Consider the following 70,872-nt stretch of genomic DNA (forward strand, 5'->3'; position numbering starts at 1 on the left):
GAAAGAATAGACAAGTGCTGTAACAATAAAAGCACAGGCCGCTCAACTGAGTTCACTCTTGCAGGAAGCCATCTATTATTCTATTTATCTCACTAACAAATCCAGATTAAATTTAGGTAGAATAATATGGTATAAAATGTACAGGTGCATAAGCGGCAACATCACGTGCAATAAAGATATAGGTACTAAAACAGGTAATAAGGTCAGAACGCTGGAAACCAAACCTGCAAATGGCTGGCAACATTTTCCCTGGTTAAGCCTGGGACATTCATCAATTCCAAAATTTTCTTTGGGACAGCTTCTGCAGAAAATAAAAACAAATAAGCATGATGGAGAAGAGTTGACTTCGTTTAAGGTTCAGGTTTTTTTACAGTAATCAACAATACTCAAATTCAATCAAGAAGGCACATAACTGGCAATATGAATTTACAGCAAATTCTTGTCAATAAAAGTAAGAACTACAAATACAAGTAGCAAAATCTTACTGTCTATCCCGAGGTGATTGACTGCATTCACAAATTGTTGATGAAGCTCAACTGACCAAACAACTCTTGGTTTCTTTGATGTAGAAGAAGGATCACCATTTTCGAGGTCAGTTTCATCATCTTCTTTCTCTCTTTTCTTTCTCTGAGATTTCCAGCTGCCATCACCTCCATCATTCGCGGAGGAAGCGTATTCATTATCATTATTGGTTGGTCTGTTACGATCGGTGTCATCTAGGCTACCAGAATGCTCATGGTCCTTGTTTTCATTAAATTTTTTCCTAATAACATGTTGCCAGATGTTTTTCAGCTCCTCCATTCTGACAGGTTTTATTAAATAGTCACATGCTCCATGCTTAATTCCGTTCATTACAATATCCGTTCTTGAATCAGCAGACATCACTGCAAGTTTCATCAACAATTATTAGTGGTGTTTCGACGCCAGATGTTAACATAATGAATAGAAAAACAGGAACAAATATATACTCACTGATAACTGGAAGGTCCATCTCAAGGCCTACAAGTTCAAGTAGCCTGAATCCGTCCATATCCGGCATGTGGACATCACTTATTATAACATCAAAACCACGCCTATTCTCTCGCAACATAGTTAGTGCTCTTGTAGCCTGAGGACATGTTGTCACTGTAAAACAAAACAAGAAAAGCCAACAAGGTTTAAACTTAAAAAAACATACATAAGGAAAATTCAACAACACAAATCAACCAAAAATTGAGACTGGCACATCCGTTTATTCAAGAACAGGCTAATCTAGCTAGATTCTGTCCCTGTGAAATAGGGAAAGGTTCTTGAAAATGTGGGGGGAAGGCAAACCGAGTGCCGAAGACTCCCACATAAGGCTTTGTTTGGGTACTCTAGTATTCACCCAAATCCACATGTATTAAAGTGGATTGGGGTGAAAATTAGTTTAATTTACACCCCAATCCACCTCAATATATGTGGATTGGGGTGAATACTAGAATTTTCAAATCAAGACCTAAGTGGGATTTGGAAAAGGGATAAACCGAATCAAGCCTCACCCCACAAATGCGGAGAGGCTTCTTCAAACCTGCGACCTAACCACAACATCAGGTCTACCATTCGTTCCTGAAAATATGGATCTAAGAGAAAACAAACAAAACCCATAGCATGCGATATTGTATTATGCCGCAACAAGAATAAAAGAATACAAATTCAAGACAACAATAGCAACAAGTATTGGATTATATATTTAAATTGCAACTTAACGGGAAAAAACATATCAAATACCGATGCTTGTCGTGGCTAAGAAAAGCATGCTCAGTAATTTCTCAGGATTTGCATTCGGTTAACATTTAGGGACCCATCCTATGTCTAGCAAAGGGAAACTAACTTGTACTTTTCACCTCTTTAGATCTTGTACCGAATTAGAAGTAGCATTCAAATCATGCATTCTAAGGCAAGCTGTGCCAGGATATGTCTAGAATATGACAAATACATCAGGAAATGGACATAAAAAGGTACTATGTAACCGATGCCCTGCAAAAACAAATTTAATCCTGGTTCTCCCCCACTCATTTTCCCTGTACACACATGTGGTGCTAGCACCCACCACAACAGAATCACAAGAAACAAACATTTCAAGGAATTATTGGTTTCATATATGGATATTCCCATACTAAATGTAACTTGGAATGATGCATCCAGAGAGTATTCTCATTTAAACATAACCCTAATATATGATTATCAAGAAACAGGTGCATCACCGATCCACCACATATACACTAGTGGTGGAATCCGGATTTAGCTGCGTCAAATCCTCGAATTCTAATCTTGATACTTCGATAAATGCATAATCACTCCGAGGAGCAAGCAGCACCACTAGCTAGGCACGTACACAGATTTCCCACATACTGTATAACGCATCCACTCAGATCTCCCTATGCAAATATATACCATCAATCAAACTATGCCCAAATAAAGACACGTTAAAATTTACTTAAAACACCCATTATAGAATTCTGAAGGTTTCTTAAATTGATAGCGGGACATCTCAGAATTCCCCAGAATTTACGGTAGGAGCGTGTGAATCGCATAAAAGCACGCGCCTTCCCGGACTACAAACAGATAAAACCGTAGCAGGCATGAAACAGAAACAACCATATTAAGGGTTCTTAACCGATAGGAACAGGGAAGCAATCAATCGCCTCGCGCCCAGTAAACGCCGAGGCACGACAAAGCAACCGAACGAGGGTAGGAGAGGAGCGGGGCAGTTGCTCACCGTCATATCGGCACTCAAGGAGCATCCTCTTGAGCACAACGAGGCACGTCGGGTCGTCGTCCACAACCAGCACCTTCATGCCCACGGGGAACTCCCCTCCCCGCGCCTTTGCCGCCGCCATCTCCTATATCGAGAAAACCGAGACCTCACCACCACGCTCTCTCCCGTCCAAATCACACCTCCATCGTCGCCGTAGACCGGCGCCTAGCCGCTCGCCAGGCGGCGCCTCGGGAGCCGCCGCGATTCAGAGGCAGATGCCCCAGGTAGGGGCGGGGAAAGGGAACAGCGAAGCAGGGAGGGAGAAGAGGTGGGATGAAGAGGAGACTAGATCGCTAAGCGTGATTAGTAAAGCAAATCACGCGATTGGCCATGGGTCAGGCAGCGATTACGAGTCACTGACACCGCTGGCAGGGCTCTGCCGCGTCCTGCGGCTGCGGCTCCCTGTCTCAGCTTGCTTTCCACTTGCGGCGGGGCGGGCCGGTCCGCGGCGCCCTTTTCTCTCCTTCGAGATGGCTGCGTGCGCGCTTAGCTGGCCGCTACCGGGTGGCGGGTGCTTCCTTTAAGAAAAACGGCACGAATTGATTTTGTTTTGATTTCCTTCCATTTTTTTTTTTGGAGCCCCCATATGGTCTTGAGCTTTCCATCTTTTGCGACTTTCTACCGATCAGGACTCTTGCTGGATTGCCTCAGATGAAGTTGATGAGGAATGTAGTATCGCTTTGGTTGGGACCGTCGGGCCCATTGCTTATGCTTGCGGATTCTTACTTCTTAGAATGTTGATTTTTGAAGGTGGCGTTTCAAATTTGAATTTTTTTAATCTAAGAGCACAAATTGTATAAAGTGCGAAAAACTTTACTATGCATGTGAGAATGCTACTCAAATTAGGAAGGGAACGGGATGGAACGTTCATCAATGTTACCGTGGACCGAAGTGATAGATAAAATGACAACGATTCTAGAATTTAAGGTTTATTGGTGGGGATGCTTCATTGCCGATTAGACTCAAGGGAGGGGTTTAGTGGTGGCGGTCAGCCTTGCACGGCTGTGGTGACGAGTTGAAGTAAAGTGTATAACGCTTCATCTAAAAATGGCAATTGGTATCCGCTACCTAAAATTCGGTGAGTTTTTGCTTTATTCGGGTATATATTTGAACTATTTTTTATCCATGAGTTTGTTAATGGGTTTAAAAAAATCTAGTGGGTACATGGACATGACTTTGTTCTTGCACTGCCTATACCTGAAAATCCATGGGGTTTTAAAACTCGCCTTAAAACCAACATAACTTGCAAACATGTCTTATGATATTATTGATTAAATATATTCTAGTTGAAACGGAATACTTGTGGTGAAAATTTAGGCTAAATTGATTTTTGTTGTTGTTTCTCTTATCATTGCTTAATAATATATTGGTTTACGCGATAAAGTATTTTTCATGTTAATGTTAGTGGGTACTCATGGCATGAGTTTGGGAAAAAATCCATAATAGTCATATATGTGTTTTTAGAGGTCATGTTTTTTTCTTCCTGCGCATGGGTTTGGGCAAAAGATACCTAGCGGGTTTCTACCCGCTGTCATCTCTAATCCCATCCTGTTAATAGACTATATTAGTTGTGAAGTTGACCCATTTAGCCTATGTGACACATGTTTGATTGTGGTTGGCGGGTGTAGTACCACCATGGAAAGGTTAGGAGTGTGAGGGTCAGGTTACAATTTTTGTTGTTCTAAACATAGCATCTATGGGTTAACTCTTTTATGTGAAGCAAGGACAAAAGTGTAAGAGAGGTGCTACACGTATGTAGGCCTATTACACATATGAAGTCGGGCTATATAAGCGGATTTTGGACGCAGTGTGTTACATATGGTACCAAAGCATCAATTGTTGTTGCATGTGTCTACGTAGGGGTGTACCAAGAGGGGCATCTGGTGAGCTATTGAGGGCATCAGCCTTGAAGGGGTGAACATAACATCTATCCTGTTAGTAACATGTAGAAGTTGTGGAGTCCATGAAGCGGGAACTAAAGTGTAAGAGAGGTACTACGCGTATGTAGACTCATTTTTCACATAAGGAGGTAGGTCATATAAGCATATTTTAGATATTGAGGGATGTACCAAGAGGGCATCTAGTAGCTATCGAGGGCATCATTCTTGAAGGGGTGAATATAACACCCTATCCCGTTAGTATAATCTGTAAAAGTCCATGGAGCGAGAATGAAAGTGTAAGAGAGGTACTATACCTATGTAAACTCGTTTCACATATGGAGCCAGGCCATATAAGCATATTTTAGATCTGGTGTGTTACAAAGGGAACAAGGCAATGGGGCTTGGGTGTAAAACTGCAAGTGGTGTAGGATAAGTTGATTGGACGAAGCCAGCGATGAGGACAAGGAGCCATCAAAGATAGAGCCATATAGTCGATTGAGACTAGGGAATGACAAGAAAGGAATGGTGGTGATAGACAACAGGCAAGGGTGTAGTTGAGGAAAAATAGATGAGAAGAAATAAATTATGTGTTGATACCTATATTAACGTGCTTGTGTTAGACATGAGCTTCCTACAAAGTGAGTATCCTAGGCAGTAGGCACAACAACTTGTTACTCAAAACTACAATGTTAAATTTGCTTGAATAAGTACTAGTTTTACAAATGAGTACTAAGGTTTTATCGAATTGTAATGTAAATCATTTCACGTCTGTAAATATGGATGATTTATTAAAATTTTGCAAAGTCCATTATCAAATCAAATAGGTGCATATAGCAACACTTGGTCGCAATGAGCCTTTGGGCTGTGTCCATCGATCCTATGTTTTTATTTTTATCTATTTCCTGCCTAGAGACATCAACTTTAGTCCAAATTTGAGTGACCACATTTATTCCATATTTTAAGATCATCATGTCTTATTGTTGCAATGAAAGCAACTTAATTATCTCTAGCTATTCCAAAAGTCAAGTTTTAGAGCAATTATTATATTTAACAATGCAACCAACCCAAGTGGCCAAACTTATTTATATTGATTAATAATATCCATTAACATCAGTTACGAAACATAAAAGAATATGTAACCTGGAATGACCCATTTGCCCTAATCATATATAATATATAGAAAATGAAAATTATTAACATTATAATACTACACTGTTGGTTGCAACTAGTATCCACTTGTTACGTCTACTAGTAGCTTATAACCATGTGGATGATACTCTCGTTTTGTAACCATGTCAATATTTTTTATTAGCTAAATAAAGCTAAACACTTTAACTAATAGCTAAAAATAAATTATTTAGCTAATAAAAAAATATTGACTGACACTATTGAGCTAAGTACTTCTACTAACTATTAGCCGGACGATCCAAACAAAGCTCAACTAATATATCAGTTAACAGCCTGTTAGTAAAAAAAAAACTATTGGCTGGTTTCCTATAACTAGTAGTAGCCAACCAACAATTAGCTATCTGGGTCTAAACAGATCCTTGCTACAGGCAGAAAATTTAAAGAACTTCCCAAGTGGAAAAAAAACTTGTTTGATCTTGAAAATATATGCTTCATGACTACACTACAACTGGTATTTTCTTGTAGCTGGCAAAATGAACTTCCATCACGGATACAAGAATTAGTATCCCCTACAACTCTGAACTTGTTGCTGTCAGAAGCTCTCTCAACTCTTCGTCCAGGTTATAGCATTATTATTATAAGATGAAAGCACGCACGAACGCGCCAGCCAATGCGCTACTGCATGCAATGGAAAATCAGTTTGCGTGCGTAGAAAACGATGGGGATTATGGTCTGAACCTCGCAGATTATCAAAGCTGATTACGAGATTTATCACTGCTGAAGCGTCGTGCGCCGAACAAACGTGGCCGTCGTCGCCTTCAAAGGAAAATAGAAAATAACACCTGGGTGCTGAGGGCAAGGCCCGGCCACAAGGTGGGTCACACGACGCCCACCAGGCCACCAGGGAGAGGAGGCGCAGATCATCGCTCAATGACTGCGCTTCTATAAAATACGTCCATGATTGGTCAAGGTTTTAACTTGCGGTTGGGGATCCGGATCCTTTGAGATGATGGCGTGCGTGACAACTGAGCGAGCGCCGCATGTGATGGCCTGATGGGACTGAAGTGAACTGCCCAGCCAGAGGCAGAGGGTACGGCATGATGGGACAATCATGTGAGTTCTCCTGGCACTTGGCGGCGGCCTACTTGGCTGTCTGGTTGTTAAGAGGGCCAATTCCCTGTATGCCACTGTAAAATATACTCATTCCTTGTATGCCACTGGCCCCACATGTCATAGACACCAAAAAAATATACCTATATGCCACTCAGTGGCACACAAGGGATGAGTATAAAATCTGATGGCATACCAGGAATTTTCTCTTGTTAAGAATAATGTGCAATATATTTGTATGAAACAAATGTTGTCATTTAAATAATATAATATCATCTTGGTGTAGGGTTCATACATTCATACGTACGGGGCGAAGCCACCTGCTAGGGGGCGGATGGACCGACCGCCCCAGCGGCGGTGTTGCTCCAGAGCCCGAGTCCCAGACCCCCACATGATGGCGAGAAGCAGCGAGCCGGTGCCTGAGCTAGGCCCAGGCAGCAACGACCCATTGAAGGCCCAACGCCCTAAACTAACCCACGTAACGATTCCCCGATCCACATCGGCATTCGTCTCTTCGTTACGAACCGGAGCCAGGAGCGCTGCTTGCTTGTGTTCTTTGCAAGCGTACATTATGCTCGTCGTTTGCAAGCGTTTGCTTCTGTTGATGCGATACTCCTGCTTCGCGACGGCGTGCAGCGCCGTTCTGTGTACGGCACGGTCCCGGTCCCGGTCCCGCTAGACGCGGCTTAGAAAGTGATCAAGCCAGCCGACACGTGTGCCGAGTGGCGAGCGTGTGCTTGGTCGTCGCAGAAGAACCCAGCTGGTTTCTGTCGCTGTCGCTGTCGCGTGGGATGAAACTCTGCTGTGTGATCGTAATAACCGTCAGCTCGAGCCAGCAAGGAGTCCCGGCAGATGGAGATGGTTGTCAGCTCAGGTTAAGTTCAGGTGCCACAATAGAGCTCTATGGCTAGCATAAACAAGAGAACAAATAAAGCATAAAGAGAAACGAGGAAATCAATCCGTTTCTCTTAGATAGAGAATCTTTTTGCACAAAAAATGTACGCGTAGAATATGCTTATGGCCCCAGCAGAACCACATGTTGCTTGAAACCATGAGCTTGTGATGTGCCAACAAAACAAAACAAAAGGCAGGTGGTCTGTAGTATAAGGACACATCAGAATAATGAGTGTCAATGACTACACACTTAGCTTCACACCTGCAATAACGGGTACTTTGTTATTTGTGTACCATATTTGAATAACTATTCAAACACTGGCCGGATTTTTATGTCTGTCAGCACCAAGGCCAAGGCACAAGATGAACAGACGCTGACACAAGAGAATGCTTCGGGCGAAGGGCGCCAACAGGAAGATGAAGGAAGGCACGTGAGAATCAAACGTCACAACATTCGTTTGAGCGGGCCGAAGTGGGTCGTGTAATTGTTATGGGCCAGGCTGCGTCCGCCCAGTAGTTCGGTAGCCTTTTATATACTTGTAGCGTGAACTGGAGAGGTATCACCTAATAGAACTGATAAACAACATCCCTACCGTATCTTCTTCTCCAATCTTCCTCTACCTCTTCTCCACGCCAAATCGTGGTCGCGTTAGTCATCTCGTCGGCGAGGTCGCCAACACCTGGTATCAGAATCGGCATCCTAGATCCGCTCAGAGCTATTCCCCGTCGACCCCGATCCACTGCCATGGGAACACCTACGCTGCCACACGCAAGGTGCTCGAAGAAATACAGCTCATGGAAGCTCGCCTCACGGAGAGGGTTGCGGGCTGTTGCCACGATATTCAACAACGGGTGGAGCAACGGTGCGATGAAATTCACCAACATTTCACACATCGTTGCGACACCAGCCATCAACAGGTCGACCTCGCCGCGCTGCGCGGTGAGGAACGACTTCTGTCACTGGAACTGATTAAGACTGACATCAACATCTTGAAGCCAGAGGTCATGAAGAAGGTGGAGGACTTATCGCTGGAGATGGCAAGGGTTGGCAAGTTCCTGGAACGGGAATTTCGACCTCTCGTCTTCAACCAGTCGGGCATCTTTGGTCCATACCCGTCGGCGTCCGCGCGTCCGCCTGCCTGATTCCACCATGCTGACGGACCGTTTGGACGTCGCCCTGAACTGCATCATCGGGATCGTGAGTCCAGGTCGCAAGGAGCCCTGACTCATATCCCGGTCAAGGGTACGTTCTCCACGCACCCTTCTCGTCTCTCAGGGTTTATGGCTGAGCAATGTTATCCACGTGAGTCACCTAGAGAGTTGCTACGACCATCTATGGGTAGATTACCTAAGCTCAACTTCCCACAATTTGACCGATCTCACCCTAAGCTATGAAAGTTCAAATGTGAAAAATACTTTGAGATGTATGAGAGCGAGTACTTTATGTGGGTGAAAGTTGCCACAATGCACTTTGAGGGTCATGTGGCACGTTGGTTACAAGTTGTCGAACACACTTTAGGCCTAGTGTCCTTGGAGGATTTTGTAGCCCGGTTCATGAGCACTTCGGTCACGAGCAACACGAGTCCCTAATCCATCAGATGTTTCACATTAGGTAGTCGGGGTCAGTTTCTGATTATGTGGAGCAATTTGTGTTTCTAGTTGATGAGTTAGCTGCCTATGAGTCTCGTACTGATCCTATCTATTATACAATATGGTTTGTTGACGAGCTTAAACATGAGATTAAATTTGTCGTTATGGTACAATGTCCTCCAAACCTCGATGCTGCTTCCGCTCTCGCCCTTGTGCAGGAGGAGGCATTTAACCTGACACATCATCGCGCATGGTGAGCCTATTTCCACCTGAACGGCTTGGCCACATTCTACTCCAGCAACAGACGCCAGTCCTGCTGACAAAGGCGCCGGTCCACCTGAACCACTTCACCTAGATACTCATAGTGTTGGTTCTTCATCTGACCAGGTGGCTTCTCTGAAGAGCTATAGGCATGCGAGGGGCCTATGCGATCGTTGTGCCGAGAAGTGGTTCCCAGGCCACAAATGCCCAAGTACAATGGAGTTACAAGTAATTGAAGGTTTGGGATATGTTAGAGGAAGAGCAGGTGGCTGAACCAGCAGTGGAATCATGAGAGCAGACATTGATGGCTTTGTCAATTGCAGCTTGGATAAGGTCAGATACAACCACTACATTCAGAGTTTCAGATGCTGTTCAAAATCATTAGCTGGTCATCTTCATTAACTCAAGCTCATCTCATACATTTATCAGTGAGAAATGGCGACCAATGTTGTTGGGCGTTCAATAGTTATCATGGAGGCTAGCAGTCAAAGTGGCAAATGATCAAATGTTACATTGTGTCCATCAATTGACCAAGGCTAAATGGTATATGTCTGACTACAAATTTAGATTGGATCTCATCTTTTTGCCGCTGCTATCAGTTGATCTCGTGGTGGGCATGGACTGATTGCAAGCTTATAGTCCAATGAAGGTTGATTGGTATAACAAATGGATGGCCATCCATACCAAGGTCACACTGTATATGTTTACAAGGCGTCCAGTCGTCCTTACCTACAAGACCTATGTTTGAGCTACGTTTGTCAATGGGTAATTCTAGGACTGGACAAAATTAGGTCAGTAAGGAGGAAACAATCGACCCACGCATTCAGCCACATTCGTTTGAGCGGGCCGAAGTGGGTCGTGTAATTGTTATGGGCCAGGCTGCGTCCGCCCAGTAGTTCGGTAGCATTTTATATACTTATAGCGTGAACTGGAGAGGTATCGCATAATAGAACTGATAAACAACATCCCTACCGTATCTTCTTCTCCAATCTTCCTCTACCCCTTCTCCACGCCAAATCGTGGTCGCGTTCGTCATCTCGTCGGCGAGGTCGCTAACACCTGGTATCAGAATCGACATCCTAGATCCGCTCAGCGCTATTCCCCGTCGACCCCGATCCACTGCCATGGGAACGCCGACGCTACCAACGTTAGATGCTCCTTCTCCTTCATCCTCGACAATCATGTTGTGAATAACCACATAAGCAGTCATCTTCTCAGCAAGGTTGTCGTAATCCCAACCATAAGCTGGCCCACAAAGTACACCCCATCGGGACTGCTAAACACCAAATGCTCTCTCGATATCCTTACGACAACTCTCTTGCATCGTGGTGAAGTGAATCTTTTTTCCTCAAAAGGATGATGAATTGCTTTCTTAAACATGGACCAATTAGGGTATATCCCGTCAACTAAGTAGTACCCAAAATTGTATGTGGTACCATTCACACTGACGTTGAGGTCATTGTTCGTGCCTGACATACCAAATAAGGCATGCCAAATCCAGATGTCGTACGAAAGTGATCACATCTAAAATCATCGTTGGTCAAGAGTTGCGTCCACAGAGTTGCCCACTCCATGCAGTAGGATAATTGTGCCATTCCCAATGCATATAGCCAATGGATCCTACATTCCCGGAAACCCCTGTCAGCGTTGACACTCAGTAAACTAGCCATGTCAGTTTGGTTAGGAATGCGGGGGTAGCGTTCGCTGAAGCAAGAGATGATTGCACGACAAAACCGGATAAGACAATCACTAGTCGTAGTCTGCCCAATTTGAATGTACCCATCCACCATATCGGTTGGCAAACCGTAAGCAAGGACACAGAGCAGCACTTACTTTTTGCAATGGGCCTAGTCCAGCTAAACCAGTAGCATCGCACCGAACAGTAAAAAAACTCGTCTTCGTGCTAAACTCGTCGAAGGATACAAAGGAACAAATAACGAAGCATCCTAAACCTAAAAGAAATTGGAAATAATTCAGATACAAAGTGTACTAAAAACAAAATGAACATAAGTAGTTACGAAAAGTACCTACGACAAAAAACATGCGCGGGATACATTGGATTTGGGTCGAAGTAGTGGTGCTTGATGAGATTTTCTCCAGCAGCGTGGTCCCTATGGATAACTGGACGAGACATTGAAGAACGCCGATGCAGCCGGCTCGAATCGCCAATGTCAAACTGTTGAAGACCTTACAAAAGCAATAGGGTATGGATCTCTTCGTCGGAGTCGTCGAAGGACGAAGTGTTCACCAACTCTCTGAAAGACGCCATGAAGGGGGGCAAGCTCTTGTGGTATGAGAGTGGATGTGAGAGAGGCAAGGGGTTAGGCTTGTATTTATAGAAGGTGTATCGTGTTGAGAAAATCAGGAGCAAGTGTCTGTGGCTTCCACGGGAAGTCTAGGAATTTACGAATCCATAAAAGTCGTGTTTTGCAAGAGAAGTCTGCAGATTTAAATTACCGTTAAAAATAAGTTAGAACACATGTAATGATAATACGAGGGAGGGGTAATAACTTGGATCTCGAACTTTTATTACTTTCGCATAATTATTTTATATACGCTCAACTAAAGTTGTTTGTATAGGACTAGGTAATTGATGTTCGGGGCCTTGAAATGTACAAATTTCGATTATTAAAAATACTTAACACAAAACAATAATTACACATATTATTAAATATTGTGATTACTGTTTGATAAATATTTGAAGAACAAGGACAATTAACGACTTAAGTTTGGCACCGACATATTGTATTTTCACTAATTATTACACTTCGCATTAAACAAAATTTTTACTTATCACATTTACAAAATAAATTGAAAAAAAGAAAACCAAAAATTAAAAAGATTTACATGTACAATAAGTAAACACTATAAACGTAATTAAAAAAATGCACGGATCATCATTTCTCCCTTTTTTTGGCTGTCGACCTGTTCATCAGGGAAATAAAAAAGTCAAAAGAAAATAAATGGTAGTTGAGTTAGTTGAGGAGAAATGTATATAATAATAATGTAGTGAGATATATATGTTTGATTTAGAGTGAACCGTTGTAGATGATAGAGATATATAGGAACAGAGAACACTGATGTGGCATATAAGTGGTATATACAAGGTAAAATTTAGAGTAAACAGTTAAACATAGTATAATGACGTGTTTGGTTTCTAGGGACTAATTTTTAGTTTCTCTATTTTATTATACTTTAGTCTTTAAATTACTAAATACAGAATCTATCTCCGTTTTTAGCAACTTATGACATAAAATAGTATAAATTAAAGAGACTAAAAATTAGTCTCTATAAACCAAACACTCCATAAACAATGCACAGCAGCAGAGCAGAGGTAAGGGATCGCGTGTCCACAAGCTTCAGGCGGGCACGTCGCGAATTGCCTGTTCCCTCTCTTCTCTCTTTCCTGATCTTCTCTTATATCGGATTTCGCCAGCTCCAGTCCCATCATTATACCTACTCTAAGTAACAAAATCATTAACAGCGCGAAGTTTTGAAAGGAAGGAATAAGGAAAAGCGGCATTCCCAATGGCCCTTGTGGTTGGACTACGTGGCACACTGCACCCCACTGGGTGGACAACTACTAGTTGGTTTGACGTGAATGACTTTATAAAAATTAGCGATTACATATTCATATTAAACTAGTCAAGGCAAAAGATGGCATTCACCGCGTAGTAGTTGTCACTGGAAGTGCAGATCAAAAGCTCCTACTAAATAAACTTTATTCAAAGTTCAGAGTACCTGCTTATATTAGATTATTAATTATTCAATACAAATTATAAATACTGATTGTACTCCTATCAATTTTGTAAATTCTCTAATAATAAATTTCATCTAGGTTGTTGGTCACGACTCATGAAGCCATTTTTAACATAAGATTTTTAATAAAACGGTATCTAGGCACTCGATCGACCGAAGGGCATACCGATCCGTGTTCGGGTTCTGACTTCTGACCCATGGTAATCTCCCCGCTTCATCCTAGGAGAATCAACAAAGGACAACGGGATAGTCGCTACGAAGACAAGATGGCACGGGGAACCGTGACGTCACTACAATATCAAAATGGAAGGAGAAGTCATCCGCATGAGTCCTTCGGTCAGCAAGAATCCTAAAGTACAAGAGACTACATGACATGATCTGGCCCCGATCTCATACATACGTGTCGAGACCTTCCCTCTCCTTAGTCTATAGGTTATTCACTTCGGATTAAGGCCAGTTGTTTGGACGGCTGCAACTATAATTCACGAGACAAATATTGTATAAACAGTAAAAGTCGGTATAGATTAAAGTTAAGCGAACAGGTTGTTAACAGGAATAGAAGGTTCACCAATTTAGTTCCCCGATCACGTGTCCAATACCGGTAAGCTCGGAGAGTTGATTCTTATAGTAGTATTCGAGATGGTATGCTCAGGGTTGGCCCGGAGGGTATGCGACCGTTCAGAGCCCCCAAGGTCTGTAGCCCCCGTTTGTCCAGCTTATATCCAAATACATATACGATATAGATAAATCTCTATTTTCGTTCCATTGTTGTGTCTCTCTGATTTTCTAGCAATCATCTCTTCGAGATCGTGCAACAGTCTGCTTGATGATGAATACTAAATAGTGATTGACGCGGGAAGGACGGAAGGTGTTGTACACCTATACTTGTCGCGTTGCTTAATTTCTAGCCTACCGGAGGGCTGACCTTGATAACCTACGTTGCTTAATCCTAGTTTAGTTTGCTGAACTTTGTTTTTCAAAAAAATTGCTCTAATGTATTTAGATTTGATATACTGTGCGTTTTAAGGTTTAGGCTAGTTTGACAAATTTAAAGTAAAATACTCGCTCTCAAAACAAATACATAGTTATATTATATAATTTGTATAATTTTACGACTCGTAAAATATTGTAACAGTGCCTCCAGTCATATCATTTTGAATAAAATTGTGTAAATCATTAACCTTTTTATTCTTTAGATATCATTTAAAAGTTAAAAAATAGCAGACTTAAATCTCCGTATAGTGCCTCCATATAGATTTTTGCTTAGACCCCCAAATATCATGACGGACCCTGTGTATGCTCGGGGCGATGATTCTTATACTAGCAGTTGAATAAAACCTTAGGAAATGCTTGTCGGACAACTTTGGTCCCTTTTAGCAGGGATTTGACTTTTTAAAAATGGCATGGTTATGTCTTCGGGCTGTTCGTTTTGAATTAAAACCAGTTGTTTAGACTGTTGTAGCTATAATCCATAAAGATAAAGCATCGTAAAAGTAGTAGAAACCGGTATAAATTAAAGCTAAACAAACATACTGCTCTTCATCAAGCAACTTTTCTAAAGAAGTTAACGCCATTTAAAAAATCATTTGGCGAAATGATTTCTAGACTAGTTTCCAAATACCCCGTCAAATCCATGACCAAACGGATTAGGCTCAAACTCTATTTTTAATTATTTTTAATTAAAATTAATTAAGAATTTAAATAAATCGGCAAAAAAAATATTTAGATCGTGACCTACTTGTCCTATGACCGGCCGTGACTTGCCTTGACAACAGCGGGTCCATGGCCAGCCCACTCGCTCCGCCAAATCCAGTGTCACTAACCGCGTGCAAGGAGAGTTTTAGCATGAGCTTAGAGACAGCGAGGAAGCACGCGAAGACAGAGTCAACAAGCAGACCAAAGACGAGGGGTCAACGGTGTGGTTCTATACGGTGTGAAATCTAAAACAAGATTCATGTGAATACGGAAGCCAAAGCTGATCGAGACTGTATTTTGGCTTCACCAGAGAAGTGCTTTTAAAGCAATGCTATTTTGAAATCATCATTTGTTAGAGCTTCTGTAGAAAATAGTGAAGCCACCTCCGAAAAGCCTTCCCAAAGAAAGCCTTCACCTGCTTGCAACAACATTACACAGCAATATCGGGCATAGCCTTGATGTTCTTCGCTTCCATGCCCTATTGAGTATTGGACACCACATTTTAGGATAACTGTATAGTTAACCTAATCGATAAGATCCTATCCACGGGCATTAATCTATAATCAACCTGTCATTTCCGCACGGGCGCAACAAAACATCAAAAAGGAAAGGAGGAAAACGAAAACCAAACGAATGGAACAAAAACAACCTAGAATTCCATATTTCTGACAATATAACGTTTATTTTTCAGCTACAGGAATGATACCTTGATGCCAACAAAAACATAAGCTACAAGGCTTACAACACTCTAAATAATCTACTAACGAACTGTACAATGTCATGGTACATACTAAATTTCGATTTCCAACATGAAAACCAACTTGTATTTCTGGTGGAAAGTCCTGCCTGAGTTCTCTAGCTGTTTCCTAAATTCAGGTAAAACAGGATCAACAGCATCTACCAAAAGATTATTAAGAAGTAATGAAGACAGCTAGACAATTTCCACAACAACAGCTCTGTAATCCATACTGGCTCTAAGTCAAATAAAAGAAGGCTGCACACCGTCATGAATAACCTCTAATTAATAATGATTAAAGAAGCCTTGGGTTCTTGCAGATATATGTACAGAACAATAGAGATCATGCTGCAGTGAATCCAGAGCCTTCGACTCTTCTTTTACAATCTTGAAGAACAACTGAAAATTGCCTAATAAGGAGATAGTAATTTCTCCTCAAGTTCACGGAAACCACGGTAGACATTCTCCGTTTGGTTCTGTGGAAGGTTTAATCGCCTCACCTCAGTCATGTACCTAAAGTTGCAATGCAATGTAAGAGAATATCCTAGCAGACGTGTGAAGTGGTAGCATTGTTCAAATAACAAAATAAAAGTCAAGTAGTAGAATAATGTAACGAACTTTTTAAGGATTTCACAGCATTTTCAAACAATTGGTAAAAGCACATTTGTATGAAACAATAGTCCAGTTGAAAGAGAATCATAAATGAATGTAACATACAGATTTACCTGTTAGCCAAACTAATTATTTTATCTCGAGCACCTTGATTCGCAGTCCCTGTTTGGTTCAGTGAAAATGTTCCATCAAGAAAGATTGAAGCCCCAGTACTTGTGGTGCCAAGCCTATGTGCAATGACAGATATCCCCCACTCACGGAGGATCGCAAGAACTGATCGCAGCAAGCGCAACTTCAGATTTAGTGAGGGTATTATTGCACCGTTCAATAACAGTTGATCATACACAGCAAGTACAGGTTCAGGAAGACCTTTACATGCACCAAGAAGAGCTCTTGCAACATCATCATCACCGACTAATTCTTCTCCTGAACTTAATCTATCCTGTAGATGAGAGCAGGATAATATTGAGTACCAAGTGGAATACTCTCACAGTTAGTCTCAAGTATGCATGTACGAAAACTACAGAATACACATTACCAATGCAGCCTTCTCAAGATGAAGGCATATTATATCTAAAGGTAAACAAGCTCCATCTGCAGGATCAAGTTTCGAGCCTACTCTTTTCACTACAGAACATGCTTCTGCAACACCACCTTTTGTAAGTGCCTCATCAAGGAGTCTAGCCCAAATTTCTCGAAGAATTTTGCTATCAGCATCTCCAGAGTAATTAGCGAAGCTCAGCATTTCCAGGCAAACCTAACAAAAAAGCATGCCAAGTCTTTTTGAGAGAAATCATTTGCTAATAACCCAACATAGATGCAAGATTTGGTAGATACAGGGAACTCCTACTACCAACGGCAACAAACAGACAAATAGTGCCTAAACCCAGTTATGTAGAGTTAATTTAGAAACCTTCTGTCCTAAGGCTCTCTCCAATCAGTCCCCTTATACATATCCCTTTATCTATACTTTCTAATATATTTTACTACCTACCCTTAAAATATTCTCCCCATAAATTTCGTCTCCAATTATTCTCCCTATACAACTCACCTTATACAGTATACACTATAACTCAATTAATTAACATGTATTTGTGACCTTTTGAAATTTTAAAAAAATCATACAATATTTGTAGTACCATAATACACACTATTATCATGTCATGGGGCTTAATTAGGGTTAAAACGTGTTAATTAACGTATAGGGGGAGCAAAGTGATCCCCTTATATACATTGGGAGATTCCTGTCTCCCTGTACATAGGGGGAGCTATAGGGAGATCCAACGAGGGGGCTATAGGGAGAACCGTTGGAGAAGAAAACCACCTACACCCGGGTGGTAATGGGCTTTAAATTTTACACTATAAAATTTAAGAACCAGATCGGATTAGGATCAAGCTCTATTTATATTTACTTTTGAACTAAAATTAATTAAGGTCTCAAACAAATTGTGAAGAAACATTTGGATCGTGATCCATTATTCCATTACCAACCCTACCTACATCTCCCCCTCTACATATGGTTAGGAGAGCTTTAGGGTGTGCCCTTGGAGAAAGCCTTACTGTGTATAGTTACAAGTAAATAGGGTTTGATGCACCCAATACTATAAGAATTAAGGATAAGAATACACACAAGGTGCTTAAGGCCATGTTTGGTTGAGTTGTGGCTTCTAAAAAAACTGTTGTAAGCTATGGGCTGTAGAAAAAGTCAGGGTGTGCCGTAGACTGAGAAAATAGAAAACCGTTTGGTGAAAAATGCTGCAGAGTAGCTGATGTGACTTGTGAGCTGTGTGAAATGCCTATAATGCCCCTAAATGAATGAGAGCAGAAAATTGATCGCAAAACGTTGTACTATTCACTGATTCACATAGAAATACATTTCAGAATAGGGAAAATATTTTTTTCATGTAAACAGTACGTGAGGAACAGCTAATTTGTTTTATCATTTATGCCATGATGAAATACCTGAAGTTTTCAGGTAATTCTATCAAATCCCATTTATCATATTTTTTCATTTTCCTTTCTTTCTTCCCCAATCTTTTATCCTTTCTCCCTGTATGCAGGCTCCTATCTACTCAGTCATCCACACCTGCATCACCGGACACTGCGCCTCCACAGTCCAGGCCCGCACCCATGTGCCCTACCTGCACCTCGGGCCACCAACCCAAACAGTTGGTGACACCTACACCAGCAGCCGGCAGCCCCCTGTGCCCGCATCCTTAACCTGCCCGCTGGCAGCGGGGCCTTGCTGCTGCAGTCCACAGACGGCACTCAAGCCCACGCCTGCTTGCAGCTCGCCTTTTTCCCTGCACGCCAAGGCAGCCTCACCTGTGCTCGTCTTCTTCAACACTAGGGGTGAAAACGGGCGGATACGGACGGATATTAGCTCATCATGTATCCTACCCTAATGTATTTAAAACGGATTCGGGATCGGATACGGATAGTTAGAAACGGGACGGATACAGATACAGGGACCAGATATTTATTTGATCGGATATCGGATACTTGTCGGATAATGCATTAATTGGTTATCATAAAATATTCTTGTTCGACCACAAAATTGCAAGTAAATTAATACTAATAAACATTTAATAGAAGATAATCTCAAGTTCCCACATAAAAATGGTAAAGTGAAGTATTGATTATGTTGAAACTTGGATATTTAGAGTGATTTCACGTGTAACTCACGCAATAAGTGGAAATAAAATAGAAGAAACGTTGACATCCTCTGGATTTTATGATCCCATTATTTTTATGACTATATGTGGCCATATGTTGTACCTTCGTATAATTTCATAGATTTCTGAGGCTATTTGTACATTATTAATTTCTTTCTACATAAAATCATCAAAATATAATTAAAATACATAAATACACTAGTTTTGACCCAAAATTGCAAAAAACCTACCAAAACAAATAAACATTCTATTCAAATAAAACCTCAAGTCGCCACATGAAAATGATAAGTGAAATATTAATTATGTTGAAACTTCGATACATAAAATGATTTCACGTGTAACTCACGCAATAAGTGGGAGTGGAATGGAAGAAACACCAACATCTTGTGGATTTTATAGTGCAAATGTTTTTGAGAACTATATGTGAATATATGTTGTGTCCCCGTAAAAATTCATGAATTTTTTAGGCTATTTGGTGTATTATTAATTTCTTGTTGTAGAAAATCATCAAAATACAATTAAATTCATAAAAATATTGTAGCGTCGACCGGAAATTGCAAATAAGTTACCAATATTAATAAATAGTTTATAAAAAAATAATCCTAAGTTCCCACATTGAGATAATCTTAAGTCCCCACATGAAAATGATAGTCTATTATTTTGATATAAATTTAGACATTATTTCAATGATTTTGGCCTAAAAATATGTTTAAACAAAAATGTGATGTACTACAAAGTTATAGATCTCTTCGAGCTCTACAATTTTCATATAAACTTTATCTTCATCCGATTTCGTATGTACAAGTTATGATTTTATAACTATATTATTATGCAGAAAAAGAAAAAACGGGTACCCGAATTCCGGGTACCCGTATCCGACCCGAATATACGGGTATTTACCGTGTAGTACTCGCTCCGTATCCGACCCGAATCCGAAGCTGTACTATCCGGGTATTACCCGTATCCGTCCCGAATATAAAAATACTCGTACTCGTATCCGAAAAATGGTCCCGAATCAGTACCCGTATCCGGTACCCGTTTCGGGTACCCTGCCCGTTTTCACCCCTATTCAACACGCACCTGGCCGAGGGAGCCCTCGTCCCCATGCACACCAAGCGAGGTGGTGGCAGGCAAGCGAAGCAACAATGGCGCCAGCAGGGTCACAGGGCAGCGCCGACGGGAAGAAATAGCGGACAGGAAGGGGAAACAACAAATCGTGCACAACATAACCATTGGCAGATGAGTAATTTTCGTGAAAACTTAGAATCCACAGCAGGTGAAAGCAGGGGTGAGGGTGCTGTGAAAATTCTACTAGCAAGAGGTTGCTTTTGTTGAAGGCTTTTGGTGGAAGTCAACCCCTTTGGGTTGGCTTTTGACTTTTGGACTGTTTGTTTCGCCTTTTTACTGACGAGCTTTTCTGAGAATCTAATTGTAGGGAGAATCTGATTATCGTGGGGATTACGTGTGGTGGTAGGGGTCCATAGGGTTTAGGATCTAGAAAGTGGCGGATTCCTACTTTTGTGACAGCTCAGCAGATTCTATGTTCACGTTGATTTTTGGACGGTTTTCACCAAGCGATTCTCACAAAAGCAGGTTGAAAAGCTGGACGTTTGGCAGTCTGCAGCAGCTTCTGGCGGCCAGAAACTGGAAATAAGCCAAAACTAACACACCCTTTTTCAAAGCCAAAACAGATTGAAAAGCCCAACCAAAGGGGGCATAAGTCCCACGGCTAAGGAAATCCTTTCAAAATTAGGTTTATCAAAGGAGAGAAGATAACTTCTACCAGTCCCCAGAGTACCACCAAACCCAACTCACAGAATCTCACTATTGATTTTTCTGCCAAACTCAGTATCCTGCTTGCCACGTGGCTAGTGTTATCACCACCAATGATTAGTCATGTTGTTTCAAGTTTCATCTGGTTCTTATATCTCTTATTTCAACAATATCTTTAAAATATTGCAGGACCATAATCTTCGCTATTATGCATAGTAGTAGAAGTATTATGGAAGAGCTTAATACATAGTTCAAGAATATAAGAATCATTGAGACACAGCAAAGCTATGAACAAAGAAAAGGCATACCTCCCAGAGCTCAAATGGAACAGCATAATCATTATACAGTTGAGTGATGCTCTTGAGATTCAATGATAGTTCTTTTGCCTTATCCTTAGCAGCCTTAGCAGCCTCTGCATCAGCAAGAATGTTGTCACGAGGGAACAGACCACTAGGGGATTCAGAACTGCTCGAAATATTTTCAACCCGTGCAGTCATGAGCTCCAATTCTTGTTTGATTTGCATTTGGAAGCGTAGCACGGTAAGTTTGCCTTCAAGCAAATCCACTGTGCTACTGTCAATAGGTTTTCTAGACGAATCAGCCTCTATGCCTGCGCTTTTGGCCTGAAGCACTGCATCTCTGAGATATTCATACCTGGATTCCAAAAGTAAATTTATACTGTTAGCTCATACAAATGACGAATACAAAATTACAAAAATCATAGAAGTAAACAAAATAAGGGTTCAAAATCCAGCGACCTCTTGTCAAGAGTTGGAACTTCTTCAGAATTGGAGCACTGTCTCTCTGCCAATATTAAAAACATCCTGGCAGCAGCAATACGCTCCCCCTTGCGAACATAGTATCTAGCTAGGAGCTCGAGATACTTTGTTTGACTAGTCAAGATAGGTGCACTTAAATCATGCAACTTAGCAGCTCCAGATGTAACTGAAGAAACTGCCCGAACCTTACATGGGTAAAAATAGATAGTCAGGAATAACTTCCCGATCCAGACAACATGATGAAGACTAAAAATGGTGCATGGACAATAATGACTTGGATACAGTGACATGAAAGGTATTTATGTAATCATATGGCCAGTATCTAAGGAAGCTCTTCTCAGCTATGTGGCAAAATAACTCGTCTATCAGCTAGAACAAGTACATGGTATTAAAATTCAGATCAGCAGAGTATTTGATTGGAATGCTATAGGCAAACCTGATCAAATCAAGCAATTCTTTTGTTTACATGAAAAAAGACACATGAAAATGTACTGTTAGTTTGGTTCTGTATTATCAAGATGCATGGGCAAAGAAGTAGCATGATAGAACATAAAATCCAGGCCAACTGCACAAGAAATGAAGGTAACTTTCAACAAGCACACACCATGATCAATGGAAGGTGCTTAGAATTGCCCAATTTTTTTACTTGTATGTCAAAATGGGCAAACCCCAAAATAGGATAATATCACCAACACGTTGACAGACCAGATAAGGTTTCCAGTTTGATGGAAGTACTAATCATGTATCCATGGTTACGTATTTTGATGGGAAAACAAGGATTACGGCACACCTCTTCTTGATGCTTACGACCAGCACTCTGCAGAAAAGAAGCCAAATCAGAACCACCATACTCCAAAAGCTCATTTTCCAGACCGAGCTCAATAAGTGTCTTGTATAGATGTTCATGGAAAACTGTGTCTGGCCATTGGACACTAAGTTGGAGAATTTGTTTGATATACTTGGTTCGAGAAGCTGGATCAACAGCAGTTGCTACACCAGATGACTTGTCTGCACTTTGCATTCGACTATGCCCGACGCCCTTGAGAGTGCGCAGAGCATTCATAACAATCTCATAGCATTGTTCACGCTGCAACATTATGGTATCATGATGCCTTGGATCAATTTGACCATTGGTAATATCAGCATTGGAGTCAAGTGCTTGAGCTTTCTGCAGAGGCAACCGGACTACAGCCTCATAAAATCTAAACCCAAAATAGGAATATATCAGCTGGCAGATGTGAAAAATAAATAAAGTTATCAAGATTGATAGATTTTAGGTTGAAAAACAATACTCCCTCCGGTTTAGTATTAGACGTCATTTTGGACAGCATTTCGCGTACCAATGAGTAATTAATTAGAGGCTAATTTCAGCTGTATCCATATTAAGTAGGATCCAGTGTCCTTCCTATCGCACTGTATTTGCTATCACAACTGGTTACGGATGCAGCGAGCTGCGTTCGAAACCTAGTGGCCACATGTGCACATTTTCACGTGTTTATGGTGCATGGTGCCCTTTTTTGCTGCATGTGGGCGTTTAAGTTGCATGGGGCCCCTATTTTTCTGCTTGGCGTCCGTTTACTTGCTGCATGGCACTTGTCTGGACTCTGGAGTAAAACACGGTCACTGCGAATCAATGCCAGCGCGCAGCCGACGAAGCGTTTCTGCATGTGAAAGAAAGGCAGGGGCAAAGCTGGGTAACACTGCCTCGGTATTTCAGAACGGCATCTTTTGTTACACTACGCTGATTCATACAAAACGACTTCTAATGTTTCACCAGAGGGAGTACAGTACTTCCACTCCTACCAAAGTCAGATATTTTCTACTGAAAAAATATATTCTCTTGAGTGAAAAGAGATATAAATTCTAAAAGGAGTCTTCATAATGACAAGATACAGTATAAGTCAATCTAATAATGTCTACCTGTTTTCAACCCATATAGAAGTTCAGATATTGATGATCAAAGTTAAACTGTTTGACTGACCAGATACAGTATTTGTTACCAGAGGAAGTCACTAACCTTAGGTTCTCAAATCTCTTGCATATGGCACTCAAATCAGCAGATTCTGGAATTTTAGTCAAAAGGTTGAAAGCATCTCTAGCAAGAATATCTCTCTCATCAGGGTTATTAGCCATAGATGCTGCTCTCTCAAGGCACTCCACTGCCAAGTAATATTTGTAATCTGATTCATTGAAGTAACTAGGGCAACCCTCCTTCAATTTAGTGCTAATTTCTTCAACAGTTCCTCTGCCCTCTGGGCCAATATAGTACTGCAAAAATCATATAAAATTACTGACCTAAACTGAAATAGTTGAAAATTCTAAATGTGCATGTTGCACTTGTGATTTCCTGCATTAGTATTGGGAGAGTAAGGAACAGGACGGTGACTGTATTACCTCCATGAGTGCAGAAATAAGACACATTGCAAGCTGATCACCATCTTCTGAACATACCAACTGATGAAATGTTAATTGAACTAATTTCTTGTGTAAATCATTGCCCAGTGTCTGAGCCAAGCGGGCAACATTATGCTGGCAAATAAGTTGAAGCAGAAAGAGTGCTTCACCAGATCTCCTAAGCAACCGCCTAAGACACTCCATTGCCCTCACCTGTTAATCCAATGTGTTTCAGGTGAGAAAGAAAGAATTAAAATGTGCTCTAATTCTGCTGAGTAATTCTTAACACCTACCTCCATAGCGGCTAGTTCTGCTGATGTATAAAGCAACCTTGGCTTTTTATTTGATGCTGATTTGTCCGCAGGGTCCATATCTTGAATTTGGGAGTTATATGGACTCCTCCCATTGCTATGCCCTCCAGGACCAATAATAGGCCCTGTTTTGTAGAGTATGGAACCAGAATCACCAAGGCCGGCAACATAACCATAAAGGCCCCTTCTCTTATTTCTTCTAGATCTTAAAAATGTTTCCAGTGAATGAATCTTGCTCTCAAGAATTTCCATGGCCCCAGCTGAAAGCCTGCAAACAATTACACCATCCTCGCATTTATTAGTACCAGCCGGTCTTCGAATCACCATAATAGGAAACTCCCATATGGGATAAAGTAGTCTTGACGAGCACAAACAAAGCCCTTCATATGCACCAGAAAACAAAGGTTCTGCTTCTTGAACAACTTGGCCCATACTAAAGCCTCCAGCCTGAGTTCGTGTATTAGATAAAGCAGTGGTACCAGCAATTTGAGGCATCCCAACAAGCCCAGGGTCCTCAAATGCCTCAGCGGCTTTCTCAGAAACAGAATTGCTTATCAGACTATCTTCAGCATAAAGTAGCTTCGCAGCTATCATTAAGCACATTGCAGCAGCCTCTCCAGCACCAAAGCGATTAAAGAATTCTTCGATTTGTGATCTCAAGGTGTTCCCATCAAACAATTTCCTTAGAATATCAACAGGCCTGTTAAAAATTACCTCCATCAAACCCATAGTATTGAATACAACAACCCTCCTCCGAGGCAAGATATGCTGGGTAGGAAGATCTCCTTTTGCCCAAAGTTTTATACATGCCTTCTCAAAAGGTTTTCTGAAACCTGTGAAGCATTCCACATCAGCATACAAAGACTGCAACATGTAAGCAGCGTCAGGAAGTGGTAAAACATCAGAGGCACAAAGCATTCGACCCTCAACAGGCAAAGCAGATACTGTTTCCCGTAGAGCTCGGGAGGCTCTAGAAGCTGTTCCAAAGGTACTGGGAAGGGATAGCTGTGCAGCTGAACCTTTCTGCACAGCCAGCAGAGATGACATGGCTGTAGCGGATGAATCTGACATTATAAGAGCACCAGCAGAATAGAACGCAGACTCAACTTTCAAAGCTAGGTCCTCAGGATGAACTCTGCCAGCTGCAGAAACAGCACCAAATGTAAGCCCGCCACCAACCCCCAGAGGTGGGGACGGCCTAGTAGCAACAATTTTTAAACAGGTGGGCCTCCGCAGACCACTGTTCAATCCAACTGAAGAACCAATCCCACCTGATGTAGTGAGGAATAATCTCTTCCCATCTGATAAAACAACAACAGCATGGAGCCATTTCGATTCCATAGCGGATAGAGGTGAGATGCAAACAATTGATGGTTTTGGTGATCGTGCAGTTCTTGGTGGCGGTGCATTAGTCCTCCGGCCACCATAAGGTGCATCCAGTGGATCAACAATGTTCTTTTCTTCAGTAATTTTTGTCAAAGGGCCATCACCATTAGCTCCTAGATCAAATAATTGCATTTTCATGCCCTCAGTACGCGTATAGATAGTATTTCTCTCCTCATCCATGACCATATCAACTATTGGATCAACAGTTGAAAATTTGAATGTGTTTGGCACTACCCACCTGAAAATCATGATGGTTGAAGTGACCATATATATACAGATAAGCAAGGTATCATAGTTCTGGTCTTACAGCAGTATTTACCTAGAAAGAAGGCTGCCAATACCAGTAGTAAGACAAACTTTACGGCAGCGTTTACGCCAACCTGAACCAGTTGTATACTGCAATTCATATATATGGCCATCACGACCAGCTAGAAAAATTTGGCCCTTTTCTGTACATGTGATGCATGTCATTGTGACACCATCAGTGGCAATCATGTACTCAGGTAAAGGTTGTAATGAAAGCTCAGCGTATGGGTCTGTTCCATCAGCACTAGCAGAACAGCAAGCTCCAACAAGTATCAGCTGGCACAACAGATGCAAGTCAAAGTACATATAGTTGAAGATCCAAATTTGGAAAGGACTTATTGATAAGGAATAAAGTTCATATGTTGTATGCATGTCTCAATTCGGCAGGAAGCTTTTCGAAGAGACATATGAGCAATTTGAGCATTGAAGACATGATACTCCACTACGTAAACTTGCTACATGACTTCATAATGTTCATCCGGCATTTACCGACTGTCCTTGACGAAGTAGCAGCCTGCTAGCTAATATTCTGCTGGTCCCAAAGATAATCAAAGCATGGCATCTGATGTAAATATATCAGTATAACCATTGCTAAATATTTCTATTGAACAAAAGATATTTTTATTTCATATTTTTAACCTAACAATTAACTCCTCACAAATGCTACACAAAACCTAAACAGGATAAGACAAAACTGATGGTTGGCTCATGGATGTGAGAAAGATCTTGTGCTTGTACTTTTCACGCCCCATTGTAAATACTCCTTCTGTCCCTTTTAAAGTGGCGTTCTCACATATCAAGGAGTCAAACGAACTCAACTTGGACCGAATATATACAGCATATTACTAATATTATGGTGCATAACAATTATCATTAGATTAATCATTAAATATATTTCTATAATACTCTTATTTGGATATATAAATGATACTAATATTTTCTATAAATCTAGTCCAGCACAAAAATCTAGGCGCCACTTAAAAGGGGCAGGGAGTAGTTTCCAATATTTTAGAGCATCTCTAACAGAGACCCTAATCTACTTTTTTATGCCAGAACAAAAAAAACTTAATACAACAGGGCCTCTACTCAAGTACCTACTGTGTGGTGGCCCCCAAATCCCCCCCCCCCCAGCCCCATCTCCCAAGGATGCATTGTCTAGGGAGCTCCCTGGTTCTCCTCCCCTCCTCTCACCCCCATAGCTTAGTCAATTGGAACAACAATGGGTGTGGCTGAATGACGACTGGGTCCCGTATGCCAATGCCTTTGGAATGGATTTGAGGGCTCCTGTTGGAGTAGATGCAAAAAAAAGACCTTCAAGAGTAGGAGAGCCCTCAAATCAAAAGTAGAGGCCCTGATTTGAGGTCTCCTGTTGGAGATGCTCTAAAAATCCAGTGATGATCTCATTACATCGGAAACATAAGCAAAACTATTAGGAACAGCTTCAATGTCATAGTAGGCAGAGTGGGCACTTGCATTAATCAAACCTTACCTAGCAATATTAGCAGGTAAGAGATGACTTTGATTATCTTGACACATTACCCAGACACTACTGGGGCTAGGCCAAGCAAGCAAAGAAACTAAACATGCCCTGAAAGGATCCGATGGTCCACTCCTTGCAGTGTTGAACGCTTGAGCGATCATATCACCACGAAAATCCAAAACTATAGATAGCTCCAGATAACAATTTGATTCAGCAGAATTTGTGTCAAATGCTTAGTGTGTTTTAACTTAACAGATGAATTTTGCAGGTAATGTAGATTTTGCCCATCTTCATATATCAACTTGATTACCAAGTGCCATTTAAGGTCAGCATGTGTGTTGCAATTCAACAGGAAATCATAATCATCCTTACCTCAACAGGTGTTGCTAAAACTAAAAGGTATTGAATGGCTTCAATGAAAATCCCAGACTTTGCCCTAGCAAGGCCAACAGCACAAATTGCTTGCTCATCGACATTATGCTCTTGGCACTGCCCATCCCTGGTAAATAGAAAAAATAAAACAATTGTAAGCAATAAGGACGGCATGTCTCCATTGAGGAAAAGATATCATTAGACCACATACAAGAAAGTGGAATAAACTGTACACTGATAGTAATCCCAACTCTGTTGTTTATATCTAATAAACTCGAATCAATGATGTTATCCTCAGACCTACTAACGGTAATGTTGATCAAATGTGCTACATGTTAAAAGGGGCATCTCCTCACGATAATAATAGGCTTGACAGAGGTAACTGAGTGCTGAGCCACCCCTGCTTCCATGCACCACAAAATATTCTCACGGTACAGTTTGACATGTAATTTTAACAATGGCCAAAAGTTCATAATTAACAGATTAAAGACCATGCAATCATCTGGTTCAAAACAACTATAAAAATAGACCATGGAAGGGAATAATAATGGGTTCTTGTACAAACAATTATACAAAACAACAGCGTTACTAACTAACACACCAACAGGAACGACAAATTGAGAACCAGGTAGATCTGGATAGCAGGTAAAAATCATGTTCACTATGAAGAGTATTCCCTTTTAACTGTTTAAGACCAATCACACATGTAAAAAAAGAAAACAAATATTAGTGATTTACCATTTATCAAAATGCCAGACGAAAAATGAATTGTCAACTGTTGCCCAGGCCCGATGTATGTCAGAAAAAATCCCACAAAGAGCTGTTCCTTCACCAGCAGCTGTGTTATATCTTTCAATCAACATAGGAGGGAGTTGACGAATTTCTGCAACTTCCACCAAAGGAGGCCACTGCCAAGACAAAATATGTATTAAGAGGACATAAAAGTGCATTTTCAAAATAATAGTGGAACAAATTCATTATTATCTTCAATTATAACTTAGAATAAACACATGGTAGAGAAGAGTAGGTCCAGCAATGCATTTCTGGGACCATGCAACATGACCATCATGTCCAATGTCATTAGACCTTCAGCTTTAAAAAATCTCCAGCATTCAAGGCAAAGAGTTCTAACGTGTACCAATGTGTCCGCAGTGTTTCATCCTAACAACCTAAGAACTAAGACTTAAAACATGAATTATTTAATGAATTCGAAAAAAATGCAAAGCAAAACCAAAAACAATTATTTACTTTAAAAGTGTGAAAGCTGGCCACTATGACCCATGCTCAACCAACCAAAGCAAACAAAATGTTCAACTCCTACGGTCCTACCTCCTCAATTCAATTACTAATAACTATAAGAATTTGTCCCTTGAATGAATGATGTCACCAATCCAAAAGGTTGAACAACAACAAAGTCTTTTAGTCTCAAGCAAGCTGGAGTAGGGTAGAGTTGAAATCCAAAAGAAACCACAAGTCAAGGTTCGGGCACAAAGCTGAGCATCTATTTTTGGTTTAATGTTACAGTGTTTTCTCTTCAGTAAGGTTGTAGAGTGCAAAAATAATAGTTCAACCATGTCTTGAGCTCAACATCATCACTGATGATCTCATATAGGGTTGAGCCTGCCAGTTTAAAATAGGAACCTTCTCGACTTGTGAGTGCTTTTTGTGCAAAACTAGCATTGCTTGGTTTATGACAATTTCCACCTGTTTGCCCCAATTTCCAAGTTTCACCGTAACCTAAAAGACCAAAAACCCTTTCACCATTTTCTAATGTCAGATTCAGGATTCACATCCTTCTAGAGAATCATGTGTATCAGTGTATGTCACAAAATTGTAAATTGCTCCCATGTTACACACGGTATTTTTTTCCTGGAGTCTCAATCCCAAAATTTGCCACAAGACTACCCGTACTATAACGCAATAGATGAGTCAAAACTTCTACTGCAGGTCTGTAGCAACCAAAAAAAATTCACCAGAATTTCCGTGACTTGAAATAAACAGTTAAAATCTCTGGTCGACATGTTTTCCTCCACCTTCATTCATCGATTCTTCACCACCCCATTCCACTGGGGGAAACAATGACACGAATCTCCCTGGATAACTGCTGTAAACCTCGAGTACAACGGATGTAACCCTCAATTACAACCTAGCATTCGCCCAAGAGGGACGCTGGGACAGACCAACGGCTCAAGCGTGCGCGGCTAGCAGTACACACGTAGTAGACGGCACGGCAGCTCGGAGGGGGGGAGGGGGGCGCTTACTTCCTTGGGGTGCGAGGAGTAGGGGTGAGACGCGTAGCGCGAGGCTTCAAGGGCCTCCTCCAGGTCGGGCTGCGCGGCGGCGTCGCGGCCGATCCGCTCCGAGACGTGAAGACCCGCCGAGGCCACGTCGGGGCCGATAGCCTCGTCCTCTCCCCACGCCATGGTCGCGTTGCGGCAAAACGCGAGTAGCGGGGAACGGGAGAGCGGTGAAAAACCCTAGAGCGCGAGGGAGGCGCCAGAGTAGGGCGGGAAAAAAATCGAGCTCGACGGTTCGGGCTCGCGGTGGTTTGCTCGGTAGCCGAGTCTGTTTTTTTTTTATTTTATGGATTAGGTGTGAGCATTTTAAAACCGAATATCAAACCCCAATAGGCCAATACACTGAATTGTCGGTTTTTTTGTTTTGAGTTCGGTTTCGATTCTTATATGTGCTATATTTCGATGTATGAGTTCTGATTCGGGTTCTAACCTTTAAAACCCGAATAGACCGAATAACTCGAAATATAAAAAAAAATCTTAATATGTGGTGTTATTATTATATGATTTATGACTTTATTAGCTAGAAATAATGATATTATTTTAATGATACTATATACATTTTTATATGTTATTTTTATAGTCTGGTTGAATAATAGTAATTTCAACTAATTATTTATTGTATATATTTTAACAAAAGATATTAGTCTCTCTACAATTCGGTCTATTCGGTATACCGAACCGAAATTGTGAGTCCATTTGGGTTCGGTTCCTAAAATATTTTTTGAAAAATTCGGTTCTCGTTTTTCAGAACCCGAAATTTCATAAACCCGAACATACCGAACCGAATTACCCTAATAGATCGAATGTCCAGCCCAGGCTCGAGAATGTTTGATGCTACAGCTTCAACTAGATCGGAGATGAAACTCTGCACCGTGTAGCTGATCCACCCGAGAAAAGGCCTTCCTCAGGAATTCCGAGGGAAGCCGGAGCAAGACTATGGGCGGCGCCACCGCCCGCAGCTCGGGGGAAGATGATCCCTCACAGACAAGGATCGGGAACCCTCGGGAGAAGAAAGATCGACCGGTCGGGGTCTCGCTTACCCGAAAAACTCTATTGTCCACCTCGCCCACAAAGGAGTGGACACGGATCACTCAGAAGAAGGAAACAAATGTCCCGAGTTAGGGGAAGAGAATACGATGAGCCACCTTTCCGATACCTTCGTCCTCAAAGGAGGACGGGAAGAAGAGCACTGTCGCGCCGGCACCTTTCTACCCTAACATCCTCTTCATCCATGGGAGATTGGAGTCAGGACCTGTCTCCGACAAGGAGCCTACCATGCAAAGGGAGGAGCCTCCCTAGCGCGAAGCACGATGACGGAGGAACAAACGCCGGAACGTGCGGCGACATCATGAAGTCGGGGAACGGGATCCGGCGCGGACCGTATCCTGAGACGAAGCCTCAGAGGTGGGAGAAACTCCCGATGAGCGAGTGCACCAAGAAAGGCGTAACTCTCGCCGCTGCGATCGCCGACAAGCTCAACACCGAGAGCGAGAGCTGGGCGAGCAGGATGTCAGGCTGCGGCGAGAAAACCCTCTCTTCGCTTGAAACATGTACCCCGATTTTGCTCAAGCAATGAACACGCCGAGCGAAGTCGGGGGTACTCGCACAGATAGCTGACGATCTCCCGCAAACTCCTGACGCGGAAGGCTACCGGCGGTTGCTTACTTGAAAGGGAAATAGGGTTAACCATTTCCTATAATTAATTTTGGTGGTTGACGACCAACACAAACACATAGACTAACGAGTTTGTCTAGATACCATCTATTACAGGTGCATAAGTTTCAACACAAACCAAGAAAGAATTCAGTTAGAGGACATAATTTAATTGGAGCAAAAGGACTTGAGTGTGCTAATCTTTGGCGCACTAGACACTGTCTGGTGCGCCAGGCTCGCCAACCTCTGAACCAGCCACTCTCGGTAATTCTAGGACAACCTCCGCTATAATTCACCGGACTGTCCGGTGAGCCAGCGGAGCAACGGCTCCCTGCGGGCCAACGGTCGACTACACAGTGTGAACAGTGCCGCGCATAAGTCTGAGCGGCAAAGTCAGAGGTCACCGGACTGTCCGGTGTGGGGTGGATAACGAGCCAGCTCAGCACGTCCGAGTTCGAGCTGGCTCGTTAAGATAACGAGTCAGCTCGGCTCGGCTCGTTTACGAGCTCGAGCTGACTCGTTTAGCTCGCGAGCCAAATCAGAAAAAAATAAAATGTACATAATAATTATTTTTAAATTAATTTCAAACTAATTTAACAATAAGAAATAGTAATTATACTCATAGTTTCACAAACCACGTCAATATAACACCAAATTAGCATAATTCATCACTCATTAATTCACAATTCACATACATGTTCATCAGTAGGGGTGGATAACGAGCCAGCTCGGCTTGGCTCGTCCGAGTTCGAGCTGGCTCGTTAAGCTAACGAGCCACAGAGTCAGCTCGGCTCGGCTCGTTTACGAGTTCGAGCTGGCTCGTTTAGCTCGCTAGCTAGAACAGAAAAAAATAAAATATATATAATAATTATTTTTAGTTAATTTCAAACTAATTTGACAATAGAAAATAGTAATTATACTCATAGTTTCACAAACCACGTCAATATAACACCAAATTAGCACAATTCATCACTCATTAATTCACAATTCACATACATGTTCATTAGTTTAACCCATAATTATATCTGCATAGACCAAATTAACACAAACATAGTTCATTAATCATTAGTTTAATTCATAGGTCATAGACACCTCACATATATATAACATGTTCATCAATTATTCTGTAAATGATATGTGTATAGTTTCGTTTTGCTGGAATATAGTAGCTCGTTTTGCTCGCGAGCTGGCTCGTTAACGAATCGAGCTAGGATATCAGCTCAGTTCGTGAAAAAATTCAAACGATCCAATCCGAGCCGAGCCGAGCTGACCATGAACCGAGCGAGCCAGCGACTCGGTTCATGGTCAGCTCGGCTCGGATCGGCTCGTTTGAATTTTTTCACGAACTGAGCTGATATCCTATCTCGATTCGTTAACGAGCCAGCTCGCGAGCTAAAAGAGTTATCATATTTCAACAAAACGAAACTACAGGCATATCATTTACAGAATAATTGATGAACATGTTATATAAATATGAGATGTCTATGGCCTATGAATTAAACTAATGATTAATCAACTATGTCTATGTGTTAATTTGGTCTATGCAAATATAATTATGGGTTAAACTGATGATTCCGGTGCAGCAAGACGACAAAGGCTCCAACGGTCGACCAGCTCTGGACCCTAACGGTTGCGCTGACGTGGCACGCACCAGACAGTGCATAGTGATTGTCCGATGGCGCACCGGACTGTCCGGTGCGCCCATCACCAGTAGAACTCAGCCAACGGCTAGAAGTGGTTGAGAGGCTATAAATAGCCCCCAACCACCTCATTCACTCCCATCCAAGCATTTCTGAGTTCTCACTCATTGCAAGAGTAAAAGCCCAACACTCCAAGACACAATCAAAGCAATCAATCCACTCAAATCCCCGAAATCAACTCTAGTGCATTAGGGCTTGTAAGAGGATCACTTGTGTTCTTTGTTGCTCTTGTCGCTTGGTATGGCCTTTTTCTTTTCCCTTCTATTTCTCAAGTGACTTGTAATCGAAGCAAGAGACACCTAAGTGTATGGTGGTCATTGCGAGGTCTAAGTGACCCGAGAGATTAAGGAAAAGGCTCACTCGGTCTAAGTGACCGTTTGAGAGAGGGAAAAGGTTGAAATAGACTCGATCTTTGTGACCTTCTCAACGGGGACTAGGTTCTTTGGAACCGAACCTCGGTAAAACAAATCATTATGTTCACTCGCCTTGATTCTTGTTTGATTTGTTTTCCCCTCTCTAACGTTTCCTTGCTAGTGTGAAATTGAGTTGGCTCCCATATGTCATCCGTAATCCTTGAGCAACTCCTAACAAGAGAGATTGTCTTTTGGACTTGAATTTAATTCCAACGCTAACCCCCGACCTTAGTGTGTGTTTAAATTTATAAATTTTAGGTTTCGCCTATTCACCCCCTCTAGGCGAATTTCAATTGGTATCAGAGTTAGTTATTCATTAAGAGTCTAACCAACTCGAAGTTATGTCTGGAGATCACGCTAGGAGGGAGATCATGACCAGCGAAAAGCCCACGGACTCGGAGAGGACTCTCTCAAGGGAGTCCGGCAACAAGTATAAGGAGAAATCCTCTTCCTCCATCAAGTCACATCGGAGAGGTGACAAGAAGAAGAAGATGAAGAAGGTGGTCTACTACGAGACCGACTCTTCGTCACCCTCCACATCAAGCTCGGAGTCGTCCACTACTTCTAAGCGCCATGAGCAAAAGAAGTATAGTAAGATGCCCCTACGCTATCCTCGTATTTCAAAGCGCGCTCCATTACTTTCCGTTCCCTTAGGAAAACCACCATATTTTGATGGTAAGGATTATTGTATGTGGAGTGATAAAATGAGGCATCATCTAACCTCACTCCACGAAAGCATATGGGACATCATTGAATTTGGAGCGCAGGTACCAAAAGTGGGGGACAAAGACTATGACTCGGACGAGGCCGCCCAAATATGACACTTTAACTCCCAAGCAACTGCTATACTCCTCGTCTCTTTATGTTGAGAGGAGTATAATAAGGTGCAAGGGTTAAAGAGCGCCAAAGAAATTTGGGACGTCCTCAAAACGCGCACGAAGGGGACAAGGTGACCAAGATCACCAAGCGTGAGACGATCGAGTGAGAACTCGGTCGATTCGTCCCCAACAAAGGGGAAGAGCCGCAAGCCATGTACAACCGGCTCAAGACAATGGTGAACCAAGTGCGTAACCTCACGAGCACCAAATGGGATGACCATGAAATGGTCAAGGTTATTCTAAGATCCCTTGTTTTTCGTAATCCTACTCAAGTACAATTAATACGTGGGGATCTAGATATAAACAGATGTCTCCCGAGAAAGTAATTGGCAAGTTTGTGAGCTTTGAACTTATGATCAAAGACTACAAACACATTGTCAACTTGGAGCAAGGCGCCACCTCCACACCTGAGGTGCAACCCGTTGCATTCAAAGCAACAGAAGAAGAGAAGAAGGAGCCTACATCAAGCAGGCTTCCAATCGACGCCTCCAAGCTCGACAACGAGGAAATGACGCTCATCATAAAAAGCTTCCGCCAAATCCTCAAGCAAAGGAGGGGGAAGGACTACAAGCCCCGCTCCAAAAGGGTGTGTTACCGATGTGGTAAGTCCGATCACTTTATTGCTAAATGCTCAATTTCTAGTGAAAGTGACAGGGACGAAGACAATAAGGGGAATAATAATAAGAAGAAGAGATACTAAAGAAGAAGGGCGACGATGTGCACATGTGTCGGGAATGGGACTCCGACGAGAGGTCCACCGACTCCTCCTCCGACGAGGACGCCGCCAACATCGCTGTCAACAAAAGGCCTCATCTTCCCCAACATCGTCCACAAATGTCTCATTGCAAAGGATGGCAAGAAGAAGAAGGTACATTCTAAAAGTACCCCCAAATATACTACATCTAGTGATGAGGGTAGTTCTAGCGATAATGAAGAAGATTTACTTTCTCTCTTTGCCAACCTTAGCATGGACCAAAAGAAGAAATTGAATTAATTAATTGAAACCATTAACGAGAAGGATGATCTCTTGGAATGCCAAGAGGACTTGCTCGTTAAAGAAAATAAAAAAACATTAAATCGAAAAATGTTGTAACACACTAAAATCACATTTTTAGGGATTTGAGAAAATACACTAAAAAAATAAATTAAGATGGCTAGTTATAAGGATTTTCTTGCCTTTGAAGATATTCTATTAAAAATAAATAAATGATAAAACTATATTTTGATTATTTCAAAGATATATTTGAATCTTGAAATGTTAAGAAAAGAGAACAAGAAGATTTTTTTAATTTGATTAATTGATTGAATTATTTCTTGAATGGATTGTGCATCCTAGAGAATTAATTAATAATCAATTGATATAAAAAAACGACAACAAATAATATTTTTGTATTACATGCTAGAGTTTTTGTTTGTGCATCTAAATAGATTTGAAGTCTGAACTCCATTTACATTTTAATTCAAAAATTGAATTTAAAACTGATTTAAAATTGACATTGGACTATGAAACACAGAAAATAGAGAAATAATAAAAAGAAAAGAAGAAACAAAAAGAAATAAAGGGTGAAGCCTCACCTCGGCAATGACGTGATCACTCGGCCACATACTCTCCAAAGCCAGCACATGCATGCCCCATATACCCTCCTACGTACTCTTCTTCTTTTTTCTTTGTTTGTTTTGTTGTTTTGTTCTCCAGTCGTAGACCAGCGTCGTCCCTTCCGTATCACCACATGATAGCACCGAACTGCGCTCCTCCGTAACAAAAAAAAATCACCATGTCTGCTATAGTTGGTTGTGAACTTCATGCGAGCGTCTCGGTCGGGATACGTATGTAGACAACGACCTCCTTTCCTCTCTGGTCAAGGCTTATCCTCCTAAATGACGAATTCTGTTCTAGAAATCCGGTCATAGATTCTTCGTTGGCTGTTAGCCCCAAACATATATAGGGCTTGTTTGGTTCGTGGCTAACTACGTCACACTTTGCCTAAGGTTAGTCGTTTAAATTGAAGAACTAACCTTAGTCAGAAAAGTTAGACAAAGTGTGACAAGTTAAGCAAGGAACCAAACATGCCCATAACCCGAAGACCTTACCATCCCCGGCACCACGTATCCTGGAGATCACCTGTAGCCGGGCAAACCACAAGAAAAGAGGGCCGTCGCGTCTGTTGGGACTATGCTTCGTCGCCGAAGGTCTTGTAGGAAGAAGCAGCTTCGGCTGAAGCTGTCCGCATGAGATGACCGAAGGATCCTCTTCATGAAGCTTCGGAATTACAAACCGACTTAAAAGTAGAATGACCTTTTAGTCCATAAATGTTTGGGTCGCTGTTGTAATCCCTTATAAGGGGCATAATTGTAATTCCCCACAGGGTGTGTCCTGTGCCTATAAATAGTGAACAATATTTCTTTACTGTTCACGCATTCCTGTATTCGCAATCGCATCATTCGGGAACCAATCTTTGCCAAGGCAGAGGTATAACTGTATTCAATGATTAAATATACTGAGTAGATATAATATGGTTCGTTTATGATTCATTTACCTTTGATACTCTATATTTTATGTTATCTTATACAATCTATTAAAATTCAATTACGAAGATTTAACCTTCGTAATTGTATTGTCATCAACCTTCGTCCAAGGTCCATTAATCCCCAAGGGAATAATGCTTCGTTGGACGAAGGACATTAACATTTAACATTTTATGTTGCCTTGTTCTTAATTCATAGCATTTGAGAACAAGTCCCCAACATTGGCGCCCACCTCCGGTCAACTCACTTCCACTTTTTGAGCTGATGGCTTCGATTAACGATCAAGCTGGAGCTGCTTCGGCCCCGAAGCTGGTGTTCCCGATAACAGGTGGTTCGTGCTCAGAACCAGCCAACAAAAAGCAGAAGAAAGAGGCGCAGAGAAGGGTACAACATGTTGGAGTGCGGGGACCCTTCATCAAGTCAAGATGGTCACACATTCCAATAACCTTCTCCCAAGAGGATCTTCAGCTCAAGGATTTTCCTCATAACGATGCTATGGTTATTTCTTGCGTTATCAAAGGATTTCTGGTCCACAATGTTTTGGTTGATACAGGCAGTGCAGCTGATATTATATTTGCTAAGGCCTTCAGACAAATGCAAGAGCCAGAAGACAAGATTCATGATGCTACACACCCTCTCTGTGGCTTCGGAGGAAGACAGATTGTAGCACTAAGCAAGATCACCATGCCAGTGACCTTCGGCTTCATCAACAACACCAGAACCGAGCAAGTTGTGTTTGACATTGTTGACATGGAATACCCTTACAATGCAATTATTGGTCATGGCACCCTCAATGCTTTCGAAGCAATTCTTCATCCTGCTTACCTTTACATGAAGATACCTTCGGATCAAGGACCCATTGCTATTCATGGAAGTCAGGAAGTTGCCAGAAGGGCCGAGGGAAACTGGACTGACTCAAAAGCAACCCATAACATAGATGGAGCTAAAGCTTGTGAACAGTACAAATTCAGAAGGGAGAAAGCAGCTTCAGCAGATCAGCCGAAGCCCATGCTCTTATGTGAGGACATAGCAGAGCAGAAGGTGTTGTTGGGCTCTCAATTATCCGAAGAACAGGAGAAAACCTTGATAAGGTTTTTGTTCAACAACAAAGATGTTTTTGCATGGTCAGCCAATGATCTTTGCGGAGTTAACAGGGATGTTATTGAACACTCGCTCAATGTTGACCCATCTTTCAGACCCAGAAAGCAGAGGCTTCGGAAAATGTCTGATGACAAGGCCGAAGGCGCTCGGAATGAAGTCAAAAGACTCCTCAGTGCAGGAGTTATCAGAGAAGTAAAGTACCCAGAATGGCTAGCTAACACTGTTATGGTAAAAAAGGCCAATGGAAAATGGCGAATGTGTATCGATTTTACGGATCTCAACAAGGCCTGTCCGAAGGACGAATTCCCATTGCCAAGGATAGACTCCTTAGTTGATGCAGCAGCTTCGTCAGAGCTTATGAGTCTTCTCGATTGTTATTCAGGCTATCATCAAATTTGGATGAAGAAGGAGGATGAGCCGAAGACCAGTTTCATAACCCCTAGTGGAACATATTGTTACCTTCGGATGCCTGAGGGGCTCAAGAACGCTGGAGGAAGTTTCAGCAGAATGACTGTGAAGGTTCTCCAGTCTCAGATAGGCAGAAATGTGCTAACTTATGTTGATGATATCATTGTAAAAAGCACGAAACAGGAAAATCACATTGCTGATTTGCAGGAGACCTTCGCCAGTTTTAGACAAGCTGGTCTAAAGTTGAATCCAGAAAAATGTGTCTTCGGAGTAAAGAAGGGGAAATTTCTTGGATGCTTGGTTTCAACAAAGGGAATTGAAGCTAATCCAAGTAAAATTGAAGCTATACTTCGAATGGAGCCACCAACTACAAAAAAGGGGGCCCAAAGATTGACAGGGAGGCTGGCATCTCTCAATAGATTCATATCCAGATCAGCAGAGAGAAATTTACCATTCTTCGAAGTGCTGAAATCAGCCGAAGTCTTTCAATGGGGACCAAGCCAACAAAAAGCCTTCGAGGAACTGAAGCAATATTTGATAGATTTAACAACATTAACTCCACCAACGCCAGAGGCTCCTTTGTTATTATATGTGACAGCTTCGCATTCAGCGGTAAGTGCAGCACTTGTCCAGGAGAAGCTTGATGGCCAAGTCAAGAAGCAGGTCCCAGTGTATTTTGTATCTGAAGTTCTTAGTATATCAAAGAAAAACTATACAGAATTGGAGAAGGTGTTATATGTTGTTTTGATGGCATCCAGGAAGCTTCGGCATTACTTTCAAGCATACAATATTGTTGTTCCTTCTTCACAACCGTTGAAGGATATTATGAGAAATAGAGAAGCTACTGGACGGATTGGAAAATGGGCTGCAGAGCTCAATGAATTTTGCATTGATTATGTGCATAGATCTTCGATCCAGTCTCAAGCGTTGGCAGATTTCATTGCTGACTGGACGCCAGGGGCTCAGGATGAAGAAACAAATAAAGATGCCGAAGTATGGACAGTGTTTTGCGATGGGTCTTGGGGAACCTTGGGAGCAGGAGCAGCCGATGTGTTGGTCTCACCATCCAAAGTTAAAACTTGTTATGCAGCAAGACTCGATTTTAGTTGTACTAACAATATTACTGACTACGAAGCCCTGCTTTTGGGCCTTCGGAAGTTAAAAGCAATGGGAATCAGAAGGGCCATTCTTAAAACTGATTCCCAGGTTGTTTCGGGTCATATCAACAAGAGTTGTAAGGCTAAAGATCCGAAACTTGAAAAATATCTAGACACGGTCCGAAGGATTGAAGCTTCCTTCGAAGGATTTTCTGTCAAAAATATCCCTCGAGGACAAAATGAGCATGCTGATTTGCTAGCTAAGTCAGCAGCACAGGGGCTGCCCTTACCTTCAGATGTGTTCTTCGAAACAATAAAAGCACCTTCAGTGGAACTTCTTGAAAGAGCAGTCCTCAATATATCTCCTGTTTATAGTGAAGACTGGAGAACTGAGATTATCTCTTACCTTCAGGGTAATTTCCTTTCAGATGACGAAACTTACAACAGGAGGATAGAGGCAAGAGCTCGTCCATATGTCATGATAGAAGGGGAGTTGTACAAGCATGGAGTTTGTGCTCCATTACTCAAGTGTTTATCTAGAGCCGAAGGCATAGAATTGATGGAAGAAATACATGCAGGCCTGTGTGGATCTCACATTGGATCTAGGCCGTTACTTGGAAAAGTTTTCCGTCAAGGGTTTCATTGGCCGAAGGCAGCTTCGGATGCAGCGGAATTAGTTCAAAAGTGCGAAGGTTGTCAGAAATGTGCAAGAGATCAAAAACAACCTTCGTCCCTAACTCAGCTGATACAACCCATCTGGCCATTGCAAAGGTGGGGCCTTGACTTGTTAGGTCTGTTACCACCGGCCCAAGGAAACTTAAGATATGTTGTAGTGGCTGTGGAATATTCTTCTAAATGGATTGAGGCAAAGCCTTTAGCCACAATAACTTCGGCCACCATTCAAAAGTTTTTCTGGCAGAATATTGTTTGTCATTTCGGAGTACCAAAGGCCATCACTGTAGATAATGGAACACAGTTCGACTCCAAAGCTTTCAGAGAATTCTGTGATCAAATTGGCACGAAGATCCATTTTGCATCAGTCAGGCATCCGGAGTCAAATGGACTCGTTGAAAGAGCCAATGGCATCATAATGACAGGAATAATGAAGTTAATCTTCAATCAACCCAGGGGAAAGTGGCCAGATCAATTAATCAAAGTGGTATGGAGCCACAACACAACAACATCAAGGTCAATAGGCTTTACTCCATTCAAATTATTGTTTGGTGACGAAGCAATAACCCCGGAAGAAGCTAAAACTGGATCAATAAGAGCAGTAGCTTCGGCAGAATCAGATCCTGAAGCTGATCATTCTGTGGAAAAAGATGCTATAGAAGGGATCAAGCTTCAAGCTGTGGAGAACATCAATAAATATCAAGCCGAAACAATCAAATGGCGTGATAGAAAGGTTCGGCTAAAGAATATTGAGCCAGGACATTTGGTGCTTCGGAGAGTGGCTAACCCAGATACAGTGGGCAAGTTGCAGTTGAAATGGGAGGGACCTTTTTTGGTAGTATCTTCGTCAAGACCCGGTTCATACAGATTGAAGGATATGGACGGCAACGACATTCCTAGATCTTGGAATGCGGATGAGCTTCGGCGATATTATGTATAACTTGATGTAATTTTTTATATTTTTTATTTTTTCTTTCATGGCACCCTTTTCCTTTCTGAAGGGGGAGAAAGGTTTTCAATGGGGCCATCACATGTAATTTCCTTTTTTAGCTTTATAAGAGCAAAATCCCCTAAAGATGTAAATGTAAAAGCTGAGAACGCACCATCGAGTGCCGGAAAGAAACAAGGAAGAAGCTCCAAAGTCGTTCCTAAGGCAATGCAGAGCTTACAGCGAAAAATAAACGCTGATTCCGCCGAAAGTAAAAGGCGAAGAAGCTCCAAAGACGTTCCTAAGGGAATGCAGAGCTTACAGCGAAAAGTCAACGCTGATTCCGCTGAAGTAAAAGGCGAAGAAGCTGCTAAGGGAGGCTTACAGCGAAAAGTCAGCGCTGATATGTGATTCTTTCTAAGGAAATAACGGTTGTGATTATGGCTTCGGATATGTGTTTGGACATTCATTTGCACATCACATTACATCATAACACTTGCATTCATAAACATTCATCCAAGCATATGTAGGATAACCATCATCATAGCATAAGTGGTTGCTTCGGCAAAAAGGAAAAAACTGTCTTTTGTACTTCGTCGTGTACGAAAAGAAGAGCTTCGGAAAAAAGGAAAAGTTGTTTTTTATGCTTCGCTGTGTACGAAAAGAAGGGAAGGTGTTTTTTCGCCTTCGGCTCAAAAAGATAATTTCGTCCACATCAAAGCGTCTCTCATACATTAATGGAAGGCTAAGAGCATATTACAAGGTATGAACAGAATTCATTAAGTACAGTTTAGTCATATTTACAAAAGTTATTTCAAAAGTTTCTTGAGTTTGTCTACAGTCTACTCCTACTGATCTTCATGAGGCCTCAGCTTCGGCGTCATACTCTTTAAGCATCGGTCTCGGCTTCGTCATCCTACATGAATTAAGTTGTTGTGGGTCAAAACCAAGCTTGAAGGAAAAGGTAAGCACAAGGTATGATTTCTTACTGGTTCAAGATGACTCCGAGCTTCGTCTCCAGCCTTTTCTCGCCCGCCTTTTGTCCATATCATTTTTACAAATCTATTAGAAATGCTTCGGGCGAGGTCAGGAATATCATCTAAAATTGATGGTGATAGAGTGAAATTGGGCCTATTAACAATTTTTCCATGGTCGCAGCCAGCTTTCAGAAAAGCTGCAGCAGTGCCCCGAGAAGCTACCCAGGCACAGAAGTCACCGTGCCCGGCTATAACTTCGTCAAGCTCATCAATTTCACCCTCAATATGTTCGAAGGTCTTTGGTAAATCTTCAGTTGACGGGGTGAACTTCCCACTGCTGGCCCCGACTGAGTGGAAGATTTTTCTCAGTCGTTGAATACATTTGTTGCTAAACTCCAAACATTTGTCTTGAAGGCTTGCCAATAATTTTTTCAAATCTGAATTTTGTTGGACTTCGGCTTCAAGTTTCGTATTAAGTTCTTGCTTTTCTTTTTCAAACTGTTCAGATTGGCAGAGAAGCTTCGTATTCAATTCTGCTACTTTAGCTTCGGCTTCTGCCAATAAGCTTTCAGTTGTCTGAAGCTCGAAGTTTTTCTTTTCAATAGTAGCTGATTGCTCTTTTATTTTGCTCTCTAAATTTTCAATTATAACCTCGTGTTTTTTGTCTTCTAGATCTTGCTGCATTTTCAAAGCCTTGCTCAACAGCATACTCTGCACGTAAACAACCTTCGTTAGACATGTCTTCATTATTAAAAACAATAAAAGTCAAGGGAAAAGTAGTTCACCTTGAAATTGGAATAAAATAAACTACCAACGATATGTTGTCGTCGGTAGCGGCTAATGTCCGTTTCCAGCTTCGGAAAACCGATACTCTTTGATAGAGTACCGATAACCTTAGCTCCAGTTTGATCCCGGATACAGTCTAATTTTTCATCGTCAATACCCCCGAAGAGGAGTGCTCCTGGTTTATATCCGCAAGATTTGGCATATTCTTTAAGCTCTTCTATTTCGGTTTTTGACAATTCTTGTCCAACTAAATTTTGAAACATGAAGGCTTCGTCCTCTGAAGCTTCGTCAGCAAATTCCTTTTCTTTCTCAGACACTGCGGCCATGGCCTCTTCGGCGGCAGTAGTGGCTTCCTCTGTGGCCATGTTTAGTAGCATTTTGTCGATGTGTTCGATTGTGCTTGCCAAATTCAAATCTTCAGTTGAGGTAGCTTCGGTAGCCGCGACCTCCGAAGGTGTGACTTCAATATTTGTTATTTCCTCAGCCGCCGGTATCTTCTGAGGTGAAGCTCTCGGTGGTGTCTTGTCAATGACTTCTGTTACTGCGATGATTCTTTGTCTCTTTGTTTTAGTTGTTTTCTTCGTTTTTTTGGGCTCCTTTTCCTTCTGAAAAAACTTTGTCAGTTGAGGCCCCAATGGACTTAGCTTCGCAGGCAGGGATTCAGTCATTACCTTCAAAATCTCTTCCACCACTACAAGAAACTAATAAATGTTCGTGGGTTAATTTAAAAACGTGGGTACTCACGTTCTTAATTGAGTTACATTCGTGGGTTATGTTAAGAACGTGGGTACCCACGTTCTTAAATTAAATTCGTGGGCCCGTGATAAAACCGTCGAACTTATCGTATTAGGAACGTGGGTACCCACGTTTTTATATTAAATTCGTGGGTCACGTGAACACCGTCGAACTAAACCCAAAAACCTAAATCTCTCACCCCCCACGTCTCTTTTCTTTCCATCTGTCTACCGCGCGCGCTCGCCGCTACCTGCCCGCCGCCATCGCCCCGTCCCGCGCGCGCCCTGCTGCCCCACCGCGCGCCGGCTCGCGCGCCGCCCAGCACGCCGCCACCCCGCGCGCGCCCCGCCGCCTCGCCGCCCCACCGCACGCCTGCTAGCGCGCTGCCCAGCACGCGGCCCGCCCTCGCCACCCTAACCGCCGCCGCAGCCGCCGCCCGATGTGCCCTCATGCACGAGACCTCTCGAACCCTCTCAGAAGGCGGTGCGATCCGGTTTGGGTCGCCATGCCGAGCCCGATGTGCCCGACGCGTGCGCGGCTGAGTCGAAGCCGAAACTAGCGCATGGAGATGACGACGATAGGCCGCCCCTTGAGGAGAAGCGCCGCTGCAGCGGTGAGGGCGGATTCGTCTTCCTCTGCGCCCTTGCTGGACACACCGAGGTGCGCGCTTCCCCCATCTCTCTGAAAATTCTCTATCTCGACGCGATCGCCAATTTCTGTCTAGCAGTTGTGGTGGAGTCTTACAGTAATCATAAAATCTGATAGGCTATCGGTGGGATTTCTCTGCCGTCTGGTTCGAACAAGCTCTACTCCGGCAGCGTCGACGGATCTGTTCGCATCTGGGACTGCAATTCCAGCAAGGTAGCTTGGTTCTCGGCTCCCGATGATGTATCTGATTATGCATGGGTTACCAACAATATCTCTGATATGCACGGGCTACCAACAATCTCTTTGATTATGGACGAGTAACGGGCTGCTTCCACGGAGGTTCCAGTGAGGAGGTTGTCATTATTCGTGGTGGTTCATGTGCTGATTAGCAATGTGTGCACCCTATGGAACCAACCATAACCGAATGGTGACTCCTGTTTTTTTTCTGATTGGTTGTGCCTAAATCACCAATCGTCGGTGGATTTCTTATGATTAGTTGGGTGATCCTGTGCTCCTGGTTTGGATTGGATGCTATCTGTCAGGCTAGCCTTGTTGCTATATATTGGAGGCTCTTCGCCTGCTTCGGTTACCGTGGGGAGTTGCTGGGTGTTTTTTTTCTACCCTACATAAACACTTCAGGTCTTTAGCCTATTGAGGATGGACTACTATTTCATTTCTGCTTGTTACTCTTTGGATCCTCCTATTTTGTGCACATGTGTTACCTGTTTGGGTTTTCCATGCTAAACATGTCTCTTGTCTGATTGCTTGTGTTTTTTATGTACTGTTTATTTTATAATGAATAAAAACTATTAACTACTTTTTATCTTATGTTGAATAATATATTTCAGCACAAATAAGCTTGGATTCACACCAGAGTTTCTAGGGCGTGTGAAGCTTGTAACCTCCTTTGCATCCCTGCTCGGTGTTGGGCTCTACAACTATTTTCTGAAGGAAGTTCCTCTAAGGAAAATATTTCTCGTGACAACCATTATAGGTTCAGCTCTTGGGATGACACATGTGCTCTTTATATTATTTTCTTGATTGTTACTGCAATTCTTTTCTATCCTTTAAACATACTGCATCGTATATATTTAGGTGCTTCTTGTAACTGTATTAAATCGAAAGTTTGGGATTAGTGACGAGTGGTTTTCTATTGGTGATTCATTAATCATCACAGTCCTTGGTCAGGTAAGTAACATTACTGCAATGCTTAATAACAGTAGAGTGCATTTTACATGATTGCATAAAAACCTATTTTGTGCACCTGTGTTACCTGTTTGGGTTTTCCATGCTAAACCTGTCTCTTGTCTGATTGCTTGTGTTTTTTATGTACTGTTTATTTTATAATGAATAAAAACTATTAACTACTTTTTATCTTATGTTGAATAATATATTTCAGCACAAATAAGCTTGGATTCACACCAGAGTTTCTAGGGCGTGTGAAGCTTGTAACCTCCTTTGCATCCCTGCTCGGTGTTGGGCTCTACAACTATTTTCTGAAGGAAGTTCCTCTAAGGAAAATATTTCTCGTGACAACCATTATAGGTTCAGCTCTTGGGATGACACAGGTGCTCTTTATATTATTTTCTTGATTGTTACTACAATTCTTTTCTATCCTTTAAACATATTGCATCGTATATATTTAGGTGCTTCTTGTAACTGGATTAAATCGGAAGTTTGGGATTAGCGACGAGTGGTTTTCTATTGGTGATTCATTAATCATCACAGTCCTTGGTCAGGTAAGTAACATTACTGCAATGCTTAATAACAGTAGAGTGCATTTTACATGATTGCATAAAAAAATGTATTCAGTTGATCATGTACCCTTTTTCGTTACATAGTGACTGTGTAACATAGTACTTTTATATGTCCATAATTTAGACTGGCCACTGACAATTCAGGATCAGCTGATCTTAGTTGTGAAATGGTGTACCTGTTCTTAGGAATATGTTGACTTATTTTGAGGATAGAAGTCTCAATGTTCCATGTGTACAATGAGAGCATCATTTGCATATTAATATGAGTTAAATAATATCTAGCTTTGACACCTCCTGCCTTCAATTGCTTCCTTGAATGCAAGCTTATGTTGCTTAAGCTTTTTTTGTAGGCTTCATTTATGCCAGTCTTGGTGTTAGCTGCAAAACTGTGCCCTCCAGGAATGGAAGCCACTTTATTTGCAACTTTGATGTCCATTTCTAATGCTGGAAGTGTTACTGGTGGTTTGGTTGGTGCTGGTCTAACTCGGATATTTGGGGTCACCAGGGACACCTTTGGGAACCTACCTCTATTGATTGTCATCTGCAATCTTAGTTCGCTGCTGCCCTTACCTCTTTTAGGTCTCCTGCTAGAGGAATCAGGTGACACAGACAATGGAGAAACAAAGAATATCTGACTTGCTGAGGGTTTCATCTCTGTTTGTTCTGATTCTCAAGTATAGCATACCATAGTGCGCAGCTTCAACTCAGATATGATCCATCCAGTTGAAGTTCAAAAGATCAGTGGGGAAATATGGAAATCATACTGGAGATAAGTTCAGTTAGTCACCACCACCATCAGCCAGTATCTCCTGCGACTATTAACCTGTGATCAAAGCGATTCATTGGTGATCTATGATGGCGCACAGGTAATCACCAATTTTTTTAGTTTATATAAGCTACCTTGCATACGAAGGCAAGGTCGGTTTTATCTCTCTATATTCTTTGAGTTTTTATTAGCTAATGCTGCTACCCCATGAAAACTAGAGTAGGGGTCAAAGACTAGTAGTTGAGGATTCCCTTACAAAGTCGAATGTATTGTAACCAAAAGAGAGAGAGAGGGAATATTTATGCATTACGGAGACCTAGAGTACAGACACGTAAAGGAAAATACTTGCACACAATTCGCCTTGCCGTACAGTATCAGGTTCTGCTTACATCACTAGGCCCAAATGAAGTGCAATCAGAGGCACATAAAGGAAAACTATAGCACAACAGAAATGCAGCACCCATGGTCCATAACAACTCACTGAGTTTTTGCAGTGCCAAGTACTGGTGTCAATGATAAATTGATAATAGTGTGTATAACCATAGATCTATTCTTTGATGTCTGTTTGGGCTTTGGGGGTTAACTTAAAATATGGTTTCAATTTATTGGCGAGTCGAATAAGAGTTAAGTAAGAAATGATCATTGGAATCAATGGAGTGTAAAGCATCCAGGAACTAACCTGTGTGTTTCTCTTTTGAGGGTGTGCTCAGTGCTCCTATAGTTGGTATTTATCCAGGACTACAATCAGTTAAATTATATCATGAGGACGAATCATTGTTGAATAAAAAATCGTCGATTAGTTTCTGGATGTTTTACATATTTCTCTTAAAAAACATGCAGCTGTGGTTGTCTAGTTCATTATTGAATCTTATTGAATGTAGATATGCACGATCGATTCGAACAGTTTCTTGCATGGTAATGTAGAGCAGCACGAATGGTCATATTATTCCGAGTATTCTGCCTGCGTTGCTCGAGGAATGGACACCCTAGTTTTTATGGTCACATTTTGTGTTTATCATGCTTTCCTATATCTTTGTGTACATGTGATTTAATGCCAGTTGTATATTTATGAGAATTTTGGTTTATTTTGTAGGATTCTGGCTCTCATCAAGTGACTCCTCCCCCTCACGCTGACTTTGCGGACAGATGTCTCAATTCTAGTGGTGGAGCTACAAACAACAATCCGATGTCCTGATCGAGAGCGATGGAGCTAATGTTTGAAATTGTGTGTTTGAACTTGTGAACTACAAATGTGAACTATGGATGTGAACTTGTGTGAATTTGTGAACTTATGTATTTGGATTTATGTGAATTTGTGAACTTATATATTTGGACTTGTGTGAATTTGTGATATGAACATATATCAATGTGTTTGAAATCTTTATTGTATGTGATATTCTGTGTTGCATGTGATATTATGTGTGTCTAATTTTTCATTTCTATATTTTTATTTTTTCTGGAAAAGGGTTAAGAACGTGGGTACCGTCGAACTTAATGGGCAGCCCTCACCGACCCACGCAGGACCCATAAGTTCGACGGCCATGTGGCCCCGTCGAACTTAAATGTAAGAACGTGGGTGCCGTCGAACTTATGAGAAAAAATTCGACGGCCCCCGTCGAACTTAAAAACCCACGTTCTTAATGTTAAGTTCGACGGTACCCACGTTCTTAATGTTAAGTTCGACGGTACCCACGTTCTTAATGTTAAGTTCGTCGGGGCCGTCGAACTTACTTCTCTAAGTTCGTCCAAAAATCGCCGTCGGCTATATTCGTCGGTAAACCCACGTTCTTATGGTAAGTTCGACGGCCTATTACATTAAGTTCGACGGTTTTTCACCCACGTTCTTTAACCAGTTTCTTGTAGTGCACGTCAGTGGCAGAGCGTGATGCGGGAGTCTCCTCTTCGTCGGATACTTTTTGCTTCGGAGATGATACTTTCCTCTTCTTCGGAATATTCTTCTTTTTTGGTGGTTCTTTCTCATCTTCATTTAAAGCTTCGGTTACCCTTTTCCTTTTCCGGCCTTCGACACCTTTATTCAGATTTTCGTAGTCAGGGTATTCAAAACCCAGGGCGTCCAGCACCCGATTCAGTCTTCGCTTCGGACGGGTACCGAAGGCCGCAGTCATCAACTGATCCTCTTTTTTGGAGTAATTACCGAGTATTTCATTGCACATTATTTCAATTGTGTCCAGCCACTCTTGGCAAGGTGTTTTAAAATATTTCTTAAACTTGTAATAGTAAGGTAACCGCACAAGTTCCTCTTCTTTCTTCTCCCCCTCTAGCTTCGACATTTCCCATTCTTTTAAGGTAGGAAAAACCCTGAAAGCCAAAAACTCTTGAACCAGGTCTCTTGTGCTGATATGCTCTGAAATAATTTTAAACTCAGCCAACGCTTTTTGTGTTGGACCTTCTGGTGTCATGTTGCAATGAGGTCGGGTTTCTCCGAAGATTAGTTCAAGCGGACTCTGCACAAGCTTCTCCTTGTCGTCATCAACCTTGACGTAGAACCATTCCGATTTCCAGCCTGCCGGCCACTTGCTTCGATAGCTGATGACAGGAAACTTTGTGGTTTTCCGATAGGCAAAATTATAGCAACCAAAGTTATCATGCAATCCATCTTTTCTAGCCTTCGTCTGATAATGCAGCTCATGAACTCGACAAAAGCTGTCGGCAAACGGCTCCACCGCCTGGCTTCGGAGGGCCCAGATATAGACGCTAAGCCTAACGATAGCGTTAGGAGTCAGCTGATGAAAGTAGATCCCAAACCTCTTCAATACATCTGCAATAATCCCATGCAGGGGGAATCTCAACCCAGCCTTTAGAAAGCTCTTGAAAATGACTATTTCATCCTTCTCTGGTTTCGGGGTAGTTTCTTCCCCCCCGAAGCGTAGTAGCTTCTTCTGACTTTCACTGAAATAACCCGACTTCACCATCTTGGAGAGATCAGCCTTCGAAACAGTCGACTTTCCGAAGTCCAAGTGGCTGGGCTTACTTGGCATGGCAATACGATAAACATCTTCGGAATCAGTTTCCTCAATGTTTCCTTCTTCCGCTTCGGCAGTCGCCTGTTCTGTCTCAGCAGTGGGGATTTCTTCCGGGGTTACCAGTCCGGATCGTTGCATCGCTTCGGAGATGGGAACAGTCTCTGATCCTTCAGCTTCGCCTCCCTCACGCTCAACCCTAGCGGTAGAACGCACTCTGGCCATTTAACTCTGATTTTTTTGGGAACTAAATGTTTTTTCTTCCGAAGCTTTTTCTTCTGACGAAGTAGGCTTCAAACTGGAGCTTCGTCTGATTCTGAGAGTCAAGCTTCGGCTATGGTTAAAAATTTTGGCAGCAAAATAGTGCAAATAACAATGAATGCTGTGGTAACTTCACACCTACTCGTCTGTTTATATAATGATGCAGGTAAGAAGGTGAATCGCCAGGATTTTTACACCAGGCGGACAACCGCTTGCACTCGCTGCGCGGTGGACCGCAGAGACCAAACAGTAGCTCTGCAAGGTGGGACCGCTACGCGCTCGGAAACTGAATCGTTTCTCGGCAATGAGCTCAGGGAAGGTGTTTTTTGGACCTTCGGTTTCCCGAAGCTTAAGAGACTTTTTTCACGGATCAAGCTCGTTACGAAAAACGGTCTAGCACCGCGAAAGGGGCTACTGTTGGGACTATGCTTCGTCGCCGAAGGTCTTGTAGGAAGAAGCAGCTTCGGCTGAAGCTGTCCGCATGAGATGACCGAAGGATCCTCTTCATGAAGCTTCGGAATTACAAACCGACTTAAAAGTAGAATGACCTTTTAGTCCATAAATGTTTGGGTCGCTGTTGTAATCCCTTATAAGGGGCATAATTGTAATTCCCCACAGGCTGTGTACTGTGCCTATAAATAGTGAACAGTATTCCTTTACTGTTCACGCATTCCTGTATTCGCAATCGCATCATTCGGGAACCAATCTTTGCCAAGGCAGAGGTATAACTGTATTCAATGAGTAAATATACTGAGTAGATATAATATGGTTCGTTTATGATTCATTTACCTTTGATACTCTATATTTTATGTTATCTTATACAATCTATTAAAATTCAATTACGAAGATTTAACCTTCGTAATTGTATTGTCATCAACCTTAGTCCAAGGTCCATTAATCCCCAAGGGAATAATGCTTCGTTGGACGAAGGACATTAACATTTAACATTTTATGTTGCCTTGTTCTTAATTCATAGCATTTGAGAACAAGTCCCCAACAGCGTCGAAGCTGGGCGAGGAGGAGAGGAGGGCTCTGCAGCCGTGGGGCGCGCCGTCGGGGCAGACTGTGGATCCTGGACGATCTGGGTTGAGCGCGTGGTCAAACGGTGACCGTAGACTTCATTGCCGGACATCCAAAACTCGTGGTCAAGCCACCGCATGTCGTCTGTCCCTATCCTTTCCGGTGAAATTTCTTCCTCTGAGTTCAATTCCTTCCCCACTTTGAGTAGTGAAAGGAAAATAGGGTCAAGCCTTTTCCTAAATGATTTTGGTGGTTGAATTGCCCAACATAAATAATTGGACTAACTAGTTTGCTCTAAATTATAAGTTCTACAGGTGCCAAAGGTTCAACACAAACCAATAAAAAGTCCAAGATAGGGTTCAAAAAGAAAGAAGCAAAACCAACCAAAGGCTGCCCTGGTCTGGCGCACCGGACTGTCCGGTGTGCCACCGGACAGTGTCCGGTGCACCAGGGAGATCAACTCTAAACTACTCAGCTTCGGGTTTTTGGAGAGCCACTCCGCTATAATTCACCGGACTGTCCGGTGTACCATGCAGAGCAACGGCTACAACGCCAACGGTCGTCTGCAAAAGGTGAACAGTGCGTGAATAGTCGCGCAGAAGTAAGAGCAGCGCCAGAAGGCGCACCGGACAGTGAACAGTGACTGTCCGGTGCACCACCAGACTGTCCGGTGGTCTCAGCTGTCAGAGCTCCAACGATCGAACCCTAACAGTTGGGTGACGTGGCTGGCGCACCGGACTGTCCGGTGCGCCCATCGACAGACAGCCTCCCCAATGGGCATTTTGGTGGTTGGGACTATAAATACCCCCCAAACACCACACTTCAAGGCATCCAAGTTTTCAGCCATTGCATTCAATATAAGAGCTCTAGACTTCACTCTAAGACACAAAACAAAAGATCAAATCCTCTCCAAGTCCGGAATCACTCCAAACTCTTAGTGGCTAGTGAGAGAGAGATTTTTGTGTTCATTTGAGTTCTTGTCTCTTGGATCGCTTTTTTTCTTCCCCATTTTTGTTCTCAAGACACCTGTAATCAATACAAGATACACCAATTGTGTGGTGGTCCTTGTGGGGTCTAAGTGACTCAATTGATTGAGGAGAAAAGCTCACTCGGTCTAGGTGACCGTTTGAGAGAGGGGAAGGGTTGAAAGAGACCCGGTCTTTGTGACCACCTCAACGGGGAGTAGGTTTGCAAGAACCGAACCTCTATAAAACAAATCATTGTGTCATCCGCTTTATTTCTTTGGTTGATTTGTTTTCACCCTCTCTTTCGGACTCGTTTTTATTTCTAACGCTAACCCGACTTGTAGATTGTGCTTAAAGTTTGTAAATTTCAGATTTGCCTATTCACCCTCCATCTAGGCGACTTTCAAGTAGAAGCTATCGGCGTCGCGATTCGTACACCAGAACATTGGGGAATATGCCATTAGGGCGCCAAATCGCTGTTGCCGGCGAGGTCCAACCGCCAGATTTCAGGGCACCGCCGCGGCTGGCGAATGCTGCCACGTCTGGCTAACATAGGGTGGAAGACGATCTTCTGGTCGTTGATGGAGAAATCAAAGGGATAGATTGAAAGCTGGCGTACCCATTCAATCTGGAATCTGTGTCGTCGATCTGGTGGTTGACGGTTGTGATCAGATCATGCGCGTATCGGTTCGTCGTGTCGGGTCGTGACCGTTCGATATATATCGTGCGGTGGGTATATATACTGGTTCCCTTAAAAAACGTAGATCTAATCTGGACCATCTGGGTCAGATCTGACGGTCTCGATCGTCTCATACCCCTTCGGTCGCGCCTCTTACAAAATAACCCTTGTCCTTTCTACTATTACAACCCGCCGTCCGGTACGGATGCAAAATGAGTCTTAAGGAATTTTATGAGTTAGACCCTCGGGTTCTCTGTTTTTATGTACCTAGTCCAGAATCCTTAGGAAATTCAGAAAATTAATATATAAAATGGATTTTGAGTATAAAAATAAATCCAAATACTTGTTTAATTCATATTTAATCTATTTTAATTCCTTTTTGATCCATTTCAGTTGCATTAAATTCATAGTAATATTGTTTATCATCTAGTAACTTTATTTTTATAAAATTGAGATTAAATAAATTATGCACTTAATTCCCTTTTATCCAACACTTAAAACTTCAGAAATTCATAACTCCTCCGTTTTAATTCTGAATTGACTCATTCCAGTTGCGTTAGTGTCGGCGTTTCGACCCCGAGGGGGTCCCTGGACCGACGAGTAAAATTGTAGTTGCGTGTCCCAGCCCAGATGGGTTGGTGCGAGATGGAACACAGGGGGGGGAAATGCGGCTCGTGTTATCCTGCGCTAGGGGATGCGCTCATAGTAAGGGTTACAAGCGTTCGCGCGCGCGCGAGAGAGAGAGTGAGCCTATTCGTTAGCCCGTTCTCCCGCGCGACCCTCTCGCATGAAGGCCCTGGACCTTCCTTTTATAGATGCAAGGAGAGGGTCCAAGTGTACAATGGGGTGTAGCTATGCGCTAACGTGTCCGGCAGAGAGATGCCTGAGCCCTGTGTACATGCCAACGTGGCTGTCGGAGAGGTGTTAGAGCCCTGTGTACGCGGTATCGTGGTCGTCGGAGGAGCGCTTGAGCCCTGTAGAAGCATAGATGTCGGGGCTGTTGGGACCTTGCTGATGTCTCCTTGCTTCCGTAGGGGGATGAGAACCACCGTCGTCATGGACGCACGCGGGGAGCCATCATTACTTGTTACCGGGGCGAGCCTGGATGGGACGTTGGTCTTGTTCCCCCGTAGCCTGAGCTAGCTAGGGGTAGGGTAATGATGCATCCTCCGTGGCGCGGTCGGTCCGAGCCTAAGGTTGGGCGAGGCGGAGACTCCTCCTGAGGCCGAGGCCGGGGTCGAGCGAGGACGCGATTCCTCCTGAGGTCGAGGTTGAGGCCGAGCCCTAGGGTCGAGCGAGGCGGAGACCACCTTCCGAGGCCAAGGCGGGGGCCGAGCCCTGGGGTCGGGCGAGGCGGAGACCACCTTCCGAGGCCGAGGCGGGGGCCGAGCCCTGGGGTCGGGCGAGGTGGAGACCTCCTCCTAAGGCCGAGGCCCAATGTCGGGCGAGGCAGAGCTTCTTGTTGCGCCTGAGGCTGAACTTAGCTGTTGTCAGCCTCACCCTAGCGGGTGGCACAGCAGTCGAAGAGGGGCGAGCGACTCGGTTTTCCAGTCAGGTCGGTCAGTGGAAGGGCGAAGTGACTGCGGTCACTTCGACCTTGCCGACTGAGGCACGTGTGTCAGGATAAGGTGTCAGGCAATCCTCGCATTAAATGTGCCTGCGATACGGTCGGTTGGTGAGGCGATTTGGCCAAGGTTGCTTCACTACGAAGCCTGCCCGAGCTGGGCTTCGGGCGAGTCGAGGGTGCGCCCGTTGCTTGAGGAGGCCCTCGGACGAGGCGAGAATTCGTCTGGGACTACTGTTCCTGCCCGAGGCTGGGCTCGGGCGAGGCGAGATCGCGTCCCTGAGTAGACGAAGCCTTGACCTGAATCGTGCCCATCAGTCTATGCAGCTTGTGCTGATGGTGGTTACCAGCCGTGTTTAGGAGTGTTGGAGGTACCCCTAATTACGGTACCCGACAGTAGCCCCCGAGCCTCAAAGGGAGTGTTGGTACTCGCTTGGAGGCTTTGCCGCACTTTTTTGCGAGGGGACCGACCTTTCTCGGTTACACTTTGTTCCGGTGGGTGCGCGCGAGCGCACCCGCCGGTGTAGCCCCCGAGGCCTCGGAGGAGTGGTTTGACTCCTCTGAGGTCTTAATGCCTTTCGTGATGCCTTGGCCGGCCTGGTTGTTCCCTCATGCGACCTGATCGTAGCTCGGGTGCATGGTCAGGTTCCGAGTTTTTAGGCTGGTTTGTTGACGCTGTCAACGGTTTGGCCGTAGCCGGGTTTGCGAGAGCAGCCCTCGAGCCTCTGCACGGAGCAAGAGGGCGATCAAGGACTGTCTCGACTTTTATTATACGCCCCTTCGTCGCCTTTCTGCAAGGAGGAAGGGGGAAAGCGCCATGTTGCCCTAAGAGGGCGCCGGACATGGTGTCTCCAGTGAGTTGCTATCGGGTGATCCGAGTGGACGCCCGTGCCCCGTTCGATAAGGGTCGGCTAGTGGCCCAGAGGCGCGCTCCAAAAGTACCTGCAGGTGAGTTGCCGGACCCGGACTCGTTCGATAGGGTCCGCGGGCTTGATGCCTCCCTCTGATGGGATTCTATTACAAAATCGCTCCTGCTGGTCTCGGAAATGTCCTAGGGTACCTCGGGAGCGTAGCCCGAGCCTCGGCCATGTAACAGACGTACCCAGAGTCATCCCTCGCTCTGCGTGCTCTAGGGCGGCTGTCGAACCCTTCCGAGGGGCCAGCCTTCGAACCCCTGATCAGTAGTGGGCGCGGAGCCTGAGTGCTCTGGGGCGGCTGTCGAACCCTTCCGAGGGGCCAGCCTTCGAACCCCTGATCAGTAATGGGCTTGAAGCCCGAGTGCTCTAGGGCGACTGTCGAACCCTTCCGAAGGGCCAGCCTTCGAACCCCTGATCAGTAGGAGGGCTCGGGGCCCGCTTCCTTCGCGGAGAAGAATCCCTTTCGAAATATCCCCTTTCTCGGTCCCTGTAGCAAGAGAGAGAAAGAGGAAGAGGAAAAGGATATGAATTTAAATGGCGTGGCACACCTTTTTTGACGCGGTCATCATGGCGGAGGTGAAACAACGTCCGCTTCGCGTGCCAATGGTGTCGCTTGCCCTGTCGAGGAGTTAATACGACGGGACGGGCGGTTCGCGGGGTGGCCACGTGCGCGAGGCGTTCGGGGAACGGAACACGGGCGTGTCGTCTTCACACCGTGGGAGAGGGCTCCCTTGCTGCTTCAGGAGGGGACGCGAGCCTGCAGGCGATTTGACCGCTGCTTCTGCCCGTCTGTCGCCGCCATTACCGCCGGTCCACTTTTGGCCATATCAACCATCGCGCCTCCTCCCGCGACTGACTGACCCATGATCGATGTGCTCGATTGGCACTGTTGGGCCATGCGCAGGGTTGCCTTGAGTCGCGGCACTGGTTCCGCAGTCGAGAAGGCGCGACATTGGCGCAAGTGGCGGTGCAGTTTCTTGCACGTAGTAACCGGTGCACCGATTACATGACGTGTGGGCCTGGGCCTCCATGCTGGATGCGACGAAGCCAAAGGGGTGCGCCTCCGTGGTGCGGTTGCACGCCACCTGCATGGCGGTCCGCCCTTTCGACCGCTGGTTTCGGCGAGGATGGAGGAGTGCTTGTAACCGCGGGGCGGTCACACGCTCCGCGTGCGGCGGTTTGGCTTCTTCCGTTTCGGGTCAGCTTGCATGACGTGTGGGACCTAGCCCCCGTGTCGTAGGTGGAGGACCCTAGAGCACGTCGGTGAAGACTTTGTCCGTGACGCCTGAGGACGCGAGTGGGGAGAGCCGCCTTTAAAAAGGGGTCGATCCCCCGGGCGGTAGCCATGTCTTCGCACTCCTCTCAGCATCGCGCCCTTCCTCCTTCCGAGCCCTCGGATGGGGAGCACCCGCGTTGCCTTCGTCTTGCTGCTGTTGGAGGAGCACGACCTCGCGGGGGTTGGCACCCTTCAGCCATTGCTCGGCTTCAAGAATTTTCATCAGGCAGCTCGGCTGCATTCCCTCACCAATGGTCACCCAGGATGGTGACCACCAGTTCGATGGTGGGGAGAAGCAAGCCGGGCTGCGGCCCCTGCCCCGCCCTCAGCTTCAAGGATCTTCATCATCCGTGCTAGGAAGGAGGGCAGGGCGAGCCGGGGCCTGCCTCCGCATGGGTCGGCGACCCGCTTCTTCCTCCGGCATCCAGGGGAGGAAGACATCCTCCAACTTTGTGGAGGAGGCGTCCTCCAGCCATGCGGGGGAAGGCGAACTGCTGCTGCCTGGCCAGGGTGCAGCATTCTGTCCTCCGTCCGGGCGACTGTGGCCGGCTGCACCGAGGGGTCGCACAACACGTCGTACGCCGCGAGGGCAGTACTCGTGTTCTGGGACTGTCGGCGTTTCGACCCCGGGGGGTCCCTGGACCGACAAGTGAATTGTCGTCGCGTGTCCCAGCCCAGATGGGTCGGTGCGGGACGGAGCACGAAGAGGGGAAGAGAACAGGCAAAGGGGAATCCCGCGACCTTCGTGTTGCCCTGCGCCCAGGTCAGGTGCGCTTGCAGTAGGGGGTTACAAGCGTCCGCGTGGGAGAGAGCGAGAGCCTTACGCGCCGGACCGTTCTCCCGCGCGGCCAACCCTCTCGTACGAGAGCCCTGGACCTTCCTTTTATAGGCGTAAGGAGAGGGCCCAGGTGTACAATGGGGGATGTAGCAGTGCGCTAACGTGTCTAGCAGAGAGGAGCTAGAGCCCTAAGTACACGCCGTCGTGGCAGCCGGAGAGGTTTTGGCACCCTGTTCATGTGATGTCGTGGCCGTCGGAGGAGCGCTGGAGCCTTGCGGAAGGACAGCTGACGGGGCTATCGAGTCCTTGCTGACGTCTCCTTGCTTTCGTAAGGGGCTGAGAGCCGTCGTCGTCATGGAGCACGCGAGGCGCCATCATTATTTGTTTACCGGGGCGAGCCAGATGGGACACCGGTCTTGTTCCCCGTAGCCTGAGCTAGCTAGGGGTAGGGTAATGATGGCCCCCCTATGACATGGTCGGTCCGAGCCCTGGGTCGGGCGAGGCGGAGGCTCCTCCGAGGTCGAGGTCGAGTCTGTCTTCCGAGGTCGAGGTCGAGTCCGAGCCCCGGGTCGGGCGAGGCGGAGACCGTCGTCCGAGGCCAAGGCTGAGTCCGAGCCCTGGGGTCGGGCGAGGCGGAGTTCGTCGTCTTCCGGAGCCGAGGCTGAGTCCGAGCCCTGGGGCCGGGCGAGGCGGAGTTCGTCGTCTTCCAGAGCGGAGGCTGAGTCCGAGCCCTGGGGTCGGGCGAGGTGGAGTTCGTCGTCTTCTGGAGCCGAGGCTGAGCCCGAGCCCTGGGGTCGGGCGAGGCGGAGTTCGTCGTCTTCCGGAGCCGAGGCTGAGCCCGAGCCCTGGGGTCGGGCGAGGCGGAGTCCATCGTCCGAGGCCGAGACAGGGGCCGAGCCCTGGGGTCGAGCGAGGCGGAGCTTCCTATGGCGCCCAAGGTCGGACTTGGCTGCTGTCAGCCTCACTCTATCGAGTGGCACAGCAGTCGGAGCGACGCAGGCGGCGCTGTCTTCTTGTCAGGTCGGTCAATGGAGCGGCGAAGTGACTGCGGTCACTTTGGCTCTATCGACTGAAGAGCGCTCGTCAGGATAAGGTGTCAGGCGATCCTTGCATTAAATGCTCCTGCGATACGGTCGGTTGGCGTGGCGATCTGGCCAAGGTTGCTTCTCGGCGAAGACTGGGCCTCGGGCGAGCCTAAGGTGTGTCCGTTGCTTGAGGGGGCCCTCGGGTGAGACGTGAATCCTCCGAGGTCGGCTGCCCTTGCCCGAGGCTGGGCTCGGGCGAGGCGAGATCGTGTCCCTTGAGTGGACTGAGCCTTGACTTAATCGCACCCATTAGGCCTTTGCAGCTTTGTGCTGATGGGGGTTACCAGCTGAGATTAGGAGTCTTGGGGGTACCCCTAATTATGGTCCCCGACAGTAGCCCCCGAGCCTCGAAGGGAGTGTTGATACTCGTTTGGAGGCTTTTGTCGCACTTTTTTGCAAGGGGACCGGCCTTTCTCGGTTGCGTTTCGTTCCGGTGGGTGCGCGCGAGCGCACCCGCCGGGTGTAGCCTCCGAGGCCTCGGAGGAGTGATTTGACTCCTTCGAGGTCTTAGCGTGTTTCGTGATGCCTCGGCCGGTCTGGTTGTTCCCTCATGCGAACTGGCCGTAGCCCGGGTGCATAGTCGAGTCCCAAGTTCTCGGGCTGGTATGTTGATGCTGTCAACGGTTTGGCCGGAGCCGGGTTTGCGAGAGCAGCCTTCAAGCCTCCGTACAGAGCGAGAGGACGGTCAAGGACAGACTCGGCTTTTTTACATACGCCTTTGCGTCGCCTTTCCGCAAGGAGGAGGGGGGGAAAGCGCCATGTTGCCCTCGGAGGGCGCCGAACATGGTGTCTCCAGTGAGTTGCTAACGGGTAATCCGAGTGGACGCTCGTGCCCCATTCGTTAGGGGTCGGCTAGTGGCCCGGAGGTGCGCTCCAAAAGTACCTGCGGGTGATTTGCCGGACCCAGTCCCCTTTTGACGGGGTCCGAGGGCTCGATGCCTCCCTCTGGTGGGATTCCGTTAGAAAATTGTTCCCGTCGTTCTCGTAAATGTCCTATGGTACCTCGGGAGCGTAGCCCGAGCCTTGGTTATGTATCGAACGTACCCAGGGTCATCCCTCGCTCTGCATGCTCTGAGGCGGCTGTCAGAACCCTTCGGGGGCCATCCTACGAACCCCTGATCAGTAGTGGGCGCGGAGCCCGAGTGGCCTGAGGCGGCCGTTGAACCCTTCCAAGTGGCCGGCCTTCGAACCTCTGACCAGTAGTGGGCGCGGAGCCCGAGTGCTCTGAGGCGGCTGTTGAACCCTTCCGAGGGGCCAGCCTTTGAACCTCTGATCAGTAGGGGGGCTTGGGGCCCGCTTCCTTCGTGGAGAAGGATCCCTTTCGGAGTATCCCCTTTCCCGGTCCCTATGGCAAGAGAGAGAAAGAGGAAGTGGAAAAGGATACAAAATCGAATGATGTGGCACACCTTTTTTGACGTGGTCATCATGGCGGAGGTGAAGCGTCGCCTGCTTCGCCTGCCAAAGGTGCCGCCTGTCCTGCCGCACAGTTAATGCGACGGGACGAGTGGTTCGCGGGGCAACCGTTGTGCGTGCGTGAGCCGTTCGGGGAACGGAACACGGGCGCGTCGTCTTCACGTCGTGGGAGAGGGCTCTCTCGCTGTCCCAGGATGGACGTGAGCTTGCTGACGACTTGACTGTTGCTTCCGCCCGCCGGCCACCGCCATTACTGTCGACCCATTTATGGCCGTATCGACCGTCGCGCCTTCTCCCGCGGCTGACTGACCCGTGACCGATGTGCTCGGTTGGCACTGTCGGGTCATGCGCAGGGTCGCCTCGAGTCGCGGCACCGGTTCCACAGTCGAGAAGGCTCGGTACTGGCGCGAGTGGCGGTCCAGTTTCTCGCACGTAGTAACCGGCGCGCCGGTTACATGACGTGTGGGCCTGGGCCTTCATGTTGGACGCGTCGAAGTCGAAAGGGTGCGCCCCCTTGGTGCGGTTGCATGCCGCCTGCATGGCGGTCCGCTCTTTCACCCGCTGGTCTGGGCGAAAGTGGAGAAGCGCTTGTAACCGCTGGGCAGTTACGCGCACCGCGCGCGGCGGTTTGGCTTCTTCCGCCTTGGGCCAGCTTGCATGACGCATGGGGCCCAGCCCCCGTGTCGTAAGGGGAGGACCTTAGAGCGTGTTGGAGAAGACTCGGTCCGCGACGGCTGAGGACGCAAGTGGGGAGAGTTGCCTTTAAAAGGAGGGCTGACCCCCTTGGAAGGCAACCATGTCTTCGCACTCCCTTCATGCCTCGCGTCCTTCCAATTTCCGAGCCCCGGGATGGGGAGCGCCCGCGATTCTTCCGCCTCGTCGTCGTTGGAGGAACGCAACTTCGCGGAAGTTGGTACCTTTCAGCCATCGTTCGGCTTCAAGGATTTTCATCAGGCAGCCCGGCTGCATCCCCTCGCTGGTGGTCACGCAAGACGGTGACCACCTGTTCGATGGTGGGGAGAAGCGAGCCGGGCTGCGGCTTGTGCCCCGCCGTCAGCTTCAAGGATCTTCATCATCCTTGCTGGGGCGGAGAGCGCCGAGTTGGGGCTCTACCTCCCGCACGAGTCAGCTGGCCACCTCTTCTTCCAGCTCCTGGGGGTGGAAACCATCCTCTAGCTCTGCGGAGGAGGCGTCCTCCAGCCATGCCAGGGAAGGCGAACTGTTGCTGCCCAGCTAGGATGCAACATTTTGTCCTCTGTCCTCGCTTTCGTGGCGAGGACGAGAGTGAGGACCTGCCGGTGCGCTTTGGGGCGGCCGACGCTCGCTGGTGCGGCGCGGGTGGACAGGTGGACGCCGCTGTCGGTGCTGACGTGGTGGCAGCCGGAGAAAGCTTCTCCGCCGACAAGCCCGTCAGCGCTACCCGCGGACCGACCTCCGACTCTTTGGCTTTAATGTCTGGTTCGCGTCCCTTGAGTGGGGACGCGAACGAGAGCCTTCCAGCTGCAGCGTTCGTCCTAGGACCATCGCTGTTGCTGCAGAGGTCGCTGGCGAGTCGCCCGGAGCTTGTCGCCTCGTAGGCTCTCCGGTGTGGAGGTTTTTCATACCCGCGGGGACGGAACCGGAGTTCCGTTTGTAATGGCACCTTGAAAGCCGGTGTCTGTTCATTGTGGCTGTCGGGGCCTGAACATGTATGTATTTTTGGCATGAAGCCGTGTTGTTTCCCCATTTCGAGCACTAGGACTCGCCTGTCGGCTAACTGAACCGCTTCACCAAGTGTGAGTTGCCTCGTGCGAAGGTGACGAGTGAGGTATCCGTATCCCGGAGGCGTAGGAGTCCCTCGGCTCGGTCGGCCTTGCCGCCCGAGGCTTCTCTTGCTTAGTTAAAGGAACCCTCGGCCGCTCTTCGATGAGCCAGAGCCGGAGGCAGCGGTGTCAGTGTGGACAGAGGCAGAGTTGGCTCGAAAAGAAGACTTCGTCGGCCGGAGCCTGGTCGGGCCGTCCACTGGCGGGACCAGCGCCGGAGTCGAGTTGCCGAGGCCATAAGCCGGGCTGATGTCCTCGGGGGACAGCTGGCTGAGGCTTCGGGGTGGCCGGCCGAGCCGTCTGCTCGGGCCGGATTCCTGGAGGAGACCCTGGCGGCGATAGCCCGGGCGTGGCGCTGACGTCGTCCTTCGGAGCGGAGATCCTTCGCCCGTGTTGCCGCCCGAGGCTCGGTCGGACTTCACCGAAGGTGGAGTTGATGCCGAGGGTGTCGCTGCTCCCCCTCCATCGACGTCTGAGCCTGCAGGATCGGTTCATCTTGTAGCGTGCGTATGTTTTCTGCGGCCGCCGAGGCCCAAACATATCGTCGTTGTGTTGTAAAGTTGTGTTTCTTTTCCCCTCGTTTCGAGTATCTGGACTTATTTGTCGGTAACAGAATTGTTTGTCCGAGCGAGAGTTACTTTTCATGGAAGGTGATGAGTGAGGTATCCGTATCCCGGAGGCGTAGGAGTCCCTCGGCTCGGTCGGCCTTGCCGCTTACGTGTACTCTTACTCGTCCGTAGGATTCTGTTATCGATATAGTCGAGAAGGCCCGAAAAATCGTTTCGGCAGAAAAGTTTCCAAGCATTAAGACTTGTTCGGTCAGCAGAATCGCTTATCCGAGCGTGAGTTACTTATCGCAGAAGGTGATGAGTGAGGTATCCGTATCCCGGAGGCGTAGGAGTCCCTCGGCTCGGTCGGCCTTGGCTGCTTACGTGTACTCCGTCGTTTTCAGGATCCCACTTTCGAAGTAGTCGAAAAGCACGAAAGACGTTCTGGCAAAAAGACCTTTTCTGAGGAAAATTTTGACGCAGAGGGGGTTCGCCCCTTCTAGCCTCCGAGGGAGGGTCGGGCTTTGCCGAGGCAAGGCTGACCCTTCCTTGATGGTTAGACTTTGTATGTGAACGAGGTGTACGAACAACTTGAAAGCATCTTAAGGGTAGAAGCGACGTAGTTGTCGGATGTTCCAAGCGTTGCTGTAGACCTCGCCTTGACTGTTGGCCAGCTTGTACGTCCTGGGCTTCAGAACCTTGGTGATGACGAACGGCCCTTCCCAGGGAGGCGTGAGCTTGTGCCGCCCTCGGGCGTCTTGTCGTAGTCGAAGCACCAAGTCGCCCACTTGGAGGTCTCGGGACCGAACCCCTCGGGCGTGGTAGCGTCGGAGGGACTGCTGATACCGCGCCGAGTGTAGTAAGGCCATGTCCCGAGCCTCTTCCAGCTGGTCCAGTGAGTCTTCTCGGTTTGTTCGATTGCTTTGGTCGTCGTAGGCCCTCGCCCTCGGGGAACCGTATTCTAAGTCTGTGGGCAAGATGGCCTCGGCCCCATAGACTAGAAAGAACAGTGTGAAGCCCGTGGCTCGGCTCGGCGTTGTCCTCAGACTCCAGACCACCGAGGGGAGCTCCTTCATACATCGCTTGCCGAACTTGTTGAGGTCGTTGTAGATCCTCGGCTTGAGTCCTTGCAGAATCATGCCGTTGGCACGTTCTACCTGCCCATTCGTCATGGGGTGAGCCACGACGGCCCAGTCCACCCGGATGTGGTGATCCTCGCAGAAGTCCAGGAACTTTCTGGTGAACTGGGTGCCGTTGTCGGTGATGATGGAGTTCGGGACCCCAAAGCGATGGATGATGTTGGTGAAGAATGCCATCGCCTGTTCGGACCTGATGTTGTTTAGGGGTCGGACCTCGATCCACTTGGAGAATTTGTCGATGGCGACCAGCAGGTGCGTGTAGCCCCCGGGTGCCTTCTGCAGGGGATCGACGAGGTCCAGACCCCACACAGCAAACGGCTAGGTGATGGGTATTGTTTGCAGAGCCTGAGCGGGCAGGTGGGTCTGCCTTGCGTAGAATTGACACCCTTGGCAGGTGCGGACAATTCTAGTGGCGTCGGCCACCGCGGTCGGCCAGTAGAAACCTTGTCGGAAAGCGTTTCCAACAAGGGCTCGAGGCGCTGCGTGATGACCGCAAGCCCCCGAGTGTATTTCTTGTAATAACTCCTGACCCTCGGCGATGGATATGCATCGCTGGAGGATGCCTGAGGGGCTGCGGTGGTAGAGCTCCTTCCCGTCCCCCAACAAGACGAACGACTTGGCGCGTCGCGCCAGTCGCCGAGCTTTGGCTCGGTCGAGGGGCAGCTCTCCTCGGTGGAGATATTGCAGGTACGGGGTCCGCCAGTCTCGATTAGGCGGGACCCCATTCCGCTCTTCCTCGACGCGCGGTGCCTCACCCTCGGGGGCCGAGGGTACCTCGGACTAAGCCGATGGTGCCTCGGGCAGGGCCGAGGCCTTCTCGGGCTCGGGCGTGTCGTCGGTCTTGACTGAGGGTTGATGTAGGTCTCGGGAGAAGACGTCCGGGGGAACCGTTGTCCGCCCCGAGGCTATATTGTCCAGCTCGTCCGCAGTCTCGTTGTATCGTAGAGCGATGTGGTTGAGCTCGAGCCCGTGGAACTTGTCCTCCAGGAGCCGAACCTCATCGCAGTAGGCTTCCATCTTCGAGTCGCGGCAGTGGGAGTTCTTCATGACTTGGTCGATGACAAGCTGCGAGTCACCGCGAGCGTCGAGGCGTCGGACCCTAGCTCGATGGCGATGCGCAACCCGTTGACCAGAGCCTCGTACTCGGCCACATTATTGGACGCTGGGAAATGGAGGCGCAGCACATAGCGGAGGTGCTTCCCGAGGGGCGAGACGAAGAGCAGGCCCGCGCCTGCCCCTGTTTTCATCGGCGACCCGTTGAAAAACATGGTCCAGAGTTCCGGTTGGATCAGAGCTGCTGGAAGCTGGGTGTCGACCCATTCAGCCACAAAGTTGTGACACCCCAGGTGTCAGTTTCGTGTTATGTCGGGAGATTTGTCCCTAACGCGAATGCTCAGTGAAAATTTCTATTTCTTGATCGTGTCTATCTCTGTCTATCAGACTTTCTCTTGGAAGTTCACCGAATTCGGAGTTAATCGATCGCGAGAAACAACCAATTTTGGAGCGTGTTAAAACTTTTAATTCTCGGAACTAATGCAGACTCGAAGATCATTCTCGAATTATAAATTCCGTCTGAAGCTCTTTAAATCAAACTCTCGACGACTGTTATCTGATCTGAGCCCGAATCTAATTCCTCGAAACTTCGATCTATGTTCGACTATTCTATCCGGGTCCGTATTCTCCAACGGGATACTCAGTATGTCGCCCTCTAATTAATTCTTATCCGACTCGACTTCATACCTCTATGTTCGATCCCGATTTAAAAATCAACATCGGCGACGATTTTTAAATGTCGCGGTTTGTCTCTTTCAATCAAAAATCCGAAAGCCGGTCATATTTCGAGGCGATTTATTTTCGAATCATGCGTAGAGAATTATTTTCGAGCGAAATCTAATTAGACTCTCGGCCGAATTAATTGCTCAATCGTCTGTTCGCCGAAATCTATTTCGCTCTGTTCTGTGTACAGACAAATTCTGCGGGAACATTTTATTCCGGAAAATACTTATCGCAACCCGTTTGGCGTATTTGGGCCAAATCTAGCCCAGCCCACTAGGCCCACTAAGCAACCCTAGCCCTAGGGTTTCTCTATAAATACGGATCCCTCTCCCTTGCCCTTGGTCATTTTTGCATTCCCACCCCTATTGTTTTTCCAGCCGCCACAGCCATCTCTCCCTCGCTTCTCCTTCAGCCGACGTGCACACGCTCCCTGTCTTCTTCCTCACGGTGGCCAGCAGGGAGCACCAAGGCCAGCGCCCACTTCCTCCCATGGCGCCCAGGCCTGCTCCTCTCGGCCAGCCAGGGCGCGGTGGCCCCTGCCCCTGCCCCTTCTTCCTCGCGCACGCTGCATCTCCCAGCTCGGCCTCGCCATCGCGCAGCAGCTCCCTGGATCCATGGCGCCGGTGAAGCTCGAGCAGTCAAGCTCCCAACCATGGCGTCCAGAAAATCCCACAGCCGAGCTCCCCAACCTGCTGTCTTTTCTCCCAGCGCCTCCCTCCACTCGCCCCCCCCTCGACGCAGCAAACCAGCGAGGTGCTCGACGCCGGCCTTTTTCCTCCCTGTGTGCCTTGCCGCAGGAGCAGGAGCTCTTCCCTTCCCCAGCGACGCCCCTCTGCAGCTCGCCCTCCTCTAGCCCATGGCCGCCGGGATCCACAGAGCAGAGCAGCACCTCTGCTCCTGCTTCCTTCCTCCAATGTCGACCGACGCCATGGAGTTGAACCGAGCCCCCCCTCTCTAATCCAGCGCTCAAGGCTCCTCTCCCCCTCTCCCATCCATGGCGCCACATTCAGCAGCAGCTTCTTCCCCCTAGCACTCGCTCCCTGCAGGCGAGCAGCTCGGCCCCTTCCTCCCTGCGCAGCAGCTCACCCCACCTTCCCTCGCTGCGCATCTCCTCGGTGAAACACCGCTGTCCTGCAGCCCCGGCTTCCTCGCTGCTACCGCTGCGCGCATGCCAAGTGCTCGGCATAATGTCAAGGGAGGCGTGTTGTTGCAGCACCGTCGACGCTCACCGGTTGGTCGCTGTTTTGCGCAGCCCCCAACCGCGCCGTCGAAACCCGTGGTGAGAAACCCCCGCTGTTCTCGATGTTTATTTTCCAATGTGTGTGGTGTTCGATGAACTGCCGCCAACAAATTTGTGTGTTTTCGCAGCTAGTGGTCGACGTCGTGCCTTGCCCGTTCGATGAAATACCAAGCCTTGTGGACAGCCCATGTGACTAGCCTCGATTCGTCCAGGTTGTTCACTTGGTATTTTGTGGATTAATCTATTTAAGCTTTGGTCTATGTTGTGCATGTGTAAGAAAATGTATTTGTATGGATTGAAGTTCGTGGCGAAAGAAAAAGAAGTAGAAAAGAACTCGAACGTTTTTATATTTCGATAGGAATATATGCGATGTATTGTTTGATGTGTGCGATTTGTAGTTTGTATAATTACGTTTTGGTCGATGTGGTGTATATTGGTGTTTGACTATATGTGGGTATAAAATGTTTTGGTTATATGCAGTGGCGGGGTCGCATTCACGTTTTGGTAAACAAATGTGTCGTATTTGTTTTATGTGATGAGTAAATTGGAAATACAAGTTATATGAGGATTTAATTAGGACATGTATGTACGTGTGTGCTGTGGTGTATTGTAGTAGTGGTGGCGTAAGATAATTGATTGAGGTGTGCGGGTATATGCCGTAATGTGGTTATACTCGCGACGAAGAAAAGATGTATGTCTTGTTAACACAACGTTTAGGTTGCTGTCGTATAACCGTGTGAAGAATGCTCCCGATGGTCGTGTGACTAAAGGGTGATGTAGTGACAAGCGAGAAGTAAGTTTAATATTTTTTAAAAACGATTAGTCGATAGCATCTGTCGGTGTCGTCATGCTTTCTGTGGTATGGCGGGTCGATGCCTTGCCTTGTCAAATATTGCATTCCATGCCCCTTTGGATAAATAAATGTCTTGTTGGTCGATTAGAGGTCTTCTATGAGTGTTATCGCAGCCCAAGAATTATGGGAAGCAAGTAGCATTCATAAGTCGGTCCTGGTTAAAAATTGAAGAACAATCCGATAACATATGCACCTAAGTGCTTTAGGTCCTTCAGTAGCAAGTAAGTCTTATGGAGTTTTATGCCAGACGTTAATGCCTCTATGTTAGACCTCCTAAAATATGGTGTCCTAAGTGACTTGTTTGTTGTCTTGTTTAAGTTGAGAAAAGGTTAAGAAACGTTAATTAACCTGCTCCCACCCATGTTTGAGTTGCAAGGTCTAAATGGGTTGCTAAGTCTTATGCTGTGATTAGCCAACTCATGTAAGTAAGAGTTAGTTGCGTAAGTGATTGTTGCATATGTTGTGTCCCAAATTGAGATAATAACGAGTTAGCAGACTTGTTAGATGGTTTGGGTTAAGTCCGTAAATGCGGTGATTTGCTTGTTGTAGTCTAAATGCGTATGGTTATGATCGCGGGTAAAAAGTAGTAGTGCTCTTGTGATGTCTAATTTAAAACGCAAATTGTTGAGTGATTATCGTGAAGAATGCGTTGTTCATTGGTTGTAGTAATTTTAGTACACTAAATGATTTGGATAAAATTTGTAAGTCTACTTGTTAGTCCTCATTTAATTAATTTAACTCTAAGAAATGGTAAAGTGCTAGAATGATTCAAGTCTCTAGAATGCGGCAATTCTTGAATTATATATGAGCTGAAATTTATTGATTACTGTTTTGGGCTGCACGTACTGTTTTAGTTGTGATGTATGTTTGATGAACCAAATTGTGTTTTCTGTAGATATGTGCTATAGAAAAGTGGTAGATAACTTTATTATCTTGCTGGTGTTAAAATTTGACAACCATAGCTCTGACGGTTTAGGAGTTAGGATTTTTACAAATTCAGTAACTGAATCTGTCCAAATTCTGTACAGATTTCAGAAACTGCATTGTTTGCCTAATTTAATGTTACAATCTGTTCATGGTCATTATAAGAAAGTTGTAGATGCTTTTCTGATCTTGTTTGTGTTAAAATTTCATAAACACAGGCCTGATAGTTTAAGAGTTATGAATTTTACAAACTGGTTGTTGTGTTCTGTCCTCTGTCAGAACAGATTTCGAAAACTGTAATGTTTGATTTAATTAAACCTGGAATCACTTCTTGGTGATTATAAAAGTTATGTAGTACTTTTCCCAAGCTTTCCAAAAAGTCTTGGATCACTATTTTTGGTGGTCTGAAGATTAAGTTACATGTGTTTGAAGTGTGAAGACTGAATCTGTCCAGTTTTGGACAGTACAGCCTTTATAGTATATTTTACCCTTGATACATGCTAAACCAGCTAGGGATGTTTATAAATAATTTGTAGAACATTTAATTAGCTTTCCAGAAAGTCTAGGACCACTTTGTTTGGATGTCTGAATCTTTTGTTGTGAATTTTTGAAGCTGCAAGTCTGAATCTGTCCAAATCTGGACAGAGCTGCTGTGTTTGCACAATTCGACCTTGCTAAGTGTTTAATCAGGTTGTGATGACAATACCAAAGTTGTAGAGCACTTTTTAAGCTTTCCAGAAAGTCCTAGCTTGCTATTTTTGGATTAATATTTGAAAAGTTATGATTAAAACAAGTGACTGCTGTATTGCTGTCCAAAAATCTGCAAGTGCCCATTTGATGATTGAGTTCACTCTTTTGGCTAAAAATGCTTAGTTAGCACTTAGCGGACATAGACTCATAATGGCTAAACATAGGCTAACATGTGTTCCATGATTAAGGTGCTTGCTTGCTGTAGTTGATTGTGATAGAGGAGTCCATCGACATTGATGCGTCGGTCCTCTATTAAACTTGTGTTTGTGATGCTTTTGTGTGATCAATAGAACTAATGCAAAGTCGTAGCAATTAAATAAATGCGTGTACCTGTGATATCGTATTTGTGTTGCGTAAATAAATAAAATATGGTCGTCTTTTAAGGATGTTAGTATTGAACGCCGATAACGTGTAGATAACTAATGCTAGCGTATGGTTGTTTATGATGTCTTACAATTTACTGTTAGTTCGCTACCCTGTATTTGAATGTCTTGTGATACATTCCATTATATTCATACATATGCATCTTGCACCTCATATAGGATCGAGAGATGATGATCGAGCAGTGATGTGGTGCCACCCACAAGATGCAGTTGGTGGACGACCTGAAGATGATAGACATGACCAGTAGATGCTCGCCATGCGAGTACCTCCCCCAGCAAACACTCTCTACGTGTTAAATTAAAGGCAAGCCCCGGTTTTATGCATAACCGTATATATATGCTATTTTACTGCACTTAATATTTGTAGGATTGTACTGTGCACTTAAGTGTAGGAGTTGACTGAAACCCTAGTTGCATGAACTCAGGATTCCTTTTTGAGATGGATACTAGTATGCTAGGTCGAGTAGCTGCTTTGCTAATTAGGGATCTCGGTAGAAGTCGAGTGATTTTTCTAGCACTCGCGCGAGGTCAGGAAATTGGTTGTATCCACTTTCATATCATACTGATGTTGGTCTGTGGACACGGATCCATGGGGATGCGTGGTCTACGAGATGAAATTGGAATAAGGATTAACGTGCGGATACCTGTGTCAAGCGTTTGAACGTACTAAGCACATGCCGAGAAATATGGTAAATCGGTAAGCCTAGTACCTGATTGAACCTGGCAGTAGACTTTACCCCTCACGCGACCTGAGACGAGGTCTCCCATTCCGGTTATGGTGGGTACAAGTGCGGTCACTGCACGACGGCCAGTCGGGGTCAGTGAGGCATTGTACGCCAAGGCGGTGAGCCCTGATCTGCTGACGGGGAATCGATGGGGACGGTTGATATGTGTGGGGACGGAGTGCCCCTGCATGTCGTGTGTTTAGGTTTACCTTGCAAGGATAAAAACTCGATTCGAATCGTCTGCTTCTCGTAGCTAATGAGACTGCTTGATCCATTGTACTGCATTGAGTAATAAGTGGAAATGAGGTGACTGGCAAAAGATGTTGGTTGGTAAAAATGTTTGATACCATGTATGATTAGCTAGGTACACATCTAGTCTAAAGGATTCTACTAAAACTTGAAAAGCTAAAACTTGTTTTTAGACTCAGCTAGTGCTTTTGGCAAACCAAACCCCTCAGCCAAACAGCTGCATGTCTAGAGGTAGAGGAGTAGACTCCTCACACCGGGCAAGTCTAGCTGAGTATTAGTATA

The 70,872-nt window shown here is 45.4% G+C and overlaps 3 protein-coding genes and 2 long non-coding RNA genes across 9 annotated transcripts in view; 3 read left to right on the forward strand and 2 right to left on the reverse strand.

The window, feature by feature from the left end:
• LOC541639 (response regulator 10) overlaps positions 1-3,214 on the reverse strand; it is a 5,589-nt gene extending 2,375 nt beyond the window's left edge. Inside the window, exons 1-4 of one of the 2 annotated variants that reach the window (XM_008660780.4) lie at positions 2,741-3,214; positions 973-1,125; positions 486-884; positions 225-301 (exon numbers count right to left, since the gene is read on the reverse strand). In XM_008660780.4, the coding sequence (XP_008659002.1) occupies positions 225-301; positions 486-884; positions 973-1,125; positions 2,741-2,861 (750 nt within the window). In that variant the 5' untranslated portion in view covers positions 2,862-3,214. 2 annotated transcript variants of the gene reach the window in all.
• Positions 3,215-8,067: 4,853 nt separating this feature from the next.
• On the forward strand, positions 8,068-10,618 carry LOC103639422 (uncharacterized). The gene is made up of 2 exons (XR_002265224.3): positions 8,068-9,975; positions 10,072-10,618. It is a non-coding gene; the product is annotated as an uncharacterized lncRNA (long non-coding RNA).
• Positions 10,619-15,730: 5,112 nt separating this feature from the next.
• LOC103639423 (nuclear pore complex protein NUP155) lies at positions 15,731-30,490 on the reverse strand. 2 transcript variants are annotated; one of them, XM_008662168.3, is made up of 14 exons: positions 30,182-30,474; positions 28,659-28,828; positions 27,921-28,047; positions 26,082-26,344; positions 24,359-26,000; positions 24,066-24,278; positions 23,689-23,939; positions 22,462-22,873; positions 21,651-21,856; positions 21,201-21,546; positions 16,983-17,201; positions 16,820-16,886; positions 16,558-16,717; positions 15,731-16,345 (listed from the first exon to the last, which is right to left on the reverse strand). In XM_008662168.3, exons 1-14 carry the CDS (start codon positions 30,341-30,343, stop codon positions 16,243-16,245), a joined length of 4,341 nt encoding a protein of 1,446 aa, XP_008660390.1. In that variant the 5' UTR covers positions 30,344-30,474; the 3' UTR covers positions 15,731-16,242. The 2 variants fall into 2 exon arrangements, with proteins under 2 accessions (XP_008660390.1, XP_008660389.1); XM_008662167.3 differs by having other exon boundaries at positions 16,558-16,886; positions 30,182-30,490.
• A 13,781-nt stretch (positions 30,491-44,271) lies between these two features.
• On the forward strand, positions 44,272-48,695 carry LOC103639425 (folate-biopterin transporter). Of its 3 annotated transcripts, XR_002749269.2 has the most exons (8): positions 44,272-44,751; positions 44,857-44,952; positions 45,588-45,733; positions 45,835-45,927; positions 46,139-46,307; positions 46,386-46,478; positions 46,847-47,362; positions 48,356-48,695. XR_002749269.2 is itself a non-coding variant. In XM_020544407.3 (3 exons), exons 1-3 carry the CDS (start codon positions 44,654-44,656, stop codon positions 45,778-45,780), a joined length of 387 nt encoding a protein of 128 aa, XP_020399996.1. In that variant the 5' UTR covers positions 44,272-44,653; the 3' UTR covers positions 45,781-45,814. The 3 variants fall into 3 exon arrangements, 1 of the variants encoding a protein (XP_020399996.1); XR_002749270.2 differs by lacking the exons at positions 46,139-46,307; positions 46,386-46,478; XM_020544407.3 differs by lacking the exons at positions 45,835-45,927; positions 46,139-46,307; positions 46,386-46,478; positions 46,847-47,362; positions 48,356-48,695 and having other exon boundaries at positions 45,588-45,814.
• A 17,137-nt stretch (positions 48,696-65,832) lies between these two features.
• LOC111590148 (uncharacterized) lies at positions 65,833-67,185 on the forward strand. Its single transcript, XR_002749264.2, has 2 exons — positions 65,833-66,745; positions 66,835-67,185. It is a non-coding gene; the product is annotated as an uncharacterized lncRNA (long non-coding RNA).
• The last annotated feature ends 3,687 nt before the right edge of the window (positions 67,186-70,872 follow it).

This window comes from Zea mays, chromosome 9 (assembly GCF_902167145.1).
Source record: "Zea mays cultivar B73 chromosome 9, Zm-B73-REFERENCE-NAM-5.0, whole genome shotgun sequence".
Lineage (NCBI taxonomy): Eukaryota > Viridiplantae > Streptophyta > Magnoliopsida > Poales > Poaceae > Zea > Zea mays.

Excerpts from the sequence above, each read along its gene's own strand:
- LOC103639423 (XM_008662167.3), bottom strand. The coding sequence starts at position 30,343 with ATGGCGTGGGGAGAGGACGAGGCTATCGGCCCCGACGTGGCCTCGGCG. Across the intron at positions 24,279-24,358 it reads CAGAACTAGCCGCTATGGAG|GTGAGGGCAATGGAGTGTCT; the intron begins GTAGGTGTTAAG and ends TTGGATTAACAG. Across the intron at positions 17,202-21,200 it reads TTCCATTTGAGCTCTGGGAG|GTTTGCCTGGAAATGCTGAG; the intron begins GTATGCCTTTTC and ends CTTTTTTGTTAG.
- LOC103639425 (XM_020544407.3), top strand. The coding sequence starts at position 44,654 with ATGGAGATGACGACGATAGGCCGCCCCTTGAGGAGAAGCGCCGCTGCA. Across the intron at positions 44,752-44,856 it reads CCCTTGCTGGACACACCGAG|GCTATCGGTGGGATTTCTCT; the intron begins GTGCGCGCTTCC and ends AAAATCTGATAG. Across the intron at positions 44,953-45,587 it reads GGGACTGCAATTCCAGCAAG|CACAAATAAGCTTGGATTCA; the intron begins GTAGCTTGGTTC and ends AATATATTTCAG.